Here is a 60948-nt window from a genome sequence, read left to right as displayed (position 1 = left end):
AATTTAAACATGAATATCAATAAACATTCCAAAAAACACGAAAACTAAAAAGATGAGTTCTCACTGCTGGACTTCCCACGGCCTGGAAAGTTCATGCCATGATATTATTAACAAAAAGCAGTAGTCCTACATCAAACGCCATGAAAATGAGCTTACAACTTCAGGCAAGAGCAATTGGAGTAAACAAGGTAAAATGAAGCCCCAACTTGAACTTCACGGATTGCTATTGAAAGTAAATTCATTATGCAACAGAGCTTATGCGGAGGCGGTCTTCTTCTACTGGAAAACAACTGCATAAACTGAAAGATACACCTTCGGTTTCCGATGCTTCATCCTGTGCAAGTTGTACATGTGCTTGGCATGGAGGTAGTAAGGCTCATCATGGCCATGCCCTCTCATCCTCTTCACACCAGTGGCATGGAATCCACGAGAAGTTGTTGTATGCATCCAGAAGAAAACTCAGTTGTTAGAAGTGAATCAAAATAGAATAGGGAGCTCATAATTTTATCATTTGTGATATTGCCAAGCATTCAAAAGGAAGAACAAGCCAAACATCTTGGGAGGCAAATACACACCCGGCCGCTACTGCCCCTGGCCGCCGCTGCCTGCTGGCTGAAACGCGCCTGGCCACCGCTGCCTGCTGGCCGCCGCACCGCTGACAGCTTGACCGCGCGCACCCGTCGCCCCACGCGCCCTGGCTGCCGCTGTCCCCTGGCCGCGCGCACCCGCCGCCCCACGCGCCCTGGCAGCCGCGCCCTTGCCTGCCCGCCTCGCTCCCTCGCCTGGCCCGCGCGCTGGCCTGCTCACCGCCCGCCTTTCTCCTTGCTTGAACCCTAGCTTCTAACCGGGAGGAAGGGGAACATTGTAGATAGGGTTAGAGTAGGGAGGGGTATTGTTGTCATTACGCGTGTTTTTCTTTTTTCTATTTACACTACTCACAGTTATTTAACAGCAGGGCTAGACGGAAGCTTCGATTTTGAAAAGCAGGGCTAAATATGCAAAGTGAAAAAAAGGGCTAAATCCGTAATTAGACTCCAAAGTAGGACCAGTTATGCAATTGCCCTAATATATATTTAGAATGTTTCATTTTTGTAAACTTCCATTATAAACTGAAAGTAAAATGACAAATAAACTTGAATTTAAATTTCTAGTAGTAATGCCAGTGTAAATATAGTATTCTATAAGAACATCTCTTGAAGATAACGTGTGTCCATACCAGTATAGGAGACAACTTAGGTAGGCGAAAATAATCGTATCTCGAGAAGGGCATAAAGTCCGATCTTGGTATGACAAGGGCTACCGAGTAGTTTGAGCACGACACAAATAGTTTGGCCCTGTACAAGCAAGGTTGGGATTTCCCCATCTGTTAGCTAATGCCATTGTAGGGTAAATCTGTAGAGAATTCTCACCTATTACACGCAGGGCCACCAAAGACAAAAGTCATTGTTGCCAAGACCAACGTTTCAGGATCCACCACATCCCATCAAGATTAGAATCTTACTAGATTAGTTCATTAGGCTCCCACCATACATATTTGTACGTAGCCACATCTAGTCACTGCTCACTTCGTTTCATGATATAAGATGTTTGATTTTTTCCTTACAATATTTGACTATTCGTCTTATTTCAAAATTATGAAAATATTATTTATTTTTGAGTAAAGTACATGGTCGGTTCTTAAACTTATGGCGCGATACCATTTAGGTTCATAAACTTACAAAATGCACGTTTAGGTCTATAAACTTGTTTTACTGTGCCATCCAGGTCCATGAACTTGTTTTAAATGTACCATCCAGATCCATGAACTCGTTTTAATGTACCATCCAGGTCCATGATTTTAGACATTAAAACGAGTTTATGGACCTAAACGTGGACTTTCTAAGTTTATGTACCTAAGTGGTACCGCACCATAAGTTTAAGTACCGGCCATGTACTTTAATCTTTATTTTTCTTATGACTTACTTTATTAACGAAAGAACTTTAACTACGACTTATTATTTTTTATATTTGTACTAAATTTTTAATAAGATGAATGTTCAAACGTTACCACAAAAAAATCAAATATCTTAAATTGAAACAGAGGTAATACGTATTAGTAGGAGTATGGCTTATTACCTACAAACTAGGAGGCCTAAGTCTAATATAAATCTTCTCTCTATGTGTGTGTGTTGGATTCTTCACACCTAGTTTCATACCAGGCTGCCATAAACCACCCACAATTGTTGTACTCAGGCATCGACTCCACGATAAGCAACTTATTTTTCTACTTTATTATATTACAAATTTTGATGTTATTCATAAAAGAAAACATGTCTTTTTTCTTTACGTAGTGTAATGATTAACATCAATAGACTTTAATACTGGTCTTCAAAAAGACTTTAATACTAATAAGTGTTTGTTTTACTTCCTAAGAGATAAGGGAACATGTTAAAATATATGAACCGTTAGGCGGCCGAAAATATATCATAAAATCATTCATGTACGGACATGGGTCATAAGGATTCCAAAAAAAATGGGTCATGAAAAACAACTGACCTAAATTGTAAGATTCTTTTGAATAACAACGTGTGGAACTAGGTCTTTTTTTTGGTACCTAGCCTTTCTCATGAAACATTTATAACTTCAATGAATGCATACACATATATCCTATCTTATAAGCATAAAAAACCCAAGTATGGACCAACCCGACCATGCACTTAACTGGGTCGGGTCTAGATATTGAAGCCCCAAAACAAAAAAGCCTAAAATTTACGAAAAGTTAGAGAAAGCCAAAAAAACTCAGTCATGATAAGCCTAATGTAGAGCCAAGCCCGGACTTTGTTTTTCTCTTAATTGTTATGCTTGGCCGGGTTCAACTGTGATAACCATAGTTATTATCTTGTTTATCACTTGGTAATGATAGACCACAAGGTTTTGGAAAGCGTGGCAGGCACACGTGGTGACTGGTGCCATTGATAAACACCCGTATCTTTTCATTTCTGTTTATGTTTAAAAGACAAAATTTGAATTTTAAAACTTAAATTTAGAGTTAATTTTGTGATTTTTTATCAAAGTTTATTTTATAGCCTTAACTTTTAGATCTATAAGAATATAATTGTAAAATAATTTAATTTATAAAATTACTTTTCATTTGTAAAGATACCGTTTGAAAATGACAGACAACCATCCATCCATCCATCGATCCAGCCATCCATCTGGCTCTGCCGCGCGCGTCCCGTGGTCGCCACACAGCCCAAATCCGCCGCCCCGCGCGTCCATGCCTTCTCAAACCCGCGCCATCCACGTCTCCCACCAACCGATCAGCCTACCCATCCATCCTACCCACCCCCGCGCGAGCAAGCGACCGACCATGGCGACCCCGTTCTGCGCCGCCGCGTGCCGCCTCTCCGTCCCCGCGGCGACGCCCGGTCGCGTCCGCGCCCGCCGTGGCCTGGTGGCGGTGCGCGCGGAGGCCGGGGTCGGCGGGATAAACCCCTCCATCCGGAAGGAGGAGGAGAAGGTGGTCGACACCGTCCTCGCCGGCGAGCTCTCCAAGCCGCTCACCCCGTACTGCAGGTACGCGCCTACGGTCTCCCCCTCCCCCTCCCTTGTGGCGTCCGTTCTCTCCGGGAGGCGTTCGATTACTAATGAATTCTGGTTTAATTTCAGCCGCCAATAGGGATATTTTTCGTTCTAGTAAGAGTCACTAACCATTCAAGTATTGAATTAAATCAGCGTGCTTGGTAAATTAATCAAGAATTCAAGATGGAGGTTACTCTTACAGTCACTGTCTAGAAAGACTACCTTAGTTTCTATACTTAGGATATCGTATAAAAAAACTATTTTTCACAATACAACTTTATATCTTTAGTTATCGCATGTCATACTTATGTCTCTCACAAGCAGTGTTAACCAGTTTCTTTATTTTTATGTTATTCTCTTTAATAAATAACTTGCCACGTCAGCAAATTGTTTACCTGACATATCAATAAATGCAGATAGAAACTATATTTGGATCTGCACTAGAAATGTCCTAAGATGGCTAGAGTTTATGGATATTTAGTGTCACTCAAATCAAGTGGGCTCACACCTCACAGTACTCGAACATACTATTTTAGGAGAAAACGGAGGCCAAAATTTTCATCTTATCTTAAGTTCCGGAATGGATTCTGCAATATAATGTACTAAATTTTAAGATTAACAGTCAATATATAACTTAAGATTAATGAGGATAGCTTTACCCTAAAGCAATACAAGTATAAGAATAACTGCACTGGACTCAGATAATCATGTATGGTACTCTGTTTTGTTTCACAGTCAGTCCTCACTCACAACACAACACCTTTTTTTTTTTTCTGAAAGAACTACGCTGGTCCTCCTATCCAGTACATTTTCAATGTTAGTAGTTATAATGATCAAAGTAAAGTACATTTCTATTACCACATCATTTGCTGTGATTGTGCTAGATATTTTTAGAGCAAGTTCAATAGTATAGCCAACTACTGGCTCCAATTCATCCATAGTCAATCTAATATCCAATTCATATAATTTTTACCTACAAAACATTAATACATGGTCCCACATGTCATACATATATTATGTCTTGGAACTCGTGCTGTAACTGGTTATAAATTAATAGTCCACTTCTTTTCTCTCTCCCCTCTTGTCTTTTTAAAATATACTTATAGCCAGCTTATAGCCAGCTTGTACTTGCTCTAAGCTCTGATATGTTTGATCTCTAAAGAATTCTTGTATGCACACAAAAGATCCTTGGCATTTGGGATGGCAATGACATCCGAACATGATGTTTTCTTGGAGTTTGTAGCTAACTGCAGCAAACATGCTCGTACCAAGAATTTTACCGAACATGATGTTTCCTTGGAGTTTGTAGCTAACTGCAGCAAACATACTCGTACCAAGAATTTTACGGAATCATAATATTAAGAATTCATGGATTTTATACCCTGTTTATGGGTATTTTACATATACAAAGTTGCAAACACGCGCACAAACGCACAGAACACTAGTGGTTCAGATTACAAACCTCAAATTTGTCTGGAGAACATAATGCATGTGCATGCCAGTTCCAACTGGTATATACTGACATAGATTAATTTCTTTGCCACATTACAGGTGCTGGAGATCAGGTACATTTCCTCTTTGTGATGGAAGCCATCTGAAGCACAACAAGGCAACGGGTGATAACGTGGGACCCTTACTTGTTAAGAAGTAGAATGCGTTTCTTCCCTGATAAAAATAAGAAGAGGAAATTTTCTTCATACTGCCTTGATGTTGAATCAAACAGTGGTTTGCGTGTCAAAATTTGTATGACCATTTTGTCAGATGTAACGATAACGCTGTGCAATTGCAACTTCTACTGATCCCTTCAACCGGGATGATATCCGAAGTATTACAAATCAGTTTTATATCAGTACATTCCAAATGGATTTGTGACAGCCAGATAAATCTTTTGATTTCATTTCGTCGGTACGATTTTCAATTAATTAATTAAGTACTCTGATTAAAAGCAGCTGATGGTTCCATAGTGATTCCAGCTGTGGTTAACTATTCAATTAGAATATGGCATTTAATTTAGAGTAGTTAAAGTTGCACTGTTGGCTCCTGCTGTGGTTAACTAGCCTTCTACTAGTTTTTTTTTTGTCGTGCAAATTAGCATTCTATTAATGATCATGACTGTCCAATATGAATTCGCTTTAAGCAACCATACAGTGAAAGAAATCACCAACTGATCGTGCAACATATTGTATAGCAATACAAAATGTCACCATAGTGATTAAACCATAATATTTGCAGAATTAGACCTCTCCAAGTGAATATATTTCTTCTGTTCGTATGTACCCTCTGTTTATTCTGCGAAAATAATCACAAATTTTAGTAAAAGGAACCAAGAGTAGTGCACTCGCACAGAAAGGGTTTACACAAATATTCTTAATAACTTCCTAACATATTTGGAAGCAGCATTCTTTTAGAATATTTAGTCACATAATTTTTTAAACACAGTACAAGCACGCTCACCCCTGTGTATACACACAAGCATACCCTACTACTACGAGCACATCCAAAGAATGGATCAAGCAAATCTTGAGATTAAAAAGTCATCACCGGTGTCTCGCTATCGGTGGTTATCTCACCAGCCACTATAAGAATAATTAGTGAGACATATATAAAATTTTACTTGTAAATCATTTTTTGTCGCTAAATAGTCGCTTACTATTTACAAACTATTATAGGCGAAACGAGAGGAGCCTGTCGGATGCTTAAGCATGCAAAGAAACTCACTGGCTTAACAAACGAGAAACCTAATTACTAGATTTAATATCCCATCTGTCTCATAATAAATACACATTTGTGGTTCCTATTTAAAAATATAGCTAGATGTACTATTCCATCTGTCGCATAATATATACACTAATACACCTTTATGGGACGGAATTAGTATCTTCAGTTTGATAATTCTAATTATTTTAGATAATGTGATGATATCTAAAACTTATCCATGACTATAATTTTCTATTTAAATACATATTTATCTATACATGTTTACTTTTATTCAAGTATTTTAAGACTTATGGATACATGTTATCGTGGTATCATTAAGTAAATATTCTACAAGTTAATAATAACTAAAGTTTTAAAATTTCTTACTATATACTTATGTAAAACAACCATAAATCATCAAGCCGGACGGATTACTGCCAAACAACGGTTCTCTCGTTGCGTGATTGTGTCAGCTTTTAGCCCGTGGTACCACTATTTTTCATTAAAGACTGCACGGAGTACGGTAAAATGGACCGCGATAAATGATGCTTAATTTGTACCAGTACATCGATCGTCTGTACTAATGCCTGTCCTTCGCAGTCCGCAAATTTTGCCGTGCAAATTGCTGGTGGCCCTCTCTGCTCTCTACTTGGCTTCCATTGTCCGCATAATTTGTGTTGCTTTTGTTTGTTTCCCGCTCGTTTTCTAAGACCGGCAGGCCCATTAGTGACCGTCGCTGATATTCTGGTTTTATAACACTCCTCTGTGATCCTGTGTGATCAGTGGCCTAATCGATCGATCCATATCATATATAGCCGATACGTAGTAAAAATAAGAGGAAACAAATGCAGAAACCTCAAATGTGTTGGAAAAGGTGGTAGTGTTGAAGCGATGTGGTCCATGTGTGAGGGATGAAAGAAAGACTTGCACCTTACTCACTTCGTCCAAAAATAAAAATGAAATAGAACCGGTGATAAGTTTGTTTATTTTGGAGCCAAGTGAGTATAGCGTTACATAAATCACACTTAATTAAATAGTCTCATATGGCTACTTCGTGAGGTTGAGGGGGCATGACAATTGGACATTGGGAGATAGATTCAAGCCAAGGCGGTATACCCAAGTGGGGTTTGAGTTAAGTTAACCTCTCATTTATCATAAGAACACTTTACAAATGGCTAAACGTATGTTATAGAAGTTACTTTAAAAAACAAATAAATCAATTTTTAAAGTTTATAATAGTTAATACTCAATTAATTATACTTTAATGATATCTTTTTTTCTTGTGCGTCTGATAAGCTTTATCTAAAGCAACCACTACCTAAGTCATGGATGAGGCTGTCATAGGTAGGGGCCGAGGGATCAAGGCCCATGGACCCAACCCTGGTAAGTGAACAGGGCACGCGTGAATAGTATATATGGTACTGTAGCAGTCGGTTAGGTGATAGGATAGGATTAAGAGATAAAGTTAGATTAGATCAAGTTAGTTATCTAGCGATTAAGTCTCACCATGTATATAAGGATGGACTGTATCGTCATTCTAATCAAGCAATGAATTAGAGTTAGTCTTCCCCAATCTAAGTCCCTCTCTCATCTCTAGCAGCCGTCGCCGTCCGGCTATCCTCCTGGCGGTGTTTACGCCCTATGAACCCTAACCTATAGCAACTTGGTATCAGAGCCATGGTTGTTGAAGACATGATCGAAGATCTTAGAGACATGTGCATCCGGCTCCTTAAAATGATGCAGGCTGACCTAGCGGTACTTGTAGCCTCAATGAGGACGGAGCATGCGCCAATTGAGAAGGAAGAGAAGTGCAATCTGCAGATGGCGGTGGAGGGCACAACAATGTCGTCGCTAGCCACGGTACCATCCTCTCAGCCTTCCCCAATGGAGGCTATTGTGTCGTGCCATCATCCATTATCCATGCGGCCCACGACAGCATGTATTCAAGATGCGTAATTCAGGCAGGTCGTCAACGTGTAGAGCAAGCATGGTGCACGGCGTGGTGCATGGCCGAGGGCAGTTGCACCTGCTTCCTCTGGGACGCCCTTCCCTGAAGCAAGAGGGTCGGGGGATCCTTGATGGCAGGGGCAGGGGCAGTGGCCATTTTTGGGTAGCACGCGCCCATGCCGTTGGCTATGGCGCTGGCGTCGTCGCTGCTGGGGTTATTGGAGGAGAAGACGACGATTCCGGCTGCCACGAAGATGTGGGTTGGCGCCAACACCTGATTTTTTGGCCTGGTTTTTTTGGGAAAGCCGGTGAAGCGAGCGGCAGGGCGGCAGACGAGTTGGCACTTTTTAGTTATAATTGTGTCACCAGCCGAGATGTAAAAGGCGTAAGTTATGTTAGGTTTTATTTATAGAGTCGTATGAGTCAATCTAGTAGTAATACAGCTCGAGGGCGAGCTGCTCGAAAGGAGGGATGTAGTATCATAGGTAGGGGCCAATGGATCATGGCCCATGGACCCAACCCCGGCGAGTGAAAAGTGCACGTGTGAACAGTACATGTGGTACTATAGCAGTCAGTTAGGTGATAGGATAGGACTAAGAGATAATATTAGATTAGATCAAGTTAGTTACATAGGGATTAAGTCTCACCATCTATATAAGGATGGATTGTATCATCATTCTAATCAAACAATGAATTAGAGTTAGTCTTCCCCAATCTAAGTCCTCTCTCTTCTCTAGCAGCCGTCGCTGTCCGGCTATCCTCCCAGCGGTGTTTACTCTCTATGAACCCTAATCTATAACAAAGGCCCTAAAATTTTAAGGACCCATATTTTTTAATTACTCTATACTAATTACTAGGCAATTGTGTCTAGTGATAATAGTATGAGTCTTTAGCATCTCTATTCGTGCAGAGAACCTAGAATTAAATATAAATATAAATTATATCTTATAAGCTTAGACATAAAAATAAGATGAGACTCTTGTACTAAGGACATCCACAATGTATATAGCAAAATTAGTCCATATATATGGGACCCGCATATATAGGGTATAACTATTGTTATCTTCACAACGTATATAGATAGCAACTAGTATTAGTAGGAGAGGAAATAGAGACAAATATGTCAACATATTTTATCCTTTATGGACAGCCGATATGTTTATGGGTGACTTTTATTATTTTCTTGCTATGGACTAGTTCTACAATATTGTTAGGTGGTTGAATGAAATATTTTATTGCTTATGGACTAGTTTTAGACTACATTGTGGATGCCCTAACAGGCTTAAACATTGGTCTTGTTAGGTGGAGGAATATGATCGGAGGAATTCTATGGGCCAGGTCTATGAACGTTGAGGCTAATTTAATGAGTGGGTCTCGGAGCAGGTACAATACTATAAGCATATCTTAAAGAGATAAGGGGAAGGGAAGCGAGGTGTGTTACTAATTTGTAGCCAACTGCATACGGGCTTCAAGACAAAATATGTGTATAATATGTAGGACCATGTATTGATGTTTTATAGGTAACTATTGTATAAGTTGGTTATTAGATTGAGTATAGATAAATTAGAGCTAGTAGTTGGCTGTACTATTAAACTTGCTTTTACACACTAACTCATCAAATTAGGACATATTGGTCTTACTTTCAGTGCAGGGTAGAGGATTGAGGGAGTGATAGAAGGCGTTGGATCTCAAGATCGAACGACTATGATCTCACATGTCTACTACAGTAGGATTCACCATCGCCCCTATTTTTTTAAAACTATTCTCCTTGTTTCATATTATAAAACTTTTCTAGCCTTACCTATATTTATATGTGTGCTAATAAATCTAGACACATATATGTGAATTTTTACAAAGAAAAATCTAGACAAATCTAAAAATATCTTATTAAGATGAAAAACAGGGAGTAGTATAAATAGATTTGCTGACTTGGATTTCACGTCAGTGAAACCACCCTTAATCATGGTAAGGGATTCATTTAGGGCACGTACAAAAGTGCTTATTAGCTGACTCTCTCAATCGCTACGTAAGTAAATTTGACGACGTGGAGAAAAGAGAGGAAAGGAGAGAGAAAAGTTGTTGTCATGCATGACAACGGCTAAGAGTCGACTCTTAGGATTTATTAAAGAAAACTTTTTTGGATGAGGTGTATAAAAAGGAAACTAGTGTAATAAAAAATATTTTATAGCATTAATGAAGAAACTATACTTGATTCTTGATTGTACCTTTATATGTATAATTATAAAATAGACTCTTCTTAATGACGTGATTTGAGATAGAGTCCATAGTGGGATGTACCATTGAACATGCAGTATAGTTTGATAGCTGGAGTACGTTTTATATCCGGTTTTTACGGTTAAGGGATAAGACCGAAATTGGACCCATAGTTGAGGGACGTAGCATGGACTTTTACCTCGGCTCAAACCAGAAGCCCAGAAGAGCCCACCCGCTCACGTCTCTTCCCCGCCGCGAGCCTACTACTCCCCAGTCCCCGCGGCCGCCGCCGCCGCCTACTCGCTTCCCGCCGGCCCCCGCGGAGTCGCCCTCCTCGTCTCTCGTCGGATCCTCCGAATCCCAGCGCGTCCACCCCTCGTCCACGGGTCGCGCTCTCGTCGTACGTCTCTCCTCCCCCCCGCGCCGATTCCCACCAGAAACCCCTAAGCCCCCGAGCGACCCGCGTCGCCTCCCGCCATGCATCTAACCCTCGAATTCGGGTGATCTCTCCCCCTCCCGACCGACTTCCATCGTTGTGCGCGGCTTCTACTGTGTATTTGTTTTGGTTGTTGACGAGCTGCGGTGGTGGTGGTCGCAGGGGCGGGCTGGAGCTGCTCCTGGAGAAGTCCACCAAGGTCCACAAGGTGGACGTCCAGCCCAACGGCGGCGAAGGGAAGGTGAGGCCGGCCTCGACGGGGCAGCTGCTTGGCTATGGCTGCGGTGGTCGCCGTTTGGGCATAGGGAGGGGGGTGATGAATGCTATTAGAAATTTAGAATTCTCAATGTGCCGTGTAAACCTATTTTTTTCTTGTTGTTTCATTTGCAGGTTATGATGAAAGGATTGCTGTCTTGGGTGAAGTCCAATTTGATCAAGGAGAGGCCCGAGATGTTCCTCAAGGGGGCTTCAGTGTATACTTTCCGCCCCCCTTCAATGATCAATGGTGTCCAAGCATTGTTACAGCTTTGATTTTGCTATTTCTACTAAATTTTGGCTGAATCATGCAAACTTAAGTGATAGGGGAGACATATTTTATTATGTGATTTTGTTAGAAATGACAACCATATTTCTGGAACTGAACTTTACATATGCAACTTCTGTATTGTTTGCATGATGAATTAGGGCTATTTATCCAGTGAGTGTTCATGGATAAGGAAGCCTTCTCAATGGTGCTTATCAATGTTTTGGGATGATTATACATGTTATTTGTTCATTGTGAGCATGTTAGATCAGCAAATGGATGGCCAGCGCAATAGCTGGGATAATATTTAACGTTTTTGCAATGTTTAATTCACAAGGAGATTCATAAAGTTTTTTTTTCATGAGCTGCGTCTTTTTGTGTTTGCAGAAGGCCTGGGGTTCTTGTACTTATAAACGATTGTGACTGGGAGCTATGCGGTGGCGTTGATGCGGAGTTAGAAGAGAAGGATGTGGTTGTTTTCATCTCCACATTACACGGTGGTTAGTCCAACCATTAGGGTTACCGAAATCACAACTAGTATTATGTTGCCAAATGCATCTTGTACCATCAGAAACAGATCCCACTATACATGCACCATAAATTTCTGGAGAGAATGGATTGTGGACTGTGGAGAAAATCTGCTGACGTTGATATTGCCAATCTCTGTACTGCAATACATTTGTCAGTTATGAATACCACCGATTTGCACTAGACTGATCCTGTATTTTCCAGTGCTGTTGCCATTTTCTGCTTCCTTCCATCACTATCGTAATAGGGGATATCTGAAGTCTGAAATGCCGATGGTTGGTGATTTTCAGGCCAAAGATCCACTACGTTGCTTTTATTCCGCTCTGTGAATCAGCTAATAGAACTTCAAACACTGCCGTGAAGAGAACCTCTTTGTCCAATTCCTCTCTGCAGAGGGTTGCCCATCTGCAAAGTATTGATACTGTCACCTTCATTGGAAAAGCAAATCTAACCTACATAAAAAGATGCACAAAGAATGTAGGCATAATACATTGGGTTGAAACAAGAGAGAGTTGACGATCACATACACGGAGGTTCACAGTTGAAGCCAATACCTTGATATCAGTTCGAAGAAAGCCAGGCCCAGGATGCCAGTGGTCTCCAATAGCTGTGTACATCAGTATGGTTGCTAAGAGCATCTCTAATAAAGAGTCCAATTAGACTCTCTAAATATCTATTTGGTCATTCTTCATTTCATTTAGTTATTTAAATTTATTTTTTTTCCTTCAACGGTCTCTCTATTTACCCTCTCTATTCCGAGTCTATGACAATTGGACCCCACATGTCATCCTACTGTCTTTCTTTTTCTCTCTTCCTCGATCTCTCTCTCCCTCTTCTCTTTTCTCTCTTTCCATTCTCTCTCTCCACAGCGACAGATGCAGGCAGCCGTGGAGCGGGGATGGCGCAGGCCACGGCCGCGGCTGGGGACGGCGCCGAGCTCGGACGGCGCTCCAGCCACTGACGGCCGACTAGGGAAGCCTCGGGCGCGAGGGGGCCCGGCGGCGCAGCGCGGGAGGCTGCGCGGGCAGGTCGGGCGGCGCGGCGGTGGTAGCGACGGCGCGGCCTCGCTCGGCGGCGGCGACCGTGGCCTCCGCGGGCGGCGACGAAGACGGCCTCCACGACCTCGCGCAGCGGCGGTGACGGCGACCTCGCGCAGCGGCGGCGACAGCGACGGCGACCATGGCCTCCGCGGCCTCGCGGCGACGACGGCGACCGTGGCCTCCGCAGCCCCGCGGCGGCGACGGCCTCCGCGGGCACGCCCTCGAGTTCGCGGCAGCGGTCGTCCCCGGCGACGGTCTTCCCTGGGCGCTGTGTAGTGTCGCCGGCGGTAGAGAGAAGCATCTCCAACGTGGGGCCCACAAATGGCAATGCACTCTGGGCTGGCCAAATTTGGCCATTGAGAGGAGTTTGGCCACTCATTTGGCTTAGCCATTCTAGTAGAGAGGCAGGCTGTTGGAACTGAGTTTTTTTTCTTAAATAATCAAATTTTAACTTAAAGAGTGTATTGAAGAGTTGGTTGGAGATGCTCTAAGCCGTTATCACGAAGGACCAAATGAGAAAATATAGAATGACATAACACAGCGAAATGAAAATACAGCCATGTTGAGGTGCATGAGTAAACCACAGAAATGTTCTTTAAAAAGAAGAGGGATAATAACAAAACGGAGCTCAACAGATCATACATTTGTGCTGAGCGCTGACTGAACAAAGTAGCACCATTTGCCCATGCTTGGAGAGTTTTAGTTAACAGTCAGCGAGATTGCAAGACACCTGAGAATTGTTGTTATTGATTTTATTACATTAATAAAATAAAGAGATTTGCTCCCGTCCAATAAAAAGTATCTCAAGGTACCGGTATCTCATAGTATCAAACCGTTTCTGATTGTTGGATCTAATAATGTCCATCCTGTTAAGCTAGATCTAATAGTGGGAAACGATTTGGTACCGTAAGTTCCCAATACTTCGAGTTACTTTTTATTAGAGTGGAACAAATCTCTAAAATAAAAGTTTATTTGAAATACAGATCAGAACCTGAAAAGATTGGGGGTAAGAAATTAGGAAATATGGAATAGACCTATACCTCTATTGTTTAAGAAATGAAATGACATGAATTATAGCTTAAACCATGGGAACACATGGAGGAGGCTCCATTTGTTAATAATGCTCAAAACTTGAAATAGTACATGAGGGTTCGGCTCATATGTTACTTTAGTCACTTAGACTTAGTCTCATGTTAAGTCGCACAACAAATGACCTATCTTTTCACTTATGTTTATACTTATAAAGCAAAATTTGAATTTTAAAAATAAAATTTGGAGTTAATTTTGAATATTTTTATCATAGTTTATTTTATAACATTTATTTATAGATTATTAAAAACATATATATAAAAGTTTACTTATAAATTATTTTGTAATAATAAGATGTTTTGTTTATGCTTATGAACAGCCAAAAATGGGCCTGGCGGGCAGACAGGAAGGAATGATGGATGCCTGCTCTGATAAACTGTATAAATACAGGATGGGGTGGAAAACACTTCAAAACTTTATCTGGCTGGTTGCAGTTTAGAATCAAGCCACGCATCCATCATCGTTGCCCCAGAAGTACTTAAGAAACTGTGCATATCCCATTAGAAGCAAGGACAGTAACAAGCTTTTTGCTAACAGAACCGCAAGTGCTAATAAAAAGGTTAGCAAAATGGGCGACAAAAAACGAAGAAAAAAATTTTTCACGCTTTAAAATAGCCTGATTGATAATTGTTTCTTTCGTGCCTGTTTGAATGGTTCCCTCTCCTTTTTCTTTGAGAATGGTATTTTTTACCCAACCTTTATATCCAACCGAAATAATCCAATATGAAATTCACTCCATACAAGATTTAAACTTAGACCTTAAGATACTATTTGGATCACTATAACTACTAGGCTATATACTCTTTCATTTTCTCTACCTTGCCAAACTTTTCGGCCAAAAATGTAGCATGACATAGTTTGTTTTGATGCTAAAATAATGGATTTTTACGGTAAATTTTGTTTAATTGATGTGCCTATAATACGTGGGGCATATAAAGGCATAAACAACTGTCTTTATTAGTGGGCTCTGTTAGTTATTATGCTAGTAAATTTGGTAATATGGAAGAGCGATGAAAGAAAAGAAACATGTTGTTGCAACGCATGACTATAGCTTAGACTCAATTTAGTATTTATTGAAAATTTTGTTTCATACAGTACATAAAAAGAAAAGGATGAAAATAAAAAATATTTAAGTGTATTAATAGTTAGAGATATTGTTATCTTAACTACTATACATATATATTAATTAAGACACTATATCCGACTCTAAGTTTGTAGATACCCTAAGTAATAAATTCTAGCAAGACACAAGTATAACATGCAATTAGACAACCATCATATAAAGGTCAAATTTCCATAAGACATGCAAGCGTACCTAGACACCCCTCACAGAATTCCAACATGATGTTAACATTAGCAACGAAAAGCATAAAACTAAAATAAATATACAATGCAATATGTGACATGATCAACGTTAGGATATTTCAACCACCCCACTTGCCACTTAGTAGGAGGGCATTTTAAGCCTGAGCAAGGGGCTGCTTGCAAAACAATCAGAGAGGCTAATAGAGGATTGGAGGCTAATAAGGTTCCATCGCTTCATAGTTGCAACTGCTTATAAGCCAAAATCTAAATTTTTTAACTTAAGTTTGGACTTGAGTTTGTGGTTTTTTTCATCGTGGTTTTTTCTTACATATTTTGCTTTTAAGTCGCTATGGACGCGTATATAAAATTTTTACTTGTAAATTATTTTTCATCTACAAAAACGTGTTTTTGCCTTTTCTTCTAAAAAGCGAAACGATGGGAGCCTAAGTTTTTTAGATTCTGCCTTTTAGTTGGGAATCTTGATTGTTTGAGAAACTAGGAGATTTTTGGAGAAGTTTCAGCTGCAAGCCATCCTCCAACTCTCCAAACAAAGGGCACTGCTTACACATAATGGAGAGTACGTCTCATAAACAACAGTTGCTCCACCTATTTGTAGTACACACTCTTATTTAGCAGGTATAGAAAAGCGGTTGCTTCAACCATCGTACGTGCTTGCACTAGCTTATTAACTAGCTACGTGCCATGGTTGCTTCGTCGTGCATTGCCCTAATTTACTGACCTGCTCCAGTATTATTGGCGCGTCTCCTGTAGCTAACGATCACCTTTCCCTTGGGCTCCGGAACCACCGCGCTCCAGTTCGTCCCGGGGAAAGGCGACACCATCTTGAGCTCGAAGTTCCTGAGCAGATGGCTCCATATCACCTTGATCTGCGTGTAGGCGAAGGACTCGCCGGCGCACGCGTGCCTCCCGGCACTGAAGGAGAGGAAGGAGAAGGGGCCGGCGGCCTTGTCTTCCTCCCTGCCGGGCGCGAACCGCTGGGGGTCGAACGCGTGGGGGTCCCTGTAGATGTGGGGCAGGTGGTGGTTCACCAGGATGGTGCTCATCACCGTGTGCCCCGCCGGGATGGTGTACTTCTCGCCTTCCCTGGTCTGCACGGTGAAGTCGCTGCGGGCTTGGCGGACCATCGCCACCACCGGCGGGTGCAGCCGGAGCACCTCCTTGATGCAGCGGTGCAGGGCGGTCATCTGCTGGATGGCGTCGTGGTCGACGCCGCCACGAGGTCGGTGTTGGCCGGCTCCGTCGTCACGGCGCGCCGCCGCCGTCAGCTGGTCCTGCTCGTCGACGGCGGCGGCGAGGTGCTTCTGGTTGGAGTCGGAGAGCAGGTGGGCGCCGATCCAGGTGCTCGTGCCAGCGCTCGTGTGCTTCCCGGCGAACACGAGCGCGATGAGCAGGCCGACGATCTCCGCGTCCGTCATCGGGCGCCCGTCGATCTTGTACCTGGAGTCGATGAAGCGCTGCAGCACGTCGTCGTCGGTGCTGCCGTCGCGGCCGGAGTTCCTGCGTGACCTGACCGCCTCCGTGAATATGTCCCTGAGCCTCCTGTGCGCCCTGTCGCGGCGGCGGTGCGCCGGGGTCGGGAGGTAGGGGAGCAGCGTGCTGATCAGCCGCGTGCCGTTGTCAAGATCACGGTAGAGATCGAACACCTCGCCGAGCATCCTCTCCCGCACCTCCCTTCCCAGCAGGCACCGGCCCGCGATCAGCATCAGCACCTGCTCCAACTCCTGCTTTAGATCCACCGTCCCCTCGTCTCCCCATCTCCAGAAGTAGTTCTACAATATTTAAGCGTGCATGCAAAAAACAAAGAAGAATAATAGTGATAATCTGCATAAACGAATGAAGTTGGAAAATAGTTTTTAGCACACAGGTGGACATCCACACGTGTGCTTGCATGTTATATAAATAGTCATAAAAATATAAAAAAATTGACAAGATAGATAAATATGAGTTATATCACCCTACAAACATGCATGTTTAAATTTAACTTCTACAAGTTTTAGAAAAAAACAAACAAAACTGAGACTAAGTATACGTATATTCATAATTTTTTTTTGTTATTTTTTACTACAACTTGTAGAAATTGAATTTAACTTGTATGTTTGTGGAGTGATATAACTCATATTTATCTATCTTATCAATTTTTTTCATATTTTTTAATGACTATTTAGATGACATGCAAGCAACGGATGAACCACCCGTGTGCTAAACTGCTTCCGAATAAAGTTCTGTGTTGCAAAAAAATCACCACCGTTACCTCGACCTCCTCGGCCATGGCGGCCACGTTGGCCTTCATGCTGCGAGGCTTGAGGACGTCCCAGTAGAAGCGCGTCTGCTCATTCCGGGTGTGCAGGTCGACGGCGTAGGCGACGTCAGGACCGAAGATGGGCACGGTGAACTCGTAGAGGTTGCCCTGGCTTATCTCCGAGTCCGGCGCCAGGTAGAAGTGGCTCGACACCTCCGGCCCGACGAGGAAGGTCACCTTGAGCAGCCCAAGCAGGCTCGCCGTGAACACGCTGCCCAGCTTGTCCTGCTGCTCGCGCATCGCCTCCAGCGGCCCGTCCCTCGCCACGGCGCGCGCGAACCGCACGAGAGCGGCCCCGCGCAGCACCGGTGGCGCCGCCGCGACCGCGGCCGCGCCGGCGTTGCTGCTGCTGCTGCTCCTCGTCTTCCTCTGCCGCTGCAGCGCTGTCAGCGCGGCCGTGGTCAGCAGGAGAGCTGCGGCGGCGAGCCACACGGTGGCGCCGCTGCTGGCGCTAGTAGTGCTCGTTAGATGATCCATGCTTGAGAACGCGCTTGAATTGAGCGCGATGAGTGAGCTGTGTGCACGTACAAATGAAGAATTAGGGTATCGATCTGGATATAGGGTTGATTTAGTTGGAAGCTTGAGAGCATATTATCTACCCACCACACATATGCCTGGATATGAGAGAAAGGGCTCTTATATCAATATAATTAAGTAGGGGTGAGGCTCGAAGCTGGGCCGGCTAGCCCACACCTTGTGGTGCTAGCCGGAAGACCCCTAAGTCTTTCTCTACCCACCACACATACAAACAAACTAATAAGCAAGTGAACATATATATAATGATATAAATATGCATTAGTAAATTTGTTTTGTATTTATGGTGGTAGAGTCTTGTGTAACTTCCGTTAAAAAGAAGAGGTATGTTTTTGTCGAATGGAACCTGAGAGAGAAAAGATTATCTGAGTTTTTGATGGCTATTTAATGGTATAAATGATGTAATTAGCTACTATAAAGCTAAATCTACTCGAGAAACATGAGATGATGAACTTTTATATAAAAATATTTTTTAAATACATTGTCTAGCTATTCACTAGGCATGTATGTAAAAGACGAGAAATAATCAGAGAATAATTTGCAGAAAATGAACTAATTTCTGTGTCGCACAGGGTGGATAGATAGATCATGCATGCACATTGATATATATAGAGAGAGCCACCAACGTAAAGCTTACCTTGAACAGGAAGGCTCAGGACAAGAGGAGTACGAACTCACTTCAAATGTGACAGGAGAGATACATATATATAGGAGATTTTGGAAGAGATCCGGAACAAGATAGGAAAGGTTAACTAGTAGCTGGACTGTGTACTCTGCGCGTGTACCACATGCATGCATTGTTTTAATCTGTACCAATCTCAGATAACAATAATAATGTTGGAAGATCTGTACTTTAATTGTTCGATCGATCGACCAGTCAATTACTTATAATTAAACTAGCATATCTTCTGCCGTAGCCACGAGCAATGCCACCCTAGACTTAATTAAGGATGTGCTCGAGACAGGAGTAGCCGAGTAGTGAAATCTTTTTCTCAGGAAAAAAAGGTAATTTAATTGCGCATGATTATATGCTATTTTATAATAAATTTTCTATAAACTAGGAAGAAAACCTGCGCAAATGCACGTGCATTCTTCTAAGTTTGGAATAGAATATCAAACTTTGTTAAAAATTAGGTTCCATTCACAGATGCATATCGATCAAAACCTCCAGACTAGCTGCGGTCTAATTTTTCTATTACATTGTAGTTATACAGATAAAATTTCTCTGCGATCAGAATCGGTTCATCTGGGCATGTGATGAAATGACCACGGGATTAAAGATGGTCCGAAAGTTTGTCCTTTTTTTTCGCTTAGGATAAAAGAAACAACTTATTAATGATTAAAAATAATTTATAGATAAACTTTATATACACGTTCTTAGTGACCCAATAGCAAATATTAAAAATTAAACCATGATGAAAAAACTCTAAAATCATCTCTAAATTTAAAATTTGGCTTATAAACATAAGTGCATAACATTTTTTTTGAATTTTGACTACTCTCTATTTTGTCCTCTTATTTAAATGCATTTCTTGATTTTTGGTGTGCGCGTCTACACACACACAAAATCACCGTAAATTATGTGGGCTGGTAGTATCAGCGGTTGCTTGGATTTATGTTTGTTTACATATATTTCTTGTTCTCTTAGAAAATGGCTGGCTTACTTTGAAATAAGGCTGAAGTGTATATATTTAATTAGTATGTGTACCGTGTATAGCATTTATAATTTTTTGATGTGCCTTGGAATAAAATTTTTAATTTTATGCCTTAGTCAAAGTTTGTATGTGAACTCTAATAATTAAAAGTATATTTTCTCATACGGATTTTAGTCTATAAATTCAGTGGCATTTGTGTTCAATAGAGTAACCAAGCCTGCTAGAAATAGCTTGCATATTTAATACACATATTTTGCTTGCACAAATTTTCTTTTAACAATCTAATTCTGCCTAATGGCAGCACCACAACATCATCCGTAGTTATAATTGAAGTGAAGCTTGTTGCACATCAAGTGTACGTTGGTATTCATCGTAGTACAGTCGAGTATTGTGTGCTTTGTCCTAGTTGAAAAACATATGAAAGATATAGGTTTGAATCCTATAGGAAAACTCCTTATTTGATCATTTGAAATAAAGGATTGAAAAGTCCCTATAGAATAGCTCAAGACAAGGATATATTGGAGTAAAGTTAGCATAAAGTCTAACATGATGAAAATTTTATAAGACCATTTTAATGGATGAACATAGATAGAGCTAAAAAGTTTTACGTTGTGAAACAAACGGAGTATATATGTTTATGTTGTAGTCTATTTAAATGGCGGTTCCTTTATTTCATATGTTTTTCAATCATTTAGTTTACACATTCATTACTATCGATCAAAATCTTATGTGTTTTTTCTATTCTTGTGTTTTCTTAATAATGTATTTCAAAGGGACCTTAGTATTACCCTTTTTATCACACATATGCTCATTTGATATAAGCTAGTCAATAGTTGCACGGAAATATACCTTGTGAGCAATTATGACCTAGTAATTGGCAGATCAACAATTTGTATAAAGAGCTTATATGCATGGGTTTTAGTGTCATATATGATTGATATTTAGGTAACCAAGTAATATTGATTATTGTACTCGATCGCTTTGTTGTTTCTCTATCATTTAGACCATCAATATATATTCATAACAAAGACGAAAAATATAATTATATGGGTGCATTTTTAGTCATAAATCTAATAGTTTTTTTTGGCATGTCGTTGTTTGAGAATGGAGGGAGTAATTGTTGGCGATGTTATTTAGATTCATGTTTTTTTAATTTCAGACATATCTAATTTTGCTACTTGACAATATAATCTGTATTTTCCAATGCACTCGACTAGGTTTTGCATGTGGAGTTGATACATACGTATGGGTGTGAGATAGGATTATGGGCATAGTAGGGTAGATCATATGTACTAAGAATTCCAAGTTTAAACACTAGAGGTTAAAAAGAAAACAGGGGCGGCCTATAAATATATATTGCTGCTCATTTTTATTAAAAGAGTGTTTGATATTTACTTTGTCTAAAAATAGTTCTATAATATTAATTCAACAATCAAATAATATGAAAATACATTCATGATAAATATAATAATATCTTTTGGACATATCATTATTTTAGAATATAGTGCATAATATTTTTGTTTAAAAAATATAGGTAGTTTTTGGCAATGTCACTCAAAATTCAAGTTTATTTTAGTTTTAAAATTCTTGACTTAATTTAGTTATGCATGTCTTTAAGTGATATACAAATATCATATGTCTTGTAGTCTATACCATCGTTTCAAAAATAAATCAATTTTCAGTTTTTAGATATATTCGTCTTATTTTAAAAAATATGATTAATATTTTTATTGTTATTAGATGATAAAATATGAATAAAATTTTATACGTGAGAGGTGAGATGTGAACTTAGGATCTCTATAGAGCATGTTTAATATGGATTTCCACATTTCAATTGTTTATTTAGTCACAGGGAATAGAGGTTGTACGTCCCTGAGAATAGAGATTGTTTTCTAAATTAGTAGGTAAATTAATTTAAGTAAAAATTTAAGTTTAATCTTGTCGATGATTCGTAGTGACAATAATAAAAGGGTGTTCAATTCAGATCGAACGAAAAGATGGTGCGCAGGAGACAAAGGATTATCCAGGTTCATTTCTTCGAATACGAAGTAGCACTCTACTCCTGCTAGCTAGTGTTTAACCGTGTGTATTTGTGTTTGAATAGATTTGAGCTATCATTATGTTGTATAGATGGCCATTAGGCCTGCCCGGCCCTGCATGGCCCAAGCACGGTTGGGTTCATGCCTATTCCTATCGGGCCGACACGGTCCAGTAACCACACCGGGATGTGCCGTGCCGGTCCATGGGCTGCATCTACCAGGCTGGCCCACGTGCCAAGGCATCGGCCTAGACATGGCCCAACAGTCGGGACGGGCTGGCACGGGCCTAATTCCCATTGTGATGGGCCATGCTTGGGCCCAGCCAAATGGCCATGCTATGGGCCGGGCCATCAGGCCTCGGTTCATATGGCCATCTGTAGTCTCTTGTCCTCGAGTGACTCTCCACCTTCTTTATATACCAATGGATAGGAATACAGCGATGATATACCAAGTCACATCTTAACACCATTTACACGGTAGTAGTTTGTAATTAATGCCCGACTAAGTGTACTTGGTGGACCATAGAGCACAATACCATATCCTTGTCCGAATCAAACGGTACATGTATCTTATCCCATCGTACATGAATAGACAAAAGGAGCATATACCTTTAATCCATATTATCCACCCTTGTAGTGGTTGAAAATAGTAGAAAATTATTTAAATAAAAATCAACGCACAGATGTTTTTGTTTTTTTCCCCAATATCGATGAGATAATAGATACTAGTAAAGTAGAGTTAACAGTGTAGATCTCATCTATTTATAGATGTTTATTACTTAATTTTAAATTATTTAAGGGATCCTATTATACCTGTTTATTAATTATTTTTCTTGACTCAAAATGGCGTATGCATATTTTTTTCTACATGATTAGAAGCTATCGTATGATTTGATGCTGGTTACATCTAACTTCTATATCCCTATAGAAAAGGAAAGAGAGAGCAGACCGGTGGATGTACTTATATATATAAGTTTGTGTACGGTCGAGAGTAGGGGATTAGTTTTTTAATACCACCTCCTTCTCTAAATCTTTGTTGACTATTTAAGGCACATTTGACCATTCATATTATTCAAAAAATTCATTTTGTGACATGATCTTTTCTGCCAACGGTGATTAGATTGTGGAAGTTAATAGTTTTATTATTGTCTACACAGATTGATTTCATATACTAATATTTGTATAATTACATGATTTTAGTTATGAGATAGTTTAAGGTCATTGAGCCCCTTGATGGAAGTAATTGTCCCAAATGGAAAAACAGTGTGCTTCTAAACTTAGGGCTAATTGGAGAAGACATAGCTTTAAGACAAGACTCTCCTAAGCAGCCCGAATGGACTGATGAGCAATATGAGAATTTTCAGTGGGCTTATGAGAAAAAATTAGAAACTTGGAAGAAATCCAATATGATGTCCCTGATGTATATTAAGAGCAATATTGCTCTAGGAATTATTGGAGAGATAGTCAACTCTAAAGATGCAAAAACGCACATGGCTAATATTGAAGAGAATTTCAAATTGTTTTCTAAAGCTATTATGCTAGTACATTAATCTCAAAGATGATCACCAGTAATTACGATGGCAAAGGTGGTGTTAGAAAGCACGTAATGGGATGACTCATATGGCACATCAGCTTAAGTCTATGGACATGTATATTAGATGGTTTTTTTGTGCATTTTATTATGAGCTCCTTGGACCCTGACTATCCTCCCTTTAAGATTAATTATAATACTGAGAAAGATAAGTGGACCATACCAGAACCAATCTCACATTCAATAAAGGCGGAAGAGCGTCAGAAAGCTGAAAAGCATAAGTTTCAAGATCAGCTCAACCTCGCTAATGCTTCTAACAAAGACAAAAGAAAGATGTATCAAGGGGGTGGCTCCAGCAGCGGGAGGAGCAACACCGACAATTGTCAAAATAAAGAAGAAAACAATGGTTCTACTTCAGCTGATCCCTCTGATCGGAATCCATTCTACAAATTCTACAAGAAGCATGGATAATAGCAAAGAGACTGCCCACGTTTCAAGGCATGGTTAGCTAAACATGGAATTGAATATTGTTCAAACAGTAGTAAGAAGAGGAGTGAGAACTCAGAAAATAAAGAATAGCTGGTCAAGCGGAGATTTTTAAGTGAAGCATGATGGAAGACTTCACGACTAGACTCCATAGCAGCTTAAATTTTATTCACTCTCCTATCAACAAAAGTTATTTGGTTGTGTTAGAGTTAGGATTAGAGTTAGTTAAAGCTTGTGTTTCTTAAATAATGTTAATTTAGTTAGATGGTTCAAAACAATGCTATTTTATTTTTAATTTGAGTTAGTTTTTCCTTTTGTGCGAAACAAGTTATATTTTCATATATTGCGTGATACTTATTATAAATGCATGTGATGCTTAATAGCATTACTTAGCCACACTTCTAGGGGAGAGGTATGGTTTTATTAATAGAAGAGTTTATTTTTCCTAAGATTTCATAATATTTTGTTAAGAGAGAAACCAACTGAAATTTTGTTATCTCAATAAGCCATAAGTAAGGCAATATTGATATTTATATAAAGGTGGAAGTTTTATTATGCTTAGTAAATTTATTTATATAGAAAGTCATTAGATATGTTTGCATTACTAACTAATAACAATAAATTTAGATTTCAGTCTTGATGCATACAGGCTTGATTTCATCTGTAATAAGTTTAACCATGTTTTGATATGGGGAGCAATTTTGATGCAGATTTAATGAATATTTTTACTTTGAATTGCGCAGCAATTTATGATTTATGTTCGAGTAACAACGAATAAACTATGTTGTGAAAGACAGGTCGATAACTAACGATTAATACTAAATTTTTATTATGGATCCATACTATAAGAAGATCCTGGATGAGTTGTATAAGTTTTTCAATAAATATCTCACTAAGATAAGAATGAGTTTCTTTGAGCGCTATAGTAATCTATAGGTCTTGTATTGCCTTGGGGACTTATTTTGTTTAAATTTACTCATTAGTTAAACCTCTAAATCAAGGGGAGAATGTTGGTTGATTTATTCGGTTAGACACCGGGTAAAAAAATTAGAGATAGAGACCGGTTTAAGAAATTCGGAATCCACCATAACTGATTTTCTACCGTGTCCTACTCCTACTCAAACAAGATGTTCATGTCCTACTCTGAAAGAGATAGAATATGAGTTTGTTTCGGTGATCGGTAGAATCAAGACTCCCTACTAAATTTGAGATTACCCTAAGCCCTACCAGTGCCATATAAATAGAGGGACAATGGAGGAGGGCCGCCTGAGTTGTCTGTTCTAAAACCAAAACCCTAATTGCCCGATCAATTATGCACTGGAAGGGGTCGTGATGTAATCTCAAAAGAAAATTGCAGGTTTAGAAGTGATCACCTGTGATCTAATCTCGCCGGAGACAAAGGTCATCAACGCCTACTTCAAGCTGCCAGAAAGATCAGAGAAAAGGAGAGAAAAAAACAGAGCAGGAGGATCGATTCAATTGCGATGGCTTCTCAATTAGGTCAGTAGATCGATTTAATTCCGTGTTAGTAGAGGTGATCAATATTAGGCTAAGATTAGAAATTAATATTAGGATTAGATAACCCAACACTCGTGACAGAGCTGGCTATAAGCTTATAGCCCATTTTGCTCTCTCTCCTCCTATCTATCCCCCACTTCGACATTTAGCCGACTTATAGCGTGGTATTATACTTTCTCTTAGCGCCGGTGCTGCGGCATTCTTATTCGTCAGCAGTGGCGTTGGTCTGAGAGAGGTGGATCGATCTGGTGCCGGTGAGCTCGGGAGCAACGGATCCGACACTGCCAGGCTCGAAACTGGCGGATCATCCGATCAGATGACAGTGCGGTGGGGATCAATTAAATGGAGCATTCACCGGTGATGGGTGGAGCCAGCGGCGCTGGGAAGGACACCTCCATCGCTCCACCTCTGTATCGATCGACCGACAGCGGCAAACGAGGACTGCGACGACGAGGGTTTGATGGGGTTGATGCGTTGCTCGGTGCTGTTCATGTGCTGGCTGATTTGGCTTGCCAATGCGTGCGTAAATTCTGCTTCCCGCAATTATCCTGATGCTATTTTGCAGCAGGGAGCGAGGTTGTATTGGAATTAATACTGCAGTTTATATTTCAACCACAAAATCAGTTCTACTGTCGGGCAGCCTGCCTAGCTCGTATGTACAAATACATCTTTATGGGTCGACTGCCTTCGATTGGCTAGTGACCTTACAGATTTTTTTCTTGATTTTTTGGATGTTTTTCGAACCACTAAATTGTATAATTTTTATAGAAAAGTTTTAGAAATTTACCGTCTCATCTTTGTATAATACAGCACTACGAGTTAATTTTATTATTTACACCGTTAAACAGCTGTTACAAAAATTAGTTAATCTTTCGTCTTTTAGCAGAAAAAGAACGTAGCCTAATGAAAATGATCTTCACGTACCGGTCCTGTAAGTCGCCCAAATCATTTTGACTGGTGGTGTTCATCCACCTGTGTATATGACCAAATTTTAAGTATTTTTTAAATGGATGATAACATCGGGTGTTTACTTCAAAGCTACAAACTTAAATGGATGATAACACCAACTAGCAATAATGTAATATTAAAAATAAGAGAACTTATTCCTAATTCTTCGGCCACCCAAAATCAGTGAAAATTTGACTCTAATCTCCGACATGCAACCATAACTAGTTCCATGTTATCATCACGCCTTTGTAACATGACCAAAACCTGAGCCAATAGATCACTCTGAAGATGAAGATTATGTGCATACGATAATTAGTTGGAGCTTTTTATAACACTAAATCATTTCTATAACGCCGAAGAGTCCAAAATAACATGGATGCTGTTATCAGCATAAGTTTTTTAGTATTAAAATCCATCGCACCCAACCAACATCCAAACAAATCTATGAAACACTTAAAAGAAAGTACAATAGGAGACCGTATACTAACGACAACCTTATTTTTGTTTATCTGGAGGAAAGTGAACAAAGCATTGGTTATATGTTCTAATAAAGATACGATAAATGGATGACGAAGAGAGGAGGATAAAATTATAATCAATTTTATAACTCATCTACTGTACTTCCTCTGTTAAAAATATAAATATTTATAGGATTTGAATTTGATACCATAATAAAAGGCATTTTCCCCACCTATCTACTTGTTTCATCGATAACGTCTCATATTTTTTTTCTCATTTTGTCCTCAGGTATCATGCTACCCAATCAATTTATTGTTTATTGAAGGGACAATAATTTATTCTTCTCAACCTTAATCCCTACTAAACAATCTATAAATACTTACATTTTAGAACTGATGTCCACATGCTAACTATAGCACTATTTTAATATGGACTTAGAGCTGGTAGTAGGCTTTAATATTAAATTCGCTCTTATAGCTGGATTCAAATTAATGGATATATAAATAATTCTCCAAACAAATATAGTAAAATAACAATTAAAGAATACACGTTGCATGCATTCATTATGCATGCAGAAGCAACATTTTATACTATCACTCCAATTTCTTTCTCTAAATTATCCTCGGTTAAAATAATTGTTTTAGACGGATATCAGGAAAAAACGTAAATGGTAAGAGGTACTTTTAGCTTCTATATATGTGACCTATTTCTACAGTTGCTTTAGCAGAGACGGACGTTCTGCCCATCTTTCGAAATGCATTCTATCATGCATCTTTCGAGATGCATTCTACCTGAAGAAAAATAGTTTTTTGAGTAGTGTACTATACCCAAACACCATTACTATGGATCCTCGGCCTGGTCCACCCACATGGGCAGCTCGTATGCCAGTAATTGTATATGGGGCAAATTTGTTACATGCCACTGAAAGTTTACGTTCCTTTGCTATAGGACACCACAAGATGTATTTTAGTTGGTGGGGACCATAAAAAGTTAGTAATTAGCCAATGGACACCAGCAACATTATTTTATATCTTCCACTGGTTTTAGAAAAATAAAACACGGTAAAAGCATCAACATGCTCTTGTCACTTTCTCATCGGAGATAGAGGAGCACCACAAGAACAGGCTCTCCGAGAAGGAGTCGAGGACAACAAGAATCAGCTCCGCCCTAGCTACACTAAAAAGAATTCTTCGTATGGGGTCGTCGTCGGATAAGGGCATTTTGATACTTTGGTCATGTTTTCTCTCTCCAAAACTAGCGAAAATTATAAAATAATGTCACCGGTGTCCAGTAGCTAATTACCACTTTTTTCGGAGCCCTTCGTTATCCTCTAGCGAAGAGCGCAAATTTTGAGTACCTGTACCAAATTTTGCCTTCTATCTGTGAGTAGCTAGAGAGGTTAGGGGAGAGGACCGACAAACGAAGCATGAGACCTAGATAAAACTTCAGAACTATGATGATAATATAATAGAGCCTTCGTGAATCCTCATGATACTCCCTTCATTTTTTATATAATGCCTTTATCATTTAGGTCAATGTATGATCATTCATCTTATTAAAATGAATCATATAATTATTTATTATTTTATTATTATTATAGAAACTTTAAGTATGACTTACAATTTTACATATTTGGATAAAAATTTTGAATACGATGAAGAGTCAAACGTAAATTTAAAAATCAACGATGTCATATAAAAAAAAATCGAGGGAGTAGTACAATTAAACCTCCATTCTATCTCTATTTGACACCACCATAGCATCTGGTGATACCATCATGGGGATGATATCTTTGTAATAGATTGTAAGACTAATGAAACCATGACAACTCGATATCATTGAATGGGAGCAAATCTGATAGTACAGCCAACTATTAGTTATGAACTCATCTTGTTGGAAAAAAAACTAGTTCTGGTAGGTAATAACCACTATGAGTAGATAATTACAATGCATGAGAATATAATAGGCTGTCGCACCTTTCTTGTGCACCTTACAAAAGATATATAAAGTAAAAATCTAAAAATTCTAATAGAACAACAGTATGAGTATTATTAGCAAACTCGAAGAGTTCTAATAGGAAAAAAACTTAAAGTCATATTAGAAAATTAATATCATGATATACTAATACATTGCATATTAAAGTTAGGATCATGTCTCTAACATTACAGTCAACATGTTGCCGGAATATGAATCGCTCGGGTGAGAGATCGTAGGACCCCGTTTCGTGTTTAGCCCAAAGAGTACGGCAGAAATTGCTAATTCAAATGTGCTAAGTGGTATAGTAAATATGCGAATAAATCACACAGACGAAACAAGTATACATGTAATACCCTACTGCCGTGGATTTCTTTTGAATGGTGTGTAATTGACGTAAATTGGTCCAATTCACCGTGTACCCGCTTGAGGAACCACGTACAAGAAAAAACAAAAAAACAAAAGCTCTCCTTCATTTGTATCAGTGTGCAGACCAGTGGATTAGACTAAGAGTAGAACTACTCTTTGGTTTCCATGCTGTCACGCCTAAAAATTTACACCAATTTTCAAACAATGGCATAGATCTCGGTTCAACAATCAGCTTGAGTACACACTATGACAAATTAATTTACAGTTTCACGACTTAAAAACAAGTAAAAACAATTGTCTATCGAAATGTAGCGGAAAAGAAAAACAAGACTAGAACCATCTAATCTTCAGCTTGGCGATGACAGCTCCATACCACAGGCATTCTTCACGGCGGACTTAACCTAACTTCAACCTTCGGAACTACCTCCATCTGATAAAGGCTCTGTCTCTTGCTCTGGTGGGAAAAAAATAAGCAAGACTAAGTATAAACCACCGTACTCAACAAGTAACACCCAAGAGAGGGAGAATAATGAATGCAATAGGCTCTCAAGGATAGGCTAAGGTTAATTTGCACAAAGCGATAGTAATTAGCAAAACAGTAGATAAAAAATACTAAACAAAAAGTCAAGTAAACATTTGAAATAAGCATCCACTGTCCAACAATACAACATCACGTTGCAACAGGCCCAAACCGTTGTCGAACGTTACACCACGTAGCGACATGGTTAGCCCTCTGTCCAACGTTACACCACGTTGTGATAGACCCAAACCACTGCCAACGTTACACCACGTTGCGCAGGGCCAAACCAATTCTAAGTTCATCAAGTTACTAAAGGTTTGACTAATCCTAGTGAATCTGTTAGTTCACCCCATAACCGCGGGCATGGCTATTTAAATAGTTTTACTCTGATCAGAGGTGTACAACTTTACCCACAAGACACAATTCCACTATGCATGAACATGCGCTGGTGTATCACCACGATACCACGGAAAGAAAATTGTGATAGGACCCGTCGTAGAACCCTCCCTATTCAATCGCACCACACTTCAGTTTTCACCCTCTCCTTTATACCAAGTCGGGCAGTCCCCTCTTATGGCTTGGTGGATCCAGAAGTAGCAGAGGCCATCGTTACACCACGATTGCGTATCCATACTCCATCACGCCCACCCTTGCCTTGGTACATCAAATAGTTTGAAGTTACACTTCAAATCCCACCTTAGCTATTTTGGCTTGTGGTTAGTGCGTGACTCTAAAAACCATGCACCCACAGCCCACCACAAGCAATATTTTAGATATTATTAATCCTTGCCGGGTAATTAATCATCATTAAGAACTATTACAGTCTAGCATTAATGAAATATTACCCCATGAGCTGGTTGAACTACGCATGACTAAGCATTGCCTAACCCTATGATTCTAGTCAGATTAACCCTAGGATGACAATAATAATTAATGGGACATCAATGGATATAAAGGTACTTGCCCAATACATAAATAAAGTAAATACATTTAAATACTATGCATATTTGAATGTAAAACGAGGATTTTATAATCTTGGGATCAATATGTTGAAGGATGGGGTGTCACTTGTCTTGCTCTGACCCACAAGGAACTTCGGTGACGACTTCGAGTACGATTGACACTTCGACAGGTGAAAAACCTACGACAAACAGACAAAACAAGCAAAACAAACTATAAAACTACTGAAACAGAGAAAGAAACTATTTTCAATGGATTATTGACATTTTTATGGATTAAATGAAATTTGAATGGACTAAAACGGAGACTAGATAAATTAGTTATGAATTATAGAAGTTTAATTGTGTTTTTAAGCTGTACAAAAAACTTTAGTGACTTATTGTGCAATTAATTGGAGGCGTTGACGTCATCCTCAGGAGAGAGGAGGGAGGAGATGCTCATCAGGTGGCGCGACGATGACGAACGACACGACGTGGGGCAGCGGAGGGGATGGCGCCCGGCGGCGGTGATCGGCGACACCATCCCGGTGGCGGCAATCCGACGGCATAGGGAGGCAGAGGAGGGCGGCGGCGGCTCGAGCCGGCAAAGGAGGGTGAGCAGCGGCCGGGGAGGAAATTTATAGCGCAGGTGGAAGGCGGTGGCGGTGCACGCGAGATTAATGGCCGGAGATCGCGAGTGATGATTGCGCGGGAGAACCGGCGAGAAGACCGGCGGTGATTTCGGGCGGGTGGCCGGCTCGCGAGATTAGCGATGGCGATTGCGTGAGCGGATGCGGCAGCGCGACGCGAGGCGGCCGGGATGCGACGGCACGGTGGTGCACGGCTGCCGCTGCGTCAAGGGCGAACGCGGCACAACGCTGGCGCGGCAAGCAGACACAGCGTCAGCGTTGGCACGGTGCAGCGAGACGTGGCGCAGCCGCAAGGTGCACGGCCGTGGCGCGGCGCGAGCGCTAGGCGTGGCGAGGCGGTGGAGCGTGGCTGGGATGCGGCAGTGGCACGGTGAGGTGGCGGCCAGCGCGGTGGCGAGATGGCGGCCACAGCGAGGCAGCGGCATCGTGGAAGTGGGCGGCGCTCGCGCAGGTAGGCTGGAGGAGGATGACACGCCCGATAGGTGGGGCCTACCTGTTGGTGACCTTGGGGGGAGGCGGCCTGGACCTCAGGACGCCAGCGGGCTACGGCCTCGGCTAGGCCGACCCAATGCGGGAGGAGAGAGGGGAAGGAGGAGAGGGGAAGCAGTCTGAGGGGAGGGAAAGGAAAGGAGGAGTGGGCTGAGGGTGAGCGGGCTAGGAGAGAGGAAGAAAAAGGAGTGGGCTGCCAGCCCACCCGGCTGGGAGGGGAAAAAAGAGAAAAGAAGAAGGGGAAAATGGAGAAAGAAAGAAAGGAAAAGGGAAAAAGGGGAGAAAAGAAAAAGAAAGGAGGGAAAAAGAAAAGAAAAACATTTGCCTCTAATTTTGCCAATTTTTATTAAGTTTATTTAAGCAATTTTTATCTACTGAAATTGAAATTTAAATCCTATTAATAATTTAAAATGTTTTTGGGATATTTTAGAATATCCAAAAAGCTTCAATTTTATTAAATTAATTTATACACTGGTTTTCTCTTGAACTTTAATGAACAAAATATTTTAATACATTATTTAAATATTTTTAGGCCAGGGCTAAACTCTGGATGTGACACATGTTCTCTTGGATATTTGGGTATGGATATTGCAACTAAGAATTTGAGATTAGCAATAAAATTTCCTTCTTTATTTATGGGAGATCTTCTTAGCCCTCTGTGTAGGTCTTAGATCTTGATGTTTGATGTTGATGTAGCAGCTGTTAGAGCAGGTACAATAGCAGACTATAAGCCAGCTATAAGCATGTTTTAAGGTGATTAGAGAGGAGAGAGAAGAGCAGCGGGCTATAGATTTATAGCAAGTTGCAGCATGAACTTCAAGACTCATGTGTGTATGATAGGTGGGACTGAATATTAATTGTACAATATATGACTATTGTATGAATTGGCTATTAAGTTGGCTATAGACAACTTGTAGCCAACGGTTGGCTATACTATTGAACTTTCTCTTAGTTGGTAAGTTCAACAATCGGCTATTGGAGAACTGGATCGGTTGGAAGTCTAATATAAATAAACTCAAATAATTAGATAAATAATAAAGGCTTTGCTATAATCAGCTAAAACCAACTTGTATATAATCCATATAAGCTGGTGAAACACTTAAGTAATTCAACGGCTAAAACCTCAATGAAATAATGATTAATGCCTACTGACTTAAATACATTTAACTTATAACTACAACCGTATTGGTCGAACCTAACCAATGCAACATAAGGTTGATAATTGTATTGTTGATTTAAGCAAGCCGATATGACACTGATCAAAGTGGTCTTGCATTAAATTTAACCAAGACAGTAAAACCATCACACAGAAATCTAAGGCATCAGATAATATTTGTTAACCATCCAATGAAACATTCGCATGAATCTATTGGCTTAAAGAGATTGAGATTATCAACAACAAGGTTAGACTTAATCGATAAATCCATCTAATGGTGTGGCTATAACAAATCTATCAAACACACAATTGTGATTGTAGAGACATGTCGTCTAACATAGACGATCAGACCTAACTGATAGTTCTTAATAAACCGATGCGTCTCTAAACACAATGATGTTAAAGTTAGAATTGAAAATATCAGGTAGATAAATATATCAACTAAACCAGAGTAATTCAAGAGATCAAAGTGATGCAGCTTTGAATAGCATCAATGTTGCCGATACAATTGCCATGACCGACGAAACTTATATTTTAGCATTTGAAGGAGATTGAAGCTGACCAGCACTATGTCTGATGTTAAGTTCCGCCGATGATGAAAACCTCATAAAGGAGAACGGTGATACACAGAGAGTATTTGTATTGATCTAGTATTGATGTATGATATATTTTGCGGGCATCATGGGTGTACATATTTACCATGTTGAACATGATACATGTTTTCTAAATATGAAAGAAAATATATAAATCTTGATCGCACACTATACTTAATTCATATCGGACACAACCACACATGTTTACTAATGACAAAAGTAAAAATAAAAGTTTTGATCAGACACAACACATGTTTCCTAAAGACAAACAAAAAATATTAAACCTTGTCTAATTAATAGATAGAATTAAAGTGTCATGTCATGTTCTTCGTGCTCCCTTGTTGAACTCGGACTATTCTAAATAAACTTTTCATCGACAGATTGTGCTATTTTCTTAACCGAATCGGTTAAAGAATCTTACCAAATTTTGGCTTTAATGACCGTTGTTTGAATTAGCCAGTTTGCCAAAATGAGAAAATATGACAACTATATGAGTTATATATATATATATATATATATACACTACACAACACTTTGAGCGCTACGTAATAAACAGCGTGTGACGCACCACAACCAAACCAGACCCCACACCACCCACCAACAGATCAACCACCCCACCTTTGCACGTTGCAGTTAAATTTTAACTTTTGAATTACTTGCGGGTACCCCGAATAAAGTAAGTTAACTTTTGACTCCTTTCGGTTAAATTTTAACTTACTGAAGCATTAATACAAGCCAGTGAACGCGAGTTAATTTTTAACTCAAGAACACATTATAGACATATTGAGTAATTTTTTAACTGATATGCTCACAAGCAAGCACGCACATCATGTTATTATACTATGCAGTTAAAGTTTAACTTATCGAACAACACAACACACGCTAAACATATGAGTTAATTTTTAACTAACACACTGATAGTAGGGTTGAATGTGTGATGAGAGTTATTTTTTAACTCCACTAGCTTTTGTTGGGGTGGCGGTGGTGGGAGGAGGTGGGCTGACGTGGAGCTTGGTTAGTTGATCGTTGTGTGACGCGCTACGTTGCAAGGTAGCGCGCAGCGTTTTAGTGGCGCGTTATATAGCGTCACTATATATATATATATACGTACACGTCCTCACTTCCAATGCCCATCCCACATCCCACCACTCTTTGCAAGGCCCAAAATGCACGGCCAACCCGTGCATTGCACGGGCTTCTAGTATAATATTTAGTTTAAATTATATAGAGTCATAAATGTTGTTGAAAGTTATAAAGTTCATAACATTAATGCTTATATAAACATAATATAGAATATATCCAATTATTTTTTATAGTTTAATAATTTGAAAGCATTGAAATATTAGAAATCATCCCATTAGAATCTTCACTTAAAATAGAGATTCTTGGTATAACATTGTTAATTAGACTATCAGTAACAACCCATCTATAATTTTTGCATTAGTACGTGTGACCTTAACCGTACATAATAGAGGTCGCATCCGTTACATTTAGTAAATTCGTATCAAATCTAACTATTTTATTTAACATTATCTTTATTTTTCTATTTGATGCCAATTGTCGTTAACTTTTGGATGTATGTTGAACACTCATTATATTCAAAATTTTGTTGAATAATTAAAAACATTTGAGATACTTAAAAGTACCTTCAATATTAAAAAAATCACAGCAAATTAATTAAATTCAGAGCATTATGTCACGGATTTTGCTTATCCCACGGCTTGTTTGCGTTTCTTCAGTATGATGCTAAGCCAACATCATCTACAAAAGGAAAATAAGGGGTTAATATATAGGAAAGAAACATATTTAATATGAATTAAAAATTAGTGATGGCAGAAAATAATATTCAAAAGCAATGTCTTACTGCAGAAATATGTAGTGCTGTCTATTCTTTTTCAGAGATTTTCAAAGCTCTGTTCCATTTTTTATATGTTCTCTTCGGTCTTGATATTCTCAAGTTTCGTTGTGTTTAGGAAGATGAGCACTTTATCACTTTTAACTGGACGAGACTTCACCACTTATGAAACCTGGAAATTTGTTATCAGATATACAAATCCTTCTCTTATTAGTGGCCTGAACTTCGCAGCCTGATATTTCTATACAACAGCACATCATGTTGTTCTGTAGCAAATAACTTAAATTAAGAAAATTATAAACATCAAAATTATTTGAGCGGATTAATTATTCTAACCTCTTCATCAATAAGATCATGTCTAGGCTAATAAGTTCATTGCTGTCGGAATTTATGGCATCGCAAAGACTAATTAGTCTAACCTTTACTTTCCATGCTTCTTACTGTCGACAGCTTGAAGCATATCATACTCCATTGGAGTTCTCCTTCAATTTTAATAAAAAATAATTCCAAATTATATTGTTACATTTTTTAGGACCGAAATAAGCAAAGACTATTTAAATAAGGTATGATGGACTTCGTATAAAAAATAGAGTAGAGCATCTTAACCATGTAAATAAGCTATGTATTCAAGAAATCGAGTAAAACATCCTGAGCAAAAAGTTGTGCTGAAAACCCATTACTTTGCTCATTTTTATTTACAGGCTTAGAGCTCTTGGTTAGGCCTGGAAGGAAAAAAATAGTATAGTTTAGCTTATAACATGTTGTGCATACGGACACATGGGAAATTAAATATTTGACACATGAAAATTATATTTATATATATGTGTGTGTGATGTCTTCTTGAAAATTATTATTAGACAGAATTCTTTTAGCAAACCATGAGTCATTTACAGGTGAATGGTCATGCGAAAGGTCAATTGAAGTAGATAATCTAATACCAAATAGCTTAGTTCAGTAGGAAAAATAGATAAAAACCACTCATTTTGTCATGGCAAAGGGATTGCAGCCACGGGCAGTGGAAGTGGAAGAAACCGATTTGATTTGTATTCCATATTCTGGATATGTCAAATTTATAGTGTTAGGCTGTTAGCTGATAGCAAATCTAAGCTCCAGAGATCCAGATCAAGAAATTTTGAGATGAGAAATCTATTAGGATTGAGGAAAATCAGTACGTGACTTTTGTATCGTTTGGTGGAATTAGAGATAGAAGTACCGGAGATATAGACTAAAATCAATGTGCTGTAGATAACTGCTGTTTAAAGATGATCCAGATCAAAATATTTTGAAATGAGAAATCTATTAGGATTGAGGAAAATCAGTACGTGACTTTTGTATCGTTAGGTGGAATTGGAAATAGAAGTACCGGATATATAGACTAAAATCAATATGCTGTAGATAACTACTATTTAAAGATAGTATATCCACCAATACGATTTTTCTATTGAAGATTGGGCCACACGTCAGAACAGTGTTGACCGTAAGCAAAAACTGTTTTTTACTGCCTTGTTTTTAATCTTTGAGCCTGTTAAAAATACTGAAGATTGGACCATGTTGTTGTAAACAAAATAGATTAAGGCCCACGCTACTTAACATAAATTGTACGGTTCAGATTATTTAATATATCTAATGAATAGCCAGATCTCTCTAGTTAACGTGAGAGCATAGAAAGTACCCAATTACCAATTAGTATAGGTATAGATGAGGAGAACAAGGAGACACTTAGAGAGGGACTTAGATGCATTGAGGACCATCAAGGGCGTCCAAGTCAAGATGGAGGCCCAAATCAAGTTTAATTTGAGTATGTTTCGGAGCCCAGGATCAGTCTGTATTAAAACAGGCGCCTAGGTTGCATACATGCTTGGATTGGGTTGTTCTTTATATGAATGAAAAGCTAAAAAGATAACATTTTCCAATAGTTCTGGTTCCATGTCCAAATTCATTCAAATCATCAGGAATCGATCGAACAAGTTGATATCCAAAATATGTTCCATTGTTATATCACTGAATTGTGGCCTTTGGGCCGTGTATCATGTTGGAGCCTATTAGAGATGTATCAAGGGGTGTTTGCACAACCCTGAACTCCATATATTAGTAGTCGCTGCCATCTTTAGGATTTAGGTTTTGCTTAGATTAATCTGTCAAGAATAGTTTCATCAATTCTTCAGTGTGTGAGACATCAAGTCGTGAGCTTAATCATTCATATGCAATTTGGTTGCACTCTTTCTTGTTCTTACTTATGTTGTTTGATTCGTAATCATGGATTAGTCTTCTCAATGAGGTCAATCGGGTTTTAACACGATTGATAACCAGAATAGACGTGGTGCTACGATTGCGGGGTTCAAGACCATGTTCGTTCAGAAGTCAGATCTACTTGTGTCACAACTCCATCAAATCCATTGTTTATGAGGACCTTTTGGAAGATTAGGAACACAATTGATAACCAGAGAAGATGTCGTCCTGCGATTGCGGGGCTCAAGAGCATGTTTGTTGAGAATCCGAATCAACTTATGTTGTGACTCTATCAAATCGATTGTTTGTCAGAACCTTTCAAAAGATCAAGAACACTCATCCAAATCATTTCTACAACCATGCTAGAAATACACTTGTCGGTGATGTGGGCCTGGGGGTATCCCTACGAGTGTGGCGTGTGATAGCTGTGGGCCCAAGAACCCCCAGAAGGGGGGTTGGGCACCAAGAGACGCATGCTCCTGCGATGGACCCCTGAGTTAGCCGTCGGATCAAGGGGTCAGGGTCGGGCCGCCCTGACCCCTGGCATATCTCTGGACTGCTGCAAGGCCCACGTGTCAGGGAGGAGGGCACACCCCTGGGATTCAACTTTCGCATTTAATTCGATGGGAGAGGACCTAGAGTATGCTCCACCCGCGTGGCAAAGAAAAATGTGTCTGTCTCGCACTTGATGCAGGGCAGGCAAGCGTGCGTTCCTAGTGGCTCCTTTCACAGAAAAAGAGGCAAAGAGCGGGCAAGTACCTCTGGCAAGGCAGACGCTTCACAGCCGGGTCAGGGTACCAACCCCCGCTCCATCACAATCACATTTAATGCAACTGACAAATAGCAGGAGGGAAGAGGGCGGCAACCCCGTTACTTGAAACGGTCACCCACCCCCAAGATGAGACACTAACCGATAGGACCAAGCAAGGGAAGCGTGGCCGCCCTCTCCGCCAACTCTCTAGCTGATGGGACCAAGCAAGGATGGTGTGGCTGACACGCCACCTACCCTCTAACAGACCAAGGACGAGAAGGCAACAGCAAGTCGTCGTGACCGTGACCCGGACAGGCAGCGAACCAACTGCCATAGCGACATGACGACCTACTCGCCAGTAGGAGGTAGGACTGAGGCAAATGTGGTGGCCCCTTACTACTATAAAAGAAGGTCCTGCCCCACTTATAGGGGGATCCGATCGACTCTCACTCACTAGGAGAAGAACCTTCTAAAAGAAGGCTTGTACTTACTTGCCATATAGTGACCAAGTGACAGGAGTAGGATATTACGCCTTCCGATGACCTGAACCTGTATAAACTCTTGTTTTCCTTCTTTCTCAATGGTCTTGACCTAGCACACCTGGGCCAAACCAAAAAAAGGGGTTCGACGAACTCCCGCTTGAGGAGCTCATGCTCCGACAACACTTATATTAGGATCGAGGAAAATCAGGCAACACAATCCATGAAGAATAAGTCAAAATTGACCATTTTGATCAGTGATTCATCAGCCTCTACATTCGTGAATTATACCCCTCTGATTTAATTCACTTGTCATGGTTGACCATTATTATTTTACTTTGACCACTAATAGTTTTAAAAAATTAATAATTAATTGATTACGGTAAACGTTGGATGATTATCTATTCTACAGTATACAAACATGTTTTACTCACTGGAGAAATCTAATGGCTCAAATCATCTACATCAAATCAGACAGTCCACGTTTCATCTATCCTCTTTCTGTTTATCAGCTCCTCAAATTGAGCGCACAATCCATCTATCTTCTCAACATTAAATCTAACACATTAAATCCAAATTTTTAAACTATTAATATATTATTTAAACTACAAATAATTCGTGCGATAAATATTTGATAGAAATTAGATGATGACTTAATGTATAATTTAATGTATCATATAGTGCACAAACAAACATGTTTTACTCATTGGACAAATCTAACGGCTTAAATGATCTGCATCAAATTAGACAATCCATGTTTCATCTACCATCTTTCCATTTATCAGCTCCTCAAATTGCGCGCACATTCCATCTATCTTCCCAACATTAAATATAATACATTAAATCCAATTTTTTAAACTATTAATATATTATTTAAACCACAAAGAATTCGTGAGATAAATATTTGATATAAATTAGATGATGACTTAATGTTTAATTTAAATAACTTTTCATGTAATATATAAAGACACGAAGAAATTTATTTTTAAACTCGTAATAAATTTAAACTCAAGAGATGCACAATTGTTTTATATGTTAGCAAAATTTTATTTATTAAAGGGAGACATAAAGTTGTATGTGATGTAACTCAAGTTTGTATAAAGTGACGCTAATTTAGTTTCTATAGAGTTTAAATTTTATGTTAATATAAGGTAATATGAATAAATTATTTAATTAAAATTGTCCTTGAAATATATGAACAGGTATGGTAGTGATTCTGAAATTAGTATATCAATTATCCTTGCAATATATTAAAATTATCCTTGCAATTTGTTGATATTATAATGATTTTGAAATTAGTAATTACAAGTTATGCAATTAATGTCCAAATTTAAAAACTCTTAATTTATTAAGATATGGTCCAACCTATAATTAATTATGCAAAGTTTCAGGTCACCGTCTGGTGGTTTGCTACTATTTTGTTAGAGTTTGTCTAAATAATAATCAAATTAACAAATACTTGATAGACAAACAAATTTAAATATTTGGTTTATATATGATTGCATTAAAATAAATTTATAATATCTTATTTACATTATAAAATTGTAAATTAAACCGTAGCGTTAGTACAGGTATATTGCTAGTATACTCGTAACATCCCACATTACGTATACAACATTTTAAAGACATACCAAACATTTTTTTCAGAAAAGATACGTTGTCAAGGTTAACAAATAAATAAATAGTACCTAGTGACAGTTATATGATTGAAACTGGAGGTAGTAACTCTCCAACATGTTGGAGTGCTTAATGGGCAATCCGGTGACCATGCTAACTTCAAGAAAAATACATATGTTCCTTTCCCCCAAAAAAAGAGAAAAAAAAGCTGTTATTTCTTTTGGAGCCTTTTTAACCGATAACCGCGAGTCCAGCCAGTAAACATCATTGATTTTGTGAGCACCTATTGAGGCCTTCGGTGTTGATTGTAAATTTCGATACAAGTTATTTTGTAATTGATGTAGATGTGTTTCGTAAACCTATCACCGTATTATGTCAGATGATGTAAAATATGGTTGAGAGGTCTTGTCTGTAACTGCTTTTCGGGCAACAAACACTGCCGGAAGGTGTTTACTCAAAAGCGAGCCTCTGTGTCCCAACAAGTGACGCATATCGGCCTCCCCTGGCAACGAGTTCAGCATGAGTCCCAAGTTCTGCTATCTTGCCATTTGAGCAGACAGCGATTTGATGCGCATTTTGCACGGTGCTCAATCTGTGGGCAATCACCAGTGAAGTCCTTCCCTTCATCAAGTGATTGAGAGCTTCCTGTACAAGCCGCTCACTGGTCGTATCAAGTGCACTCGTAGCCTGTAAACATCACAAATTCTATGAATGAATACAAAGTGAACAGCACAATCTGCAATCTATCTATTATATATATAAAGTAATTGGAAAAGAGCCTCCACGTTGTCTCTCATAGGCTAGAAATTCTGAGATTAATCGAAGTAAAATATGAGGAAAAAAAAAGATATAGTTTTTGAATCGGACAACTTTAGGAGAAAAAAAAAAGAAAACAACGGTCATCCGCGCAGCACAGCCCAAGGTCACTAATTAATCTCCCCCAATTAATTAATCTGCTAGCTAAATTGACCGATAGATCCTACCAAACACCCAGCTTAATTATTTCAGACAAAATAAGTTCCCAAAATAAGGTATGTGATCGACGTAATCCTAAACTAGGCCATGATTAGTTCCCAAAATAAAAATTTTCAAGCCATCACGTCGAATATTTGAAGATTAAATGTATGCAAAAATATCAATTACACATGTAAATTGAGAGACAAATCTTTTAAACCGTACTACTAACTTGTAAGAAAAAAATATGCGTGACTAATTTTTTTAAGTTTTTATACATTTTTTTAAATAAGACAAATGATCAAACTTTCGACACAGAAATCAAAAAATAATGTTATTTTGGGACAGAGGTAGTTCATTAATATTTCACAAATATACAAGCAAATAAATAAATACTACAATAATATTTTACATATCTATTATATATATAAAGTAAAAAAAAGAGCCTTAACGTTGTCTCTCACGGGCTAGAAATTCTAAGATTAATCGAAGAAAAATATAAGAAAAAAAAGAAAAGATATAGTTTTTGAATCGGACAACTCTAGGAGAAAAAATAAAACAGAAAAGAATGGTCATCCGCACAGCACAGCCCAAGGTCACTAATTAATCTCCCCTAATTAATTAATCTACTAGCTAAATGGACCAACCGATCCTACCAAACACCCAGCTTAATTATTTCAGACAAAATAAGTTCCCAAAATAAGATATGCGAACGACGCAATCCTAAACTAGATCATGTTTAGTTCCCAAAATAAAAATTTTCAAGCCATCACGTCGAATATTTGAATGTTAAATATATGCAAAAATAACACCCAGCTTAATTATTTCAGACAAAATAAGTTCCCAAAATAAGATATGCGAACGACGCAATCCTAATCTAAGTCATGTTTAGTTCCCAAAATAAAAATTTTCAAGCCATCACGTTGAATATTTGAATGTTAAATATATGCAAAAATATCAATTACACAGATTGCGTGTAAATTGTGAGACAAATCTTTTAAACCATACTATTAACTTGTAAGAAAAAAATATGTGTGACTAATTTTTTTAAGTTTTTTATAATATTTTAAATAAGACAAATGGCCAAACTTTCAACATAGAAATCGAAAAATGATGCTATTTCAGGACAGGAGTAGTACATTAATATTTCACAAATATACAAACAAATAAATAAATACTACAATAATATTTTACATATCCATTATATATATAAAATAATAGGAAAAAGAGCCTCCACGTTGTCTCTCATGGGCTAGAAATTCTGAGATTAATCGAAGGAAAATATGAGGAAAATATAGTTTTTGAATCGGACAACTCTAGGAGAAAAAAAAACAGAAAAGAACGGTCATCCGCGCAGCACAGCCCAAGGTCACTAATTAATCTCCCCCAATTAATTAATCTACTAGCTAAATTGACCAACCGATCCTACCAAACACCCAGCTTAATTATTTCAGACAAAATAAGTTCCTAAAATAAGATATGCGAACGACGCAATCCTAAACTAGGCCATGTTTAGTTCCCAAAATAAAAATTTTCAAGCCATCACATCGAATATTTAAATATTAAATGTATGCAAAAATATCAATTACACAAGCTATGTGTAAATTACGAGACAAATCTTTTAAGCCATAAAGGAAAAAATATGCGTGACTAATTTTTTAAAGTTTTTTTACAATTTTTTAAAATAATACGAATGGTCAAACTTTCGCACATAAATCGAAAAATGATATTATTTCGGGACAGAGGTAGTACATTAATATTTCACAAATATACCAGCAAATATATAAATACTGCAATAATATTTTACATATCTATTATATATATATATATATATATATATATAAAGTAACAGAAAAATTAGCCTTCACAACTAGAAATTCTGAGATTAATCAAAGGAAAATTTGAGGAAAAAAAAGAAAAGATATAGTTTTTGAATCGGACAACTCTAGGAGAAAAAAAAACAGAAAAGAACAGCCATCCGCGCAGCACAGCCCAAAGTCACTAATTAATCTCCCCCAATTAATAAATAATATACAAATAAAAAAAAGGGCAGCACCTGTCGAACTTGCATAGTTCGACAGGGCACTGCCCACGTGGCCCTGTTAACCGGGGGATGTTGACAGGTCCTCTATCGACCGGGGATGTTGACGGGCCTCTATTTTAACGATTTTCAGCCGACGGACTCCAATTTTACAATTTTATGATTTTCAGCCGACGGACTCCAATCATATAAGTTGTCTGTTTAATGGTATTGGGATGCATAAAAACAAAACTTATCAACATTGGTCAGTGTTTCTGCCCTCAAAGGTCTACTAGACTACTACAAACACATGGTCACATCAGGGGCTCAGTCCAAGAAAAACTTTGAATTGAAACCTGATGCCAGCTAAAACTGATCAGTTTAGCAGAATCCTGGCTATTTTGAATTTTCTGAACTACCAATGTGGCATCAACTCATAAAGCATTGCAGGCGTTAGCTTCCTGGATTTATCTGGTGTAGTAGATAGGTAAATCATAGCATGGCAAGTCTGTAATGGATCTTCTATTTTTTTTAGTATATGTTCCTCCCTGCCCAACCCTGCCCCTCCCCTTCCCCCAAAAAATAAAGAAGAAACAAAAGAGTAATTTTCACCCTTTGGTAACTGTTATTCCAAATTCCAACCCTCTGGTTTCAATTTCCAAAATTAATCATTAATTCCAAAACGACAGTTCTTGTTAATTTCTTTGATATGTTTTATGCATTTTATCATTAATTTATACAACTCAAGAGCTCACTGAAGCCACAATATGCTTGGCTAAACAAAAATAACCAACTTGCTGAACATCAGTTTATTGGATCTTCACATATGGAGTGACTATATTCCACATACAGTTATAGAAGGCATTTATGGAATCCCATGATTATACTTCAATGGGCAGAGATTGGCTAGATGGGTGACTGTTAGACAGACTGGTGCAGGGTGCGCTATTGTTGGACCAGCAGAAAAAGGATAGCCTATGCCTAATCAGCATGTCCCAATCAATCAATTGTGGTTGGGCAGCAACCTTGTTCAAGTGAACTAGCATGACATGAATAGTACCTGCCCGCAGCAGATTATAACTACAAATCATTTATTTTGTAATTTCATACAATTTTCAAGGTTTTTTGTATGTAGTTCTACTTTTTCAGGTCAGATGAGCTAAATGCGCTACTACCATCGGGGTATAGCAGTGCCTGTGCTGGCACGACACAGCCCATGACCCTGTTGGCCAGCACAACTTGGCCCACTTCATTAAGCCTGTTAGTCGGTCCATGCCCAAATGTGCTATGCCTAGGGGCTCCTGCTTCATAATGCCCTGTCAATGCCACTACCTCCTTCCAATGTCAATTGTTCTATTTTGTGGGAAGAGTTGACAAAGCACTTACCCAGCCTTACATGGTTCTGTACTAATTCTCTTTGTATAGTTCTCAGCTTTTCTTCCACACAAAAATTAAGGCTTGCCTCCACTCTAGAAAAAATGTTCTATAACTATGTAGGGTACAAGATATCAAAGTAGAACGTATGCATGATATAAGACAAGTTGAACAGCAACTAGTTGCAAAATTACGATTTTCTGTAAGAGATACCTCATCAAGAATTAGAATAGGAGAGTTCTTCAGTAGAGCACGAGCAATTGCAATTCTCTGCAAATTAACAAAATGATTGTAAGGTAGTGAGTAAAATTTAGTCCTTTCTCAAAGTATTCCCTGTGTGCACATATGCAAAACCTATTAGAATTCTCATGCTATACATTGTATTTTTGCATCACGATGTCCAAGAGAAACAAAGCAAGCTACATACAACACTGAGTACTAAGTACTAACTCCTACTGTTCTATGTTTACATATTCTAATAAATTTATCACTTGCAACCGTGCACTCAAATATTAATAGCTAAGTTTAGAAAGTTCAACTGCCCTTATTCCTATCCAATGTGTCGGTGTCCAATTGGAGTAGAAAATTACCTGTCTCTGTCCCCCACTTAGGAGGCTGCCACGTTCACCAACAAGAGTGTCATAGCCCTAGATCCCAAACAAATTATGGAAATCAAACTACTGCATTTGGACACCAGAAACTATAAAAATATGACAAATGCTATTTCAACCTGCGGAAGAGAGACAATGAATTCATGAGCATTGGCAGCTTTAGCGGCTTTTATTATCTCATCCTTAGAGACAACATCATCTGGGAGACCGTAAGCGATGTTTTCTCCAACAGAAACTGAAAATAGGACCGGGTCCTGAAATTTTCATACCAAAATCAAATAATTAAAAAACTGCGAAATCATTAATACCAGGAGAAATTTGGTACCAAACTGCATAAAGAACAAGCACACAAATTCTAGATGGAGAGGACTGAAACATAGATTGTTGAGAACTAGAGATGATAGTCCACGCTTCGAACTTTGTATCACTATACCTGATTCACTAAGGATACAACTCGAGACCATTCTCTTTTATCAAATACACGAATGTCTTCCCCAGCAACAGTGATGCGACCATGAGTTGGCTGCAATAAATGACCGAACTGAAATGTTGATCCAGATATGAAAAAACATCACACCATTAATGTGGATGCACAGCAGTACCTCATAGTATCGTGCAAGAAGTTGCACCACTGTGCTTTTCCCAGCACCACTAGGTCCAACAAGTGCTGTAATTTTCCCACACTCAATTGTAAGGTCAAGCCCATTTAAGATCTCCACATCAGATCTCAGTGGGTATGAGAAGTGGACATCTGCAAAAACAGAAATGAGCATCAGTTGTAAGCCAGTGCTCTGATAATAATCTAGTCAATCATAATTTTGGGAACAACACACTTTATTCTTCATGGAAGTACCTCTTAGAATCATCTCTTTGAAGTTACAGTTTTACCCCAAAAGGGCAAAGTTCATAATTGGTGCATTATAATACTATTATTCATTTAAGTATCTCTTGGAGACACTTTTAAGTTATAATTTTTCACACATGGCAAAAAGACAAGGAAAATGGACATAAAAAAAATTACCAAGGAAGTGAAATATGAAAGTTTATCTTACACATAATAATATTCACAATGATATACATTTAACAGTTCCATTTTGCATCCTATAAATTGAAAATGAGAGCCTCCTTTTACTCTTTCTACCTAAACCTCACTTGTTGCCTCGTCCCATTTCAGTTGTATGTCCTGATCCATGTTCATTTGCAAAATTGTTTGCATGCTTCAGAAGCTTTCAGCTGCATCACAAAGGCTGGGTGCTCACAGATTTTTGTCTCTGATAATAACGATGTGAATTACATAGCTCAATTTGTTTCATTTTGTCGCTTTTCCTGGATTTACATTTGTGCTTAGCTATTAGGCTTTTAATTTGTTGGTTACATCATATAATCATATAAACAATTTAATCTATAGTATGAAAACAGCTGCATGTATAAAATAAATATGAATAGCAGCAAGCAGACCTTCTAGGTGAATGTCACCAGACCAGGCTAGATTGTTGCAGCTGCTCGTGCTTGATGATTTGAGTGCTGACATGTAATGTTTGTTAGCAGTGCCATTTTCATGCACTCCACCTTTTGAATCTTCTAGTTCTTTGGCTAAACCATATGCAAGTGAATCATCAATGTCCTCTGCTGAAAGAACAGAATTTATTCTTTCTACAGAAGCAAATGTCCCACGTAGATCACCAAGAGTATTAACAGCTCCTTGAACCTAAAATGTGTGCTCTCAATAAGTATGATGAGCACAAAACATCAAAACACAAAAACTTATGCAAACAGTAAAATCTGATACTTACAGCGAATGTCAGTGTGAATGTGTAACCAATAAAAGATGCCATGGTTCCAACAGATAATTTGCCCTGAAATACATGTGTAACATTTTCTGATTCCAATGAGCCAGTTCAAACTAGACATTATTAAATAAAATTCATTACACAATGAATATTAAATATCTAATGACATACTGGTTAGTAAAAACAACTTGGTTGCATGCATGTGGTGTTTCGATAGGCATACAATGTGCTTCCCTAAAGTAAGATAGAATGATGACTTCTTTATATATTTAAGTCAAGAGCACAGCTGATGCAACAGAATCAATTTTTAAAAATTGATATTGAAATATTTAGATGATGTAACTGATCTAAATTGGTGTACTCGTAGATACTGAAATATGAACAGTACAAAATTGACAATAATTCTAATATAACACATGCTAGATCTAAAAGCTGAATCTGTTATTCTGTTTTCTTATTTTCTTAGAACAGACGTCAAGGGCAAAAGGGAAACAAGCTTAAGGCATTGGTTCTGAAACCTAGAGCAAGCAGTGTCAACAATATTTTGTACAATGCAAATAGCACAAAATGGCAAGGTAATGGGCTTCAAGGCTCCAGCTGACCTAGTGTTGTGTATATAGGGTTAAAGGGCACCAAATTTCCATGGACGTGGCCAGAAGCAATAAATCTATGCAACATTCCACATTGGATGGCGATGATCCAGGGGGTCACCATTGTCGTGAGTCACCTATAATCTAGAGAATTGTTCATCCATCTTTTAAGATTTCCTAGTATTGGATGGGACAAACTCTCAAAGTATAGCCCATCCTATATTATGCAAGGAAAAATTACAGGATACTTCACAGGGTGACATGTAAAAGAAACTCGTCCAGCAGGGGAAAAACCGCCCCCACAGCATTGTTGTGCTAAAAGAAACCTCAGCAAAAGCCAGTCGAGAAAGGCCACACCCTAGCCCCTTGACAGTGGACCTGCCACCCATGGTTTTGGGCCTTAACACTTTTGAGGCCCCAGACCCATACACAAGGGCATGCCCACCATAGGTCGTTTTTTAACATGTGTTTTAACTAATGGGACAGCGAGTGACCTCTTTTTAAACAAACTCTGAAAATTCGGTCCCAAGGGGAGTCGAACCCACGAGATGGTAGGTACTACTGAAACGCTGCGAGCATGCGACCAGTAGGCTATATACCCGTTCGCCACAGGATAACATGTAATTTATTCTACGCCATAACTATAATCCATTATGGTTTGTAGAATACCTTTGCAATTCAGAAAAACTGCCAGAATTCTAGTCCCTCGATTTTAAACTTGTAAATACTATCACGATGCACTACAGAATAGCATGGAACTTATTTTATGGTAAAACTAAACGACACGGCATGTTCTGCAGCTTTAGAAATAACGATGAGATGTAAGAACAAAGAACAATGTAATATATATCATAGACCAAGGGATTCAGAGGCTTACTGCATTGACTTTGCTTCCGCCGAGAACATAAAGTGCCATTAGGGAAACATAAACTACCACCCGAGTTAATGACTCATTAGCAGATTTCAGAACTCCTAATTTAGTGCCACTATTCTGGAAAGCAAGTGCCTATCAAACAAAAACTTGAATTAATAAGATATGGAAAGCAATGTGTCAGCTGCAAATATTTTCCTTCAAAATAGAGAAATAAGCATTCAGAATGTAATTATTGTAATGGATGACCTGACAAAAACAAAAGCCACAAGACTTACCAAATTGTCGAACATAGAAATTTGCCGCTTTTCACCACCAAATGACCTAACCTGTAAATGTATTTTTCAATGAAATAAGGATAACCCAAGTATGTGCATGGGTGTTTAATAGAATAAAGGAGATTGAATATATTGACGAAAATATTTCAATGATGTAAAAATTCTTTACCGCATCTAAAATCGTTTAAAAGAGATATGATAATTCTGACAAACAAATACTCACAGTACGAATGGCAGAAAATGTTTCTGATGCACAGTCTGATATACGTGCTTGGACAATTCCATAAGATTTAAATGTGGGAACGGTTGACCTCTTGAAAAGTGCTGAGTTAATAAAAACAGCTTGTCAGATCAGCAAATGCTTTTCAGAAATACCATAGAATTGTCAACACTACTTCAAATGAGCTTATCTTTTTAAACTGCTACAATGTGTTAATGCATTAAGTGAAAAACATATTTGGAGGGTAAAATTATTTCTTGAAATCACAAATACTAGAACTAAAGAACATATAAAATCTGAAAGTTCGAGAGCAACATGAAGGAAATGTCTGAAAAAATTATCTAAGAAAAAAAAAGCAACGCAGAAAGTGAAACTTTATGAGACCGTAAAAGAAAGGTATTTTTTTTTTATTTGCAGATTTTGTCATCTCCAGTCTGTCCAATCAATTACTGAAGCACCAAACAATTAACATTATGGATACTTCCAACTACAGCTCCCAAATCAACAACTTTCCGTTAATAGAAAATGCCTAAACAGAAGAATTTTGCTTTTGGGTTTTGCATTAGCAAAATGTCAGGGATAGTTAAGCATAACACCCAAATATTTCACAGATAAATAAAAAAGATCTGATGTGGCAATAAAATTTAGGCCCATTTCATTATCAAAAGCAAACTAGAAAGGTATAAGACACAAGGGGCCATCTACCACAATAAGCACCTGAAAAAACTAGTGTGCCTGATATTTTCCAAAAATAAATTTGTTAGAGTACAAATGATGGAATTCAGGATGAAGAAAGATTAAATGTTATTCTACTCTTGAACACATGTGATATACAGTATGAATAGTAAATGGCATATCCGTTATCATAGTCGTCATTTGGATAGTTACCAACTAGCACGGAGACAGAGACCATTAGGAGTCCTAGAACAGGAGCTAGCTCAGTAGATAATGTGAAAAGTATACAAAGTGTTCCAGTGATCTGGGGGGAAACAGGAAACAAATACTTCAGAAGACATTTCAGAGAATAGACCTTGCAGGTAATTGTGTAATTATCAAATAATCAAGTATGATATGAATGGGCTAGCTGATCAGTAATGGCTGGAGATGTCAGTATTTTAAGAGCGTTGTTAATAGCACAGAGAAAATATGTGATTCGTAATTTTGTATTGCTCAAATTCTAAGCAATTAGCAGTATAAAGCTTACATTCTCATAGTGTAAAGTTTCTTGCCTCAGAGAGTGCCCTTAGCCCACGATCCCTTGATATGTTGTCACTTACAACATTCTTCAAAGTACCCAAATCAGATGTCAACAAACCAGTCAACTCACCAACCTGCCACCAAATTATAGTAAGGTATCTCTCCCTTATCCAGTTGTGAGTCAGGCCAATTCTTTTATTCTCGCATTTTTTAACCAACATAGAATACTGTATCCTTTCATTTGCATAATTTCAGAAAAAGAAACGTATTTGATATGAAAGAAAACCCTCTATGATTTGTGTCACAGACCAGGGTAAACAATGCCATTTTATAAGGTCTTGTCAGGATAAAGAAGATGGATAGTTTCCTACCTGTTTTACCAATTCACGTAATGCATAATACACTGACCATAGCCACCATTTTCTCATTAAGTTCATTCAAATTACTTATTTTTTTAATCTTGAGGTAAACCTTGTCTTGTTTTCATCATTCACACACATTAACCCAACAATTAATTATATATCTTTCATAATGGAAAAAAAGTCGCATGTTAAGATTTCCTATCTACCTGCAATAATAGGAATAGTTGACATTTACCAAGCTGCCTATCTACATTGCTCAACTATAATTTTCATGAAACAATACCATGTTGGGTAATTTGACAACATGAACATGGAGAGTCACTGAACATAAAATACAGAGAATTTCAATTTAGTAGGCAAAATGTGCTTTACTGATAAAATTTTCCTTCTCTATGTAATGGTGATAATTTAATATAAATGTGGTATGTTGTTAAATCAGTACCTTGTGACGATCAAAGAATACCATCTGCAGACAATGAAACAAGATACATCATTCATTATCAATTTAATTAACGAAATATGCCAAATGAAATATAATATAATCAGTTTGGTAAATGCCAAATTGCTAGTATCAAGATGCAGTGCATTGTGGTACATTGAGGCTACACAATCATGCACAATAAAAGAATATTGTCAGTCTAAATTAGTACAAACTGCATTAACTGGACAAACAATGTTTCTATTCAATATTCATTCAGATTTCATTAATGTGCAATGTGCGAGGCCTGAATAAACAACTTCACCCTGGTAAAACCTACCAAGTGCTAATGCAACCTGGAAATAGAATGGAATGGACAGTTTCATAATAGTGTTAAAAATAAATCATGGAATAGTATACTAAATATCTAACCCGTTGGCAGTTGCAAACATTCTCAACGAGGCACCAATGATACAGTAGTAGCAAATGGCTCTTATGTGCGCACAACCATGCCTAAAATCAGCACGGCAATACCAAACTACCAAATAGAACTTGTGCAATGATTTGAAATAGCCCAACATTTTTGTTATCTATGCGTGGCAAATGGATACAAAACCACGGTAGTTAATGATCTGAATCGTAACGGTAAGTACATCCAGGTGACCAGGTGCAACCGTTACACAGCTAAAACAATTACCTTCTGGATCAGAATCCTGCGAAATATTTGGCTCCGCAGCCTCGCCATCACCTTCTCCCAGATCACGGTCATATTGATCACGAATATGATTGTAAATATGGGCTCCAGCGAATACAGCACGGCGATTTTGGACAGCAGCCTCCACAGGGGCTCGGAGCCCCTCCCTATGAGGGTCTCGAAGAACCTCCCTGCCATACGCGGGACACCACCACAAACACGCATCTCAGAACCAAACCAGCATCAACAACGCCGTGTAGGGAGGCGAGTGCCGTAACCACACCACACCTAACCTGAGAAGAGCGGCATGGAGAGCGTGCAGGTGGTGCACGCGAGGAGCGCCGCGAGGGAGGCCGCGATGCGCGCCCTGTACGGCGACAGGAGCGCCCACACGCCGGCCCACGTGACAGCGTCGGAGGAGGAGATGGCCGCGGCGACGTCCGCCGCCGCCGCCGCGGCGTCGAGCGACGGGGACGGGTACGCGTCGGGGCCGTCGGACGCCGGCGCGGAGATGTAGGCGCGGGGGGGCGCCGGGCGGCGGAGCGCCTGGTGGACGCGGCGGCAGCCGCCGAGATGGGGGGAGAAGGCGAGGTGGCGGGTAGGGCTAGGGCTAGGGGTGGAGGCGGAGGGGGCGAGGAGGAGGCGCGTGCTCCATGTGGAGATCGCCATTTGCTTGTGCGGAGAAGGGAAGGGAGGAAAGGTGAGGCGGAGAGCAGATAACGGTCAGTTTTGTAGTAGCAGTAGTTACTCCAGTTCAGTTCAGCCAGCAACCGAAAAAGGCCCGAACCTTGTCCTTTTTAAAAAGGGAATTGTATTCTATTTTTATTATTTGAAACAAAAGTGGGGTCTGATCTACTTTATTAGAATTAAAAAGGAGTGAGTCCCAGGGTCTTCGACCGCCTTTTGTCTTAAAAGTTTTATTCCATCCTGTTTTTTATTTGATCATTAACTTTCAAGATTACGTTTGATTGATCGTCTTAGAATATGTTTGGTTCGTGGACTAGATGGGATGGGTTGGTTCTATCCTAGATTTACAGGATGGGTTGGTTCTATTTTCCTGTTTGGTTGGTGGAATAGATTGGACTCTGTATTTTTGGAGAGATAAGATGGGATGGAGTAAACCTAATTCTTGTTTAGTTCAAGAGATAGTGATGAAATGACCAGATATGATTACCTTCCACAATGAGTTAGTGAAGTTACCTCCGATCTTTCAAATACAACGTATGAGACAGTAAGATTAATATTTGAATAACCTAATATATTTTGTGTTTGTTTATACCAGGAGTATATTTAAAATCAATTTAATATATGAATATGGATCCTTTACAATTAATAAATAGAATTGGCAATTAATCATTAACTACAGCCACACTATATCGGCCTCCTTATATGCAAACAAACAGAGCAGCACATGTTAGGAGTTAGGACTAAATTATTTGTTGTCGTCTTCTAAAAATGTCATTCAATCAGAGCAACAGAAAAATCCATACTACTAACACAAAGGAACAGCACATTTGCTACTTTGCTACATAACAGCAGAATATAGCATCTCTCTATGCAAGGAATCCAGAGCAAAATATATGTGCCACATGCATAAACAGAAAAAAAAATCAGCCACATTTTTCAGCATCCAGAGAACAAAACCCAGGCAGCGGCGCGTGAAGCCTCCGGCGGCAGCGGCCCTCTTCGCCGGCCCTGTCCCCTCCGGCAGCGGCTGCTCTTCACCCCACCCGGCGGCGCCGACCACACCGCCCCCCACCCCCATCCCGACAGCGACATGCAAACAGCAAAAAATCGGCGGCGGCGACACTCCCAGCGGCGGCGCTGCTGTTCATCCCTCGGTGACGACAGCCGCCCGGGAAAGAGGAGGAATCACAGAGGGAGGAGACGAAGAGGAAGGGGAAGGAGACCTCGACTCACCTCGAGTCGAAACCGATGCCGCATTGCCATCCGCCTCGGCGCCGCCGCCAGCAGAGGTTCTCCGATGCCGTACTGCGATGCCCTCACCCCCTCCCTCTGTGCGACGCCAGCCCCGGCTCGTCCTGGTCGGCACCGTCCCACACCAAATTGGAGGGATCATCTCATCCAGCATATCGAACGAATATTTTCTCCTAGGTTTAATCTAACCCACACCAAACACTATCACTATCAAGAATATCAAGAATAGACTGACTCTATCCCAACGCATTTCATTCTTACAACCAAACACATCCCTAGTGTGTAAATATATAAAACTATAAATCATATCTAAAATGTCTTTAATAATAAATAAAACCATAACAATATAATTAATAATTATGTAACATTTTAAATAAAACAAATGGTTAAACATAAACCTACAAGTTAACGAAATGTGTTAGAGGGGTGCTTCATTCTGGTAATTCATATTTAGCATCTTTCATTGTAAAAGATATACTATATGTATAGACAAGATATATCATAAGTACGTTGGAGCCTACATGATTTAGATTGTTGATATACCGAAGAAGTTTGGAATTATAAACCTACAATAGAAGTATAAATGCCTAATTTAAAGTGAAAAGACTGAGTAAAGATTTGCTTAAATTGAAACTTTAAATAATAAAATATGCGAAAGCTTATCTGGACCCTAGATATTGGATGGCAGATGACAAACAAAATAAGATACTAATAATGTTGTTGAAGACAAGTATAGGCTTATTATTTGATAAATGCATCCTTTCAAGTTATCTAGGACGTAACTCACTTAAAAAATATACACCTATCACCACTTATATGGTTATTTAGATCTATTATCAATACAATTTATGGCAGACATATACGATAGAATTTTAGATTGAGATAACACCGTTACTTTACGACACGCGTGATAGCATTTTGTACCAGGTGACTATATAGTGCAGGTAGCGACTATGTCAATATGGTTCTTTTGTTTTCACCTTTAGCCATCAAGAGAGTATGTATCGCCGTAATGGGCAACAGGGTCCCAATGCCAGCAGCCAAGGAACGGGCATGTGCCATTCCAATACATAAAACCACGAAGGACTTTGGAACAAGGTGTGAAGGACCAAGGGCGTTCGCACCGTAAGTTGAAAATCCTAGGCTGACTAACATGGATTGCCCTTGGCCACATGCCTCATAATTAAGGGGCTGTTTGGATTCATGGACTTTTTCTAATCTCCTGTCACATCGGATGTTTGGATGTTAATTAGGAGTATTAAATATAGACCGATAACAAAACTAATGACATAAATAAAGGTTCTTTCATTAGACAATTTTTTAAGCCTAATTAATACTGTAGCATTACATTCGCTAATCATGGACTAATTAGGCTCAATAGATTCATCTCGCGAAATAGTCTAGAGTATGAGGTGGGTTTTATTAATATATTTAATATTTCTAATTAGTGCTCAAACATTCGATGTGACAGGCACTAAAAAATTTAGAGGAAACAAGCACCCCCTAAGCATCAATGTTACCTATCCTAGGCTAAATGGCATGAGTAGAAGTCTCGGGATGCCTTGGTCTATCCAGCCATCAAGTTAGGATATTAGATACTAACACTTACCGTATCTCCCCTATAGGTCAAATCTAAAGTAACTCAAGGCCCGTGACATCCCCAACTACCCCTACCTACCATATTTAATGTGGTGGGAAGGGTGTCTCGTGTGAGATAATGTTCATGTGCCTACAGTGTTAGACAATATGGATATCTAATTTGACCAAATATATTCAACGAAACAGATAATGCTCTCCACAGTCAGCCTACTTATTAAGTGTGGGATCGAACAAGACAAAAAAACCTACCACGGGGTTAAATGGTACGGAAAATCAAAAACAAAAATCTTTTGCGGAATAAAAGATTACCTCTAACGAAGAACTTGACGGAACCCTATTACCTCTGGTCACACCACTCCTATGTCGTTGGTTAGACCACGAAGCCTAGCCGGGCAGACCGCCGCTACCTCGCCGATCAAACCGCCTCCTTGCCTACAGTTAGACCATTGGGATCTAGAAACATACCAGTAGATGAAAACAAAAGATGTAGATTGAACTATGTTGACTTTATTGCATCAACTAGTGTTTACAAAATGCACCAACAACACTACTCTCAAAGTTTTCAATCTAAAATCAAAATCTAGTCTAAAACCCTATTTTTTTCTCATCTAGGTTACACAAAAGGCGAATCAGGAACCCCAATCTTGTCGGAAACCTTTCCTTAACGAATTAGAAACCTCACTATTTATTTATTTCCTTATCTCCACCAATCTTCCCGAATTCGGATTCTCTTCCAAATTTGACTCATATTTATTCTCTTATCTCCATCAATCTTCCTGAATTCAGACTCTTTTCCAAAATTTGACTCCTCTTTACATATGCACACTATCGGAGTGTGAGCTCCTCAAGCGGGAGTCTGCGAGACCCCCTTTGTGAATTCGGCCCAGGGGTGCGAAGGCAGGGCCCAAAAGCCTTTTTTTCCAAGAGAAGGAAGCGAATGGAGAGGTTTTGGGGGGGTTGGGCCCCTCGGTATACACAGAGGAATTATACAGGTTCAGGCGCCGGGAGGCTTAATACCCTACTCTTGTCACTTGCGCACTATGAGAGTAGATGCGTTACAAGTTTCTGTGAGAATGTTCTTCCTTTTGTCCTCCTTTTCCTACTGGCCAGGGTCTTCTTTTATACTGTAAGGGGACACCACAATGACTATAGTTTTTCTCACCTGCGATGTGCAGGCCATCATCCTTCTTGGGACTGTTGCGGACATCGTTGTAAGTCAACAAGCCGTCACACCACCATTGTCGGGTCCCATCGGTCAGTAGGTGAGGAGTAGGCAGCACTCCCCGCTCGACTTAGCAGTCCGAACAAAAAACCACCACCCCTCTCACATGGTCGCTTATCGCATTTAATGTGATAGCGACGTGGGGGGACATGTTATTTATTGTTGTTTTTAAGAGCGCCGATGATGTAATCAACATTGTCTATTGGTATACCCCAGCTGGTCCTACACGGGAATTTTAATACAGAATAAAGTTCAAAAATTTGAGTAAGGAATTTATGGGCATGACAATGAAGACGCCCAGGCCGACACCACAACCTCCGTAGATTCAAGTGCAAGCGGTAGAACAACAAGACATGGAAAACAAACAAAGAATAAGATCCAGACATACAATACAACGTTACTACACTTGATAGGTCTGGGAAGCTAGTGGAGCCTAAGATCATCAGCACGAAATTTAGCAATGCATGTGGCTTACTAGTTAGGAACTTTGTCCCTACAAATACCTAGCTCTAGAACACCAATGTTTCTACCAGGGCGAAGGAGCTGTCATGGACCGAACTACAAAAAGTACCGAAGTATCTTGAAAATCCAGAGATTATTGCAAAGGAGTACACACCGAAGATAATGGGCGTTCGATGGAGATCTTGGAAGTCTGAACTTAACAAGAAGTGTGTGCAAAGGAACCGTACACCTTTTGAGGACTATCCCTAAATTTCCCAAGCTAACTGTGAGGAATTTGTGTCGAAGAAGACATCAGCCGAAGCCATGGAAAAGAGCAGGAAAATGTCGGAACTAACAAAAAGAATATTTACCCACATCGGCTCGGGTCTACCGGATATGACAGCCATACATGAAAATGGTGAGCAACGCATGAGAAGTTCAAGGCGCAAGGAAAACCACTTCAAGTTGACGGATTGGATGAGAGGAGTAAAAATTGGTTCTGGGCAAAAAGTAGCTGGAAAGTTAATGAGAAAGGAGAAATGTGATTCAAGAACCCGCTGATCGAAGAGGTGAGTACTTCATTGTAGGACATTTCTGAAAAAGAGAAGACTGATGATTTCATGACGAGACGCGAGATGGATCAGCTCCTAGAGCCATTAGGCAACAATGAGCACTCTAGGCGTGTTTGAGGGATATCTTAATCGACGAATTGGAAACTGTGTTTGAGGGATATCTTAATCGACGAATTGGAAACTGGGGTTTCCTAAGAATGACAGGACATATAAGACAAGGGATCCATACATGGAAAACTAAGTCAAGGAGCAAGTGAAACAACATTTCGATGAATTACTTCGAGTTAGTCTAAATCAAGTCCCCAGTGCGCCACAAATGATGATTGGGCAAGGGAACACAACATGGGCTCAGCATCAGAACACACATTTTCAGTGGACAAAATCAATTGCTCGAAACCCTGCAGACTCGTAGTGCCTATTAGCAAGGCAGCAAGGATGAAAGATGTTGCCATAGGCCTAATGTCGCGCTCAAGCAACATTATCTACTCCTTGGGCATGATAGTTTTTTTTAAATATTTGTTTGAGGAGGCATGACATTTCTTTATCACCAAATCACTCGGGTTTAAATCGCTCGGGAGAGAGCAACCCAACCTGGTACCACTCGGGTCCGAAAACACTCAAAACAGTGTTGCTCGAGTCGGGTTATTCGATATTTCGTGGATGCCTTAGGTAAATGTTATTTTTAGACTCTATGTTTAATTGTTTTGCATTTAAGCATAGAATGGGGGTTATACCTATTAGATGCATCTTCGATGCACCTAAATTTTTCCTACACACATTGTTAGACTCTATGTTTAAATTTCCTATTTAAGTATTGAGTCAGGGGCTCCATTTCTTTGGAGCCCTCCATAGTATTTACAATTATCACAAAGTACTCAGGATCACTTAGAAAACATTAAGCATACTGTGTGAAGATACGTCTAATGATCAATAATCTACATGGATGATTTGTGTGGCTATGTACGACTCCGTAGGGCTGCTGTGGGATTCCTGTACTAGGGGTATTCGTAATATGTACATGTCCTTATAGGTTAGGGGGTAGTGAATAGGAAGGCAACGTTATCCTATACTAGATCGATTAGAAGTTTGGTAATATCCAGATTGCATACCGAGATTACAGTATTCTACTGGATCTGAGTCAGCTAGATCTTAGTCTTATCAGATTAGAACTCTATCTATGAATCCTATCCCTCACTATATAAGGGAGATAGGGGCATCCCCAGGGGACACATATATATTCAACTGAATACAATCGTCAAGCAGTAATAGGGTGTTATATCGTATATTGAGAGCCTAAACCTGGGTAATCCTGTGTCTTCATCTAACCATTGTTCTCTGTGCCTCGTTATCCACCCCATATATTACTGCCACTACATATCATCGACACCATCTTTTTGTGCATGTCGCTATTTGATGAACCTATTTGTTTCTTTTATAGGTTAAGAAAAGGATTGAGGTGAACAACTTTGATAACAAGGCATTAAACAATCTTCGTTTCGACATATGCCGCTTCATCCACCGGGATTGTTGCAATGCTCTCAATATATTTTTGGACCATGCCATGTTGTGAAATGCCAAATACAAGGTGTTAGCATAGTGGGATCAAGAAATAAATTAACAAGGAGTTGTATATTAAAATTTTTTTGTTATGTATGTACTGAGTTTAATTATGACTGAAAATTTGTATAAATATGTTGGTATCGTAATTACGACTTTATTTATTTGTGTGATTTCTAAATAAATATGTAGGTAGCAGGCAAAACAATACATTTTTTCTAAGAAATTTCTATGCAGACGGTCCATACGACATAACCATCCGTAAATATTAATTATCTTAGGCGGGCTATGCGGACCACCTACTATGACAAATTATCGCATGTGGCCGGTGTAGCATGACAGCCTGTGACAGTCACTATATATATGCAGGCGGTTAGAGCTGTCTGCTTATGATAGCGGCTTTTATCACATAAGATAGGAGCTAGGTGGGTCGTGCAACCGCCTGTGTAGACCAGTTTTGTTTGCGTAGAGCTGTTCTGCTGTAGTGTTATTTCAACTACACAAGATTTATATGAAGTCGGATGAGAAGAAATTTTGTATTAAAATTATAGTTCGTAACGAGAACTGCAAAATTTATAGATGAATGTTTTTTTATTTCAAATCATTTATGATCTTAAACGTCCGTTATACATATTCATAGATCATTGTGCACACAATTGTAAGATTAGACTAATACATAAATTGGTTCAAGATAACTACGATAGTTATTCATGCCCTGTTTAGTTCCAAAAATTTTTCCCAAAAACATCACATCGAATTTTTGAACATCTAAATGGAGCATTAAATATACATGAACATTAAAACTAACTACACAATTATGGGGCAAATCGTGAGACGAATCTTTTGAGCCAAATTAATATGTGATTAGTCATAATTGCTACGGTAACCAACATGTGCTAATAATGACGGATTAATTAGGCTCAAAAGATTCGTCTCGCAGTTTGTTGACGTAATCTGTAATTTATTTTATAATTAGACTATGTTTAATACTTCAAATGTGTGTCTATATATCCGATGTGATGTTTTTGCAAAAAAAAAATGCAAACTAAACAAGGACTCAATTCCCATATTATGGCATTGGGCGCCCTATGGAAAGACTTCGATAATGGATCGAAAACCTAACACCGGGCTTATCTTGTACTCAGTGAATCCTGCTTCCTTGAATATCTTGCACCACTCTTTCTCATTCCTCTCCATGCCGGGTAACATAGTCGAAACAATCAGATCAAACAGCAGTTGGGTTCCTTGGGACGTTGCTTGGGAGGAGGATCCAACCACAACATCTATGATAATGACCTTCCCTCCTGCTTCTCTGGAAGGGATTGCCTCCTTGCATTGTTTAAGTATCTTGACGCAGTCTACATCACTCCAATCATGTAGGACAAACTGAAATCAATAATCTAAATTAAAATGTGATAAGTACAAGTTAGAGAAATTAATTCCTTAGGTGTCCCACACAATTTGCTCGATCAATTCCTTTTCTACTCCTCGATTTTGCCCCATCCCCTACATGCTCCTCAATTTTCATCTTGATTATATTCCTACTCTCCATATTAGTTGACCATTAGTTTTTTTTCTAAAATAATTGTATAATCCATCTCATACTGACAACTTCATAAATTATAGCGTGATTTTAACTTATAATAAAGTCAAAGAAATTTAAAAAATTCATAACCAAATTTTTTAAAAAAATAAAATATGTCATTAAATCCATATTATTTTTATTAAACATGAAATTGATTGCCAAAATTTTCTGTTACCTGGATTTATATTTTGTATGAAATTCATCCT

General features: G+C 39.0%; 5 protein-coding genes across 8 annotated transcripts in view; 2 read left to right on the top strand and 3 right to left on the bottom strand.

Annotated features, from left to right (window-relative positions):
• Positions 1–3274: 3274 nt before the first annotated feature.
• On the top strand, positions 3275–5462 carry LOC107304601 (CDGSH iron-sulfur domain-containing protein NEET). Its single transcript, XM_040526101.1, has 2 exons — positions 3275–3555; positions 5113–5462. Exons 1-2 carry the CDS (start codon positions 3350–3352, stop codon positions 5210–5212), a joined length of 306 nt encoding a protein of 101 aa, XP_040382035.1. The 5' UTR covers positions 3275–3349; the 3' UTR covers positions 5213–5462.
• Positions 5463–10632: 5170 nt separating this feature from the next.
• On the top strand, positions 10633–12089 carry LOC102711278 (ubiquitin-related modifier 1 homolog). Of its 2 annotated transcripts, none has more exons than XM_040526001.1 (4): positions 10633–10919; positions 11018–11096; positions 11246–11360; positions 11766–11853. In XM_040526001.1, exons 1-4 carry the CDS (start codon positions 10897–10899, stop codon positions 11789–11791), a joined length of 243 nt encoding a protein of 80 aa, XP_040381935.1. In that variant the 5' UTR covers positions 10633–10896; the 3' UTR covers positions 11792–11853. The 2 variants fall into 2 exon arrangements, with proteins under 2 accessions (XP_040381935.1, XP_006657675.2); XM_006657612.3 differs by having other exon boundaries at positions 10650–10919; positions 11246–11328; positions 11766–12089.
• A 3770-nt stretch (positions 12090–15859) lies between these two features.
• LOC102702392 (obtusifoliol 14-alpha demethylase-like) lies at positions 15860–18137 on the bottom strand. Its single transcript, XM_006657611.2, has 2 exons — positions 17613–18137; positions 15860–17130 (listed from the first exon to the last, which is right to left on the bottom strand). Exons 1-2 carry the CDS (start codon positions 18135–18137, stop codon positions 16072–16074), a joined length of 1584 nt encoding a protein of 527 aa, XP_006657674.1. The 3' UTR covers positions 15860–16071.
• A 22281-nt stretch (positions 18138–40418) lies between these two features.
• Positions 40419–53890, bottom strand: LOC102711001 (ABC transporter B family member 28). Of its 2 annotated transcripts, XM_006658476.3 has the most exons (16): positions 52122–52595; positions 51832–52019; positions 51159–51182; positions 50387–50488; positions 50046–50136; positions 49161–49261; positions 48938–48988; positions 48666–48794; positions 47202–47264; positions 46867–47116; positions 46011–46159; positions 45842–45931; positions 45528–45662; positions 45388–45444; positions 45011–45067; positions 40419–41136 (listed from the first exon to the last, which is right to left on the bottom strand). In XM_006658476.3, the coding sequence occupies exons 1-16, from the start codon at positions 52495–52497 to the stop codon at positions 40900–40902; spliced, it is 2100 nt and encodes a 699-aa protein (XP_006658539.2). In that variant the 5' UTR covers positions 52498–52595; the 3' UTR covers positions 40419–40899. The 2 variants fall into 2 exon arrangements, with proteins under 2 accessions (XP_006658539.2, XP_040382383.1); XM_040526449.1 differs by lacking the exons at positions 51832–52019; positions 52122–52595 and adding an exon at positions 53749–53890 and having other exon boundaries at positions 40425–41136.
• A 6248-nt stretch (positions 53891–60138) lies between these two features.
• The window catches only part of LOC102710715 (5-pentadecatrienyl resorcinol O-methyltransferase-like), a 2938-nt gene continuing 2128 nt past the window's right edge, over positions 60139–60948 (bottom strand). The window contains exon 2 of one of the 2 annotated variants that reach the window (XM_006658475.3): positions 60139–60543. In XM_006658475.3, the coding sequence (XP_006658538.3) occupies positions 60244–60543 (300 nt within the window). In that variant the 3' untranslated portion in view covers positions 60139–60243. The remainder of the gene's footprint in view (positions 60544–60948) is intronic. The other variant, XM_040526105.1, reaches the window with a different exon arrangement.

Source organism: Oryza brachyantha, chromosome 7 (genome assembly GCF_000231095.2).
Source record: "Oryza brachyantha chromosome 7, ObraRS2, whole genome shotgun sequence".
Classification (NCBI taxonomy): domain Eukaryota; kingdom Viridiplantae; phylum Streptophyta; class Magnoliopsida; order Poales; family Poaceae; genus Oryza; species Oryza brachyantha.
The sequence above is the reverse complement of the archived record's forward strand: the minus strand, read 5'-3'. Positions and strand labels throughout refer to the sequence as shown.

What these genes read in the sequence shown, in the direction of transcription:
- LOC102711001 (XM_006658476.3), bottom strand. Translation starts at nt 52,497, where the DNA reads ATGGCGATCTCCACATGGAGCACGCGCCTCCTCCTCGCCCCCTCCGCC. An exon ending in CATTTTCTGCCATTCGTACT is followed by an intron (nt 48,989 to 49,160) that starts GTGAGTATTTGT and finishes ATACATTTACAG; the next exon opens with GTTAGGTCATTTGGTGGTGA. An exon ending in GCGGAAGCAAAGTCAATGCA is followed by an intron (nt 47,265 to 48,665) that starts GTAAGCCTCTGA and finishes CATGTATTTCAG; the next exon opens with GGCAAATTATCTGTTGGAAC.
- LOC107304601 (XM_040526101.1), top strand. Translation starts at nt 3,350, where the DNA reads ATGGCGACCCCGTTCTGCGCCGCCGCGTGCCGCCTCTCCGTCCCCGCG. An exon ending in CCGCTCACCCCGTACTGCAG is followed by an intron (nt 3,556 to 5,112) that starts GTACGCGCCTAC and finishes GCCACATTACAG; the next exon opens with GTGCTGGAGATCAGGTACAT.
- LOC102702392 (XM_006657611.2), bottom strand. Translation starts at nt 18,137, where the DNA reads ATGGATCATCTAACGAGCACTACTAGCGCCAGCAGCGGCGCCACCGTG. An exon ending in CCATGGCCGAGGAGGTCGAG is followed by an intron (nt 17,131 to 17,612) that starts GTAACGGTGGTG and finishes TAAATATTGTAG; the next exon opens with AACTACTTCTGGAGATGGGG.
- LOC102711278 (XM_006657612.3), top strand. Translation starts at nt 10,897, where the DNA reads ATGCATCTAACCCTCGAATTCGG. An exon ending in CCAACGGCGGCGAAGGGAAG is followed by an intron (nt 11,097 to 11,245) that starts GTGAGGCCGGCC and finishes TTTCATTTGCAG; the next exon opens with GTTATGATGAAAGGATTGCT. An exon ending in TTCCTCAAGGGGGCTTCAGT is followed by an intron (nt 11,329 to 11,765) that starts GTATACTTTCCG and finishes TTGTGTTTGCAG; the next exon opens with AAGGCCTGGGGTTCTTGTAC.